The following is a 72089-nucleotide window of genomic DNA, read 5'->3' as shown; positions in this document are numbered from 1 at the left end:
ATTTTTGAGCATATTAATTTAAAAGTTTGTTTTTTAAAAGATTTTTATTTGTTCTAATTAGTTATACATGACAGAAGAATGCATTCTGACACATCACACATAAATAGTCATACACATCACACATAAGTAATTTCTCACTCTTCTGGTTGTACATGATGTAGAATCACATGGATCATGTAGTCATGCATGTACATAGGGTAATAATGTCAGATTCATTCTACTATCCCTTCTACCTCCATACCCCTCCCCTCCCTTCACTTCTCTCTACCTAATCCAAAATAACTCTGTTCTTCCCTAGTCCCTCTCCACATATCAGAGAAAATATTCAGCCTTTGGTTTTTTGGGTTTGGTTTATTTAGCTTAGCATGGTATTCTCCAGTTCCATCCATTTATTGGAAAAGGCCATTATTTCATTCTTCTCTAAAGCTGAGGAATATTCCATTGTGTATACATGCCACATTTTCTTTATCCATTCATCTGTTGAAGGGCACCTAGGTTGGTTCCATAATTTAGCTTTTGTGAGTTGAGCTGCTATAAACATTGATGTGGCTGTGTCAATATAGTATGCTAACTTTAAGTCCTTTGGGTTTAAACCAAGGAGTAGGATAGCTGGGTGAGACGGTGATTCCATTCCAAGTTTTCTGAAGAATCTCTATACTGCTCTCCATAGAGTTGCACCAATTTGCAGTTCACCAGCAATGTATGAGTGTGCCTATTTCCCTACATCCTCACTAATATTTATTGTTCTTTATACTCATGATAATTGCCATTCTGATTAGAGTGAGATGAAATCTTAAGAGTAGTTTTGATTTGCATTTCGCTAACTACTAGAGATGTTGAATATTTTTTTCATATATTTGTTGATTGATTGTATTTCTTCTTTTGTGAAGTGTCTGTTCAGTTCCTTAGCCCATTTGTCGATTGCGTTATTGGGGGTTTTTGGTGTTAAGTTTTTTGAGTTCTTTTTTTTTTTTTTTTATTGTAAACAAATGGGATACATGTTGTTTCTCTGTACATGGAGTAAAGGCATACCATGTTGTTTGATTCATTCTGTTATTTTTCCCTTCCCCCCACTCCTCCTACCCCTCTTTTCCCTCTATACAGTCCCTCCTTCCTCCATTCTTGCCCCCCACCCACCTCCATTATGTGTCATCATTCGCTTATCACCGAGATCATTCTTCCTTTGGCTTTTTGAGATTGGCTTATCACACTTAGCATGATCTTCTCCAAATTCATCCATTTGCCTGCAAATGCCATAATTTTATTATTCTTTATGGCTGAGTAAAATTCCATTGTATATATATACCACAGTTTCTTTAACCATTCAACAATTGAAGGACATCTATGTTGGTTCCAAAATCTGGCTATTGTGAATTGAGCATCTATGAACATTGATGTGGCTGTATCTCTGTAGTATGCTGATTTTAAGTCCTTTGGGTATAGGCCAAGGAGTGGGATAGCTGGGTCAAATGGTGGTTCCATTCCAAGCTTTCTGAGGAATCTCCATACGGCTTTCCAGAGTGGCTGCACTAATTTGCAACCTCACCAGCAATGTATGAGTGTACCTTTTTCCCCACATCCTCGTCAACACCTATTGTTGCTTGTATTCTTGATAATCGCCATTCTAATTGGGGTGAGATGGAATCTTAGGGTAGTTTTGATTTGCATTTCTCTTATTACTAGAGATGTTGAACATTTTTTCATATATCTGTTGATTGTTTGTAAATCTTCTTCTGTGAAGTGTCTATTCAAATCCTTAGCCCATTTGTTGATTGGATTATTTGTATTTTTCGTGTAGAGTTTTTCGAGTTCTTTATATATTCTGGAAATCAGTGCTCTATCTGAAGTATGAGTGGCAAAGATATTTTCCCACTCTGTAGGCTCTCTCTTCACATTGCTGATAGTTTCCTTTGCTGAGAGAAAGCTTTTTAGTTTGAATCTAACCCAGTTATTGATTCTTTCTTTTATTTCTTGTGCTATGGGAGTCCTGTTAAGGAAGTCTGATCCTAAGCCAACAAGGTGAAGATGTGGACCTACTTTTTCTTCTGTAAGATGCAGGGTCTCTGGTCTGATTCCGAGGTCCTTAATCCATTTTGAGTTTAATTTTGTACAGGGTGAGAGATAGGGGTTTAGTTTCATTCTGTTGCATATGGATTTCCAGTTTTCCCAGCACCATTTATTGAAGAGGCTATCTTTTTTCCATTGCATATTCTTGGCCCCTTTGTCTAGTATTAGAAAATTGTATTTATTTGGGTTTGTGTCCTTGTCCTCTATTCTGTACCATTGATCTACCTGTCTATTTTGGTACCAATACCATGCTGTTTTTGTTACTGTTGCTTTATAGTATAGTTGAAGGTCTGGTATTGTGATACCCCCTGCTTCACTCTTCCTGCTAAGGATTGCTTTAGCTATTCTGGGTTTCTTATTCTTCCAGATGAATTTCATGATTGCTTGCTCTATTTCTGTAAGGCACATCATTGAGTTTTTGATTGGAATTGCATTGAATCTGTATAGCACTTTTGGTAGTATGGCCATTTTGGCAATATTAATTCTGCCTATCCAAAAACATGGGAGATCTTTCCATCTTCTAAGGTTTTCTTTAATTTCTTTCTTTAGTGTACTGAAGTTCTCATTGTAAAGGTCTTTCACCTCTTTTGTTAGATTGATTCCCAATAATTTTTTTTCAAGGCTATTGTGAATGGGGTAGTTTTCCTAACTTCTCTTTCTGAAGATTCATCACGAGCATTGATCTTATATCCTGCTACTTTACTTACGATTCACTTACGAGTTCTAAAAGTTTTCTGGTGGAATTTCCCAGTTCCTCTAAATATATAATTATGTCATCAGCAAATAGGGATAGTTCGAGTTCTTCTTTTCCTATTTGTATCCTTTAATTTCCTTGGTCTGTCTAATTGCTCTGGCTAGAGTTTCAAGGACAATGTTGAATAGAAGTGGTGAAAGAGGGTATCCCTGCCTTGTTCCAGTTTTTAGGGGGAATGCTTTCAGTTTTTCACCATTTAGAATAATATTGGCCATGGGCTGAGCATAGATGGCCTTTACAATGTTAAGGAATGTTCCCACTATCCCTATTTTTTCCAGTGTTTTGAGTATGAAGTGATGTTGTATTTTATCAAAAGCTTTTTCTGCATCTATTGAAATAATCATGTGATTCTTGACTTTAAGTCTATCGATATAGCGAATTACATTTATTGATTTCCGGATGTTGAACCCACCTGCATCCCTGGGATGAAACCCACTTGATCGTGGTGCACTATCATTTTAATATATTTTTGTATGCGATTTGCTAAGATTTTGTTGAGAATTTTTGCATTAATGTTCATTAAGGATATTGGTCTGAAATTTTCTTTTCTCGATGTGTCTCTGTCTGGTTTAGGTATCAGGGTGATATTGGTTTCATAGAATGAGTTTGGGAGGGTTCTCTCCTCTTCTATTTTATGGAATACTTTGAGAAGTATTGGAATGAGCTCTTCTTTAAAGGTTTTGTAGAACTCGGCTGAGAACCCATCTGGTCCAGGACTTTTCTTTGTTGGTAGGCTTTTGATGACCTCTTCTATTTCATTCCTTGAAATTGATTTATTTAAGTTGTGTATGTCCTCCTCGTTCAGTTTAGGTAATTCATATGTCTCTAGAAACTTGTTGATGTCTTCGAGGTTTTCTGTTTTGTTGGAGTATAAATTTTCAAAATAGCTTCTAATTATGTTTTGTATTTCACTCGTGTCCGTTGTGATATTTCCTTGTTCATTCCGAATTTTAGTAATTTGAGTTTTCTCCCTCTTTCTCTTTGTTAGTGTGGCTAAGGGTCTATCAATTTTGTTTATTTTTTCAAAGAACCAACTATTTATTTGTTAATTTTTCTGATTGTTTCTTTTGTTTCAATTTCGTTGATTTGGGCTCTGATTTTAACTATTTTCTGTCTTCTACTACTTTTGGTGTTGGTCTGCTCTTCTTTTTCTAGGGCTTTGAGCTGTAATGTTAAGTCGTTTATTTGTTGATTTCTACTTCTTTTGTTGAATGCGCCCATGAAATAAATCTTCCTCTAAGTACTGCTTTCATAGTGTCCCAGAGATTTTGATATGATGTGTCTTTGTTCTCGTTTACTTCTAAGAATTTTTTTATTTCCCTCCTGATGTCTTCTGATATCCATTCATCATGTAATAGTGTGTTATTTAATCTCCAGGTATTGGAGAAGTTTCTGTTTTTTATTCTGTCATTTATTTCTAATTTCAATCCATTATGATCTGATAGAGTACAAGGTAGTATCTCTATCTTCTTGTATTTGCTAACAGTAGCTTTGTGGCATAAAATATGGTCTATTTTAGAGAAGGATCCATGTGCTGCTGAGAAGAAAATGTATTCACTCTTTGTTGGATGGTATATTCTACATATGTCCATTAAGTCTAAATTATTGTGTTATTGAGATCTATGGTTTCTTTATTCAATTTTTGTTTGGAAGATCTGTCCAGTGGTGAGAGAGGTATGTTAAAATCGCCTAGTATTGTGTTGTGGTCTATTTGATTTCTGGAATTGAGAAGGATTTGTTTAACGTGCATGGATGAGCCAATGTTCGGGGCATAGATATTTATGATTGTTATGTCTTGCTGATTTATGCTTCCCTTAAGCAGTATGAAATGTCCTTCTTTATCCCTTCTGACTAACTTTGGCTTGAAGTCCACATTATCTGAAATGAGCATGGATACTCCAGCTTTTTTGCTGTGTCCATGTGCATGGTATGTTTTTTTTCCCATCCTTTCACCTTTAGTCTGTGGGTATCTCTTTCTATGAGATGAGACTCTTCCAGGCAGCATATTGTTGGATTTTTCTTTTTAATCCAATCTGCTAGTCTATGTCTTTTGATTGATGAGTTCAGACCATTAACATTCAGGATTATGATTGTGATATGATTTGTATTCCCAGTCATTTGACTCACTTTTGTTTTTTGACATGACTTGGTTTCTCCTTTCTTTGGCTATTCCTTTAGGCTAGTTCCTCCCGTTGCTGATTTGCATCATTGTTTTTCATCTCTTCCTCATGGAATATGTTGCTAAGAATGTTGTGTAATGCCAGCTTTCTTTTTGTAAATTCGTTTAGCTTTTGTTTATCATCGAAGGATTTTATTTCATCATCAAATTTGAAAGTATGTTTTGCTGGGTATAAGATTCTTGGTTGGCATCTGTTTTCTTTCAGGGCTTGGTAAATGTTGTTCCAGGCCCTTCTAACTTTTAGGGTCTGGATTGAAAAATCTACTGATATCCATATTGGTTTTCCCCTGAATATAATTTGATTCTTTTCTCTTGCAGCCTTTAAAAGTCTGTCTTCATTTTGTATGTTAGGTATTTTCATTATAATGTGCCTTGGTGTGGATTTGTTATAATTTTGTATATTTGGAGTCCTATAAGCCTCTTGTACTTGGTTTTCCATTTCATTCTTCAGATTTGGGAAATTTTCTGATATTATTTCATTGAATAGATAGTTCATTCCTTTGGTTTGTTTCTCTAGGCCTTCCTCAATCCCAATAATTCTTAAATTTGTCCTTTTCATGATATCCCATAGTTCTTGTAGATTCTGTTCATGATTTCTTACCACCTTCTCTGTTTGGTCAACTTTGTTTTCAAGATTAAATATTTTGTCTTCAATATCTGAGGTTCTGTCTTCCAGGTGTTCTATCCTATTGGTCATGCTTCCTATGGAGTTTTAATTTGGTTTATTGTTTCCTTCATTTCAAGGATTTCTGTTTGGTTTTTTTTAAGTATCTCTAACTCTTTATTGAAATGATCTTTTGCTTCCTGTATTTGCTCTTTTAACTGTTGATTGGTGCGATCATTTAATGCCTGCCTTTGCTCTTTCATTTCCTCGTTTGCTTCCCTGATTGTTTTAATTATGTACATTCTGAACTCCCTTTCTGACATTTCTTCTGACATGCTGTCATTGGGTTTTATTGATATAGCATCTAGGTTTGTTTGGGACATTTTCTTCCCTTGTTTTCTCATATTGGCCAGATATCAGTGGGATTCTGAAATATTGCAGATTTCCTCTATTGGCTTCTAGTGTCCCTGTAGATTTCCAGTATATCAGCTCCCAGCCTTCAGTAGCCTGAAGTCTTGGAAGAACTTGATAATGCAGTGTTTCTGAAAAAAGCTGCCCCTAGCCCACTGTTGGGTCCAGGGCTGGGGGCTAGCTCTACGAGGGGACAACCTCTCACCTGGCGGACCTGCTCCGAGAAGCTGGCTGTGAACCAGGCCTGCCTCAGGATGGAGCCTGGCTGCTCGGGAAAGCCTCTTGCTGTCCTGCCCTGGTCCGAGAAGCCACCTGCGGGCCAGGGCCCACTGCTGGGTCCAGGGCTTGGGATTGGCTCTGTGCGGAAAAGCTCTCACTGGGCGGGCCTGCTCCGAGAAGCTGGCTGTGGACTGGGCCTGCCGCCAGAGTGAGCCAGGCTGCTCAGGAAAGCCTCTCGCTGCCCTGCCCTGCTCCAAGAAGCTGCCCACTGTCCCGGTCTGCCACCCGGGTGGAGCTTTACTCAGTGGGAGAGATTCACCCAGAGGCTCTATGTTAGTCGAGTCTCTCAATGCCTCCCCTTCTTGAATCCTGAGTTCTGGAGTGACAGGAGATGCAGTCACCCTCTAGTCCACCATCTTGGATCCTTTTGAGTTCTATATATATCCTGGAGATCAATGCTCTATCTGAGGTGCATGTGGTAAAGATTTTCTCCCATTCTCTCTTCATGTTATTGTTTTCTTTGCTGAGAAGAAGCTATTTAGTTTGAATCTATCCCATTTATTGATTCTTGATTTTATTTTTTGCACTTTAGGAGTCTCATTGAGGAAGTCAGAGGCTGACATGGTGAAGATTTGGGCCTACTTTTTCTTCTGTTAAGTGCAGGGTCTTTGTTCTAGTGCCTAAGTCTTTGATCTACTTTGAGTTGATTTTTGTGCAGGGTGAGAGAGATGGGTTTTATTTCATTTTTTTAATCGTGGATTTCCATTTTTCCCAGCACCATTTGTTGAATATGCTATCTTTTCTTCAGTGAATGTTTTGGTGCCTTTGCCTAGTATGGGACTGTTTTGTAATCACTTACCAAGTGATGGTTAAACCCATAAGCACAAAGAGGCAAATATGGAGTCTTAGATATTAACAAAATGTCAGAATAGGAGTCTCTAGCACTCATCCCCCTGGAAAACATCAATCTGAAATAAAATTCAAACAATTTGAATGATCTTCACAAGAGCTAAGGAATTCGAGTGAAATAGCACCTGAATGGAATACAGAAATAAGAAAAGAGAGATTCAAGAGAGTAAGAAGGACCGTTTTACTGACTACTGAAGGGTTTTCCCTGACAAAAATCAGTTCACAAAAATTTAAAGATGTACCTACTTCTTCAAATGTTCAAGGTCACAAGAATCATGAATAATCAGGAAACTATTATCCCACTATAGGGGGGAAAAAACTTAAAGAAACGAAGATCTACAATTTGCCTGCCAAGCAATTTAAAATAATCATCTTAAAGCATCTCAGTGAGCTTTAAGAGAACACAAATAGACTAGTAAGCAAAGTCCGGGAAAAAGTACCTGAAAAAATAAGTTCAGCAAAGAGAACTGATCAAAAAAACTGAGCAGAAATTCTGAAGCTGAAGAACACGATGATTAAATTGAAAACTTCCATAGACAGTTTCAATAAAAAACTTGTTCAAGCAGAAGAAAGAATCAGGGAGCATGAAGACATGTCATTTGAAAATACCCAGTCAGAGGAATAATAAGAAAACCTACAAACAGAAAAATAAATGTAAAAAACACTGCAGAACTTATAGGACACTATTAAGCAATGCACATATGCATCTGAGACTCACTGAGGAACGGAAAAAGAAGAAACAAAAAGACTAAAGAAATAATGACCAAAATATTCCAAAATATGGAGAAAGAAAACTAATTTAAAAAGTTCCCTATGGGGAAGGGTGGAGAGTGACAACTAGGCAGATGAATGACAGGAAGGAGAGTGACAATCTACTATGAGTCTTGGTCCTTTCCACATACAAGTTTGTAGCATTTAAGGTAAATGATATATTGCCTATTTTAAAAATTAGAAATTTAGATAAATAAATGATTGGCAAAACAGAAAGAAAAGAATAAGATAATAAAGTCTAACCTTTTCAAGAACACAGAAGAAACTAAAGCCAACAGAAGTAAAATGACAACCCAAAGACCATGATCAATAGTGGCGGAGCCTACATGAGAACCACAAAGAGTAGGACAACTCAGCTGGAATAAGACGTGTAACCAAGTCAACCATGGTGGCAAGATTGTTAGACACGGTGAAGTCCATGAATCTGATATTCTTTAACTGTCATTATTTCTCTTTTCTGAAGTTTTTGATGTTAGAGTGAATTTTGTCTTCATAGTGTTTGATATCTAATTAAAATTGCTAAGACATATGTCACCTATATTTTTAATAAGAAACAAAATTGCTAAGTACATTAAATACATAAGACAAAACTCACATAGAGGAATAACAACACAAAGCAAGAAGCTATGTGCTCAAGAGTTAAGGTATCAAAGTCAATTTAGCAGCTGTAAGCCCACTGGATAAGGTTCCTAACAACCGACCATGCTGTTGAGATAAAACTGGAAAGAGATCATATAGATAGGTTTGCATTTGGTGGTGATGTCCATGGACAGCCCACACTTAGTATTCTCTTCTCCTCCCTCTTTTTCCCATTTTTACTCATTTCCTGATATTACTTATAGCAGTCTTTTTCTTCTGCTGAATCATCCTGGGAGGTCAAAAGTGATGTCTTCTTCATCTTCATGCACCCCACTAAACCCTGCACTCAGCACAGTACCTTAACATAATAGACCCTCAGATTCTTAGAACACTAGAAATAGAAGGAGCTTTAGGAAATATCTAGTTCAAACTTTAGTAAAAATTTTAATTTTCTTAAAGTCACAAATACATTTTCCAACAAAATGGTATTTAAAGTCCCTCAATAATATAAAACATATAAAAGAAAAGATGCTTTGGTTGAAGATGAAGCAAAGGAAACAGATAAAGATCAACTCAAAATAATCTCTCTTCCCTAGTCCTCTTGCAAGCCCCTGCAAGGGAATGGTCTGGAAACTGGTGACACTGTGCAACCACTTCATTTTCTACATGGAGACATTCCTAAAGGGTTTTTACACTGCAGCAACATATTCAAGGCAGGACTAGTGAACTCCAATGGTCCAGGTTACCATATTTCCCTTGCTTATGGGAATATCTTCACATTCTCCCAAAGTGCTTGTTAAAATGCAGATTGATTAAAAAACCTAGATTTAGAAAATCTGAATCTCTACATAGACAATTTTAGATAATTCTGATGCTCACTAAAGCTTGAGAATCCCGAGATGCTGTGTCTATAGGTTGAGACTAAATGGGAATAATCCTGGTGGTCAATGTAGTATGTAAACAATGGACCCCAAAGATATCAATCCCTAATGTCCAGAACCCATGCTACCTTACATGGAAAAAGACGTTGGAGATATGATCTGACTAAGGATTTTGAGATAGAAAGATTGTCTGGGATTATCTAACTGGGCCCTAAATGTAATCACATATATCTTTATAAGAAGGAGACAGAAAGATATTCAATAACAGACAGAAGAGAAGACAATGTGAACAGAGACAAGAATATGTGGCCAAAAGCTACCAGAAGCTATCAGAAGTTAATAAGACAAGGAACAAATTTTTCCCTAGACCCTCTGGAGGGATCATGGCCCTGTGATGCTTTAATTTCATCCCAGGAGAAGATAAATGTGCATTATTTTACGTTAATAAAATTATAATAATTTGTTATAGCAGCCAATGGAAACTAATACAGTCACAAATCTGGAATACAGGTTATCAAATGGATTTTTCTACAAAATCGCAATGGTTTCTAAGGACTATAATCACCCTTTAAAGCTTCTGAAACTTAAGTTCAGAGTCTTACTACTCAATTTCAGTGGTAACATCAGCTATAAGAATTGCAAAATTTCTAGCTCTGCTCCAGACCTACTTAATTTAAATCTTCAACAAGACATTCAGATGTTTCATCAGCAAATCAAAGTGTAAGAAGCACTAATCCAGACTAAAGTGACCCAACCTTCCCATCAAACAAAAAGGTCTGCTGAAAATCCTTTAAATCTTACCTTGTCTTTGTTCTAGCTACAATCGATGTGTTACTAACTACTCTTTCTAGTATCCCCTTATTACAGGAAGAGATGTCACTATATCCACAATGGATCTGATATAGATTCCAAGTTTAAGAGGTGAAGACAACTCACTTAATTCCAAGTAAATTGAAATGTTCATTCCCTAAAACATTTTTTTTTTAATTTGCTTTCTCGTGGCTATGCTTTCTGCCATATAATGCCAGGAGGAGGAAAACATATATTTGTCATTTGTTAGCAGCATTATTGTGTGTATGTGTGTGTGTGTGTGTGTGTGTGTGTGTGTGTGTGGTGCTAGGGATCGAGCAGCAACACTCTTTAGTTTCATGATTGCTAATGTTATTGGAGACATTTCAAGGAGATATGTAAATTCTGTTCCGTCTAACTAGTGTTTGTGAGTACAAAAAACTTGGTGTTCAACAAGCAAGATGGAACACAGTTAAGAGGTAGGATACTACCTTTAATAAGCTATAATCTAGCAAAGACTGCAAAGACAGCAACCTGTAATCAGAAGAGATTACAGAAATGCACTTAAAGGACACCTAACTCAAAGAATGTTGAGGAATTATGGGTATCATAAAATAAAATGGAAGGATGGTATTTTAGAAAGGATGAGAGCAATATGCTGCAAAACAGTCCCAAAAATCTTAGTGTCTTAAAACAACAAAGTTTCATTTGGTTTCTTTCTTACTCATGACCCTAGACGCCATGTTGGTAGGGCCCCTCTTGTTTTCATACCTAAACACCACCAAGACTCAAGAGATAACACTACCGTAACACTTTTGTCTATGTCCTATTGATCAGAACTTTCCCCTGAGTCCTGTCAAATTGCAAGAGTGTCAGGAAAATATAATCTTTCCAGGTGTCCCAAAGGAGAGTAAAACCATGGGTGAACACCCAAAATGAAGGGGGTCACAAAAAAGGATGTACTCTTTTCTAAATTGTGTCCCAAACTCCAGCTGACAAATGTTTCCCCTTTTTAATAAAAGCAAAATTCCTTATATTACACTAATAATAAAAATCCACTTTTTGCTTCTTGGACTTTTCTGTTTCTCAGCTAAGCTCAGCCTTTGCCTTTTTCATATTCACCTCAAGTTCTGCCTTTTTCTAAGCACTTAAAATACCACAGGACATCATGACAGGCCATATGGTGTTTCCTGGAACTTTTTACCTCAGTTCTGCGTTTTCTCAGGCCTTACTTCTGTCTTGATCAGCACACAGATCTGCTCTTAGCTGCTGACAGAACATGTTCTCTCAAAAGGCAAGAAGGAAGCTACCTTTCTGAAAGGGGAAAAAAATTGTCTTTATTTTACAAGAGAAATAAGTTCTTCATTAGAATGTAGCATTTTTAGAACTGAACCAAATATAAAATGCTTTTATTCTCAGTTATCTAAGTTGACTGATGTTCTGTTGTTTATTGAATTTCCATAGCATCTTTCCAAGAAAAGCCTTTAAAATCTTTATCTTCCACACCATTTATCTTTAATGGAGAACTTTTCAAGTCCAAAACATTGTTCTTTGGTGTCCAACAAGGATTTAATAAAAACCAGGCAAATCTAATCTCCCTGAGCCTCAGGATTTTCCATCCATAAAATAGGCATGATCAGTAACAGTCGCAGAGCCAAACATTGAGATGCTGGAGCTGGTACGGAGTGGGCAAGATCTCCTTCCAGCTGCTGGTCATGTTGCTGCCTCAGCATGGCACCAGGTGTTTTCTGGGTGGTCTAGTGGAGAAGAGAATCCCGCCCCACAGCCTGTGTCAGGGGATGTTTTCCATGCTGCTTCATGACATTAACTTGAATAACTAGTGACTTCTGGAAAATCTGAGCAACTCACCTGGTTAGACTCTACTGCTAAATAACAATCATTTTGTTCAAATCATTCTACTAGGTGTATATAATATCTGCACTCTAGTAGAAAATAATCATTAAATAGGCAAAGTTTAAAATCTGATATCCAGTCAGGGTTTATCTACCCCCTACTTGTCATTTAATCTCTCATTTCTAACCTGTCATTTTCCTTTGCTTGAAAAGGGAGATAATTGGGCTTATTTCATCAGGATATTATATGAAAATATGACATATTTCCTGTAAATTTGTCAGCAAAGTACATGGTTCATGTTAATTCTCAACAAACATTAACTTCATCATCATCCTTGTCAACCCTGAAGAGTGGAGAGCACTACCTAAAAATCTCCAAGCAAGACTTGGGGCTGTCAATTATTCGATTTCCAGCTGTCAGGCTCAAACATTTATAAATCATTCCAAGAAACACTGAGACTTCCTCCTGCCAACTCAGTCTCAAATGAGCAATTTCTTCTTCAGGCAGGCTTTTCAGGCCGTGCCCCTCTGTTTTTGCCTATCCATTCATCTGTTTTCTTAAGAGGAAGAATGTCTTTTATATCACAAACCCTTTTTATTTGAAGTTGGTTATTGAACAACTCTAAACCTCCTTTTCTACCCATTCCAGAATTCTGTAAAGATAAAAATTGAAGCCAGGTTCTAGGTTCAAGGTAATTCTTAGGCTGTAATAAAAATTAAATAATGTATCACAAAAATGTATGTGAATTTCTATTAAAATGTGGGCCATTATTATATTTACTCTATATGAGCAATATGATTCTATTCATGTTTCCTTACATTCCTTAAATATTATAAAACTTTGTTACTCAGACTGAAAAAATAACTGTTCAGTAGTTCGACTTGCCTAAAGTGAGGCCAGTTGTGAATTTTAGTCTGTTCCCCTATCCCCAAGAATTTCCTTTAGAACAAGTCAGAAAAGAATGAGCAATCAGTTATAAAATAAATGACAACTAAAGAACAGAGGTACATAATTTACTTTCAACAATATCTTCTCAGTAGCACTAAATTTGTTTTTAAAATGCTTAATTTCACATTAGATATGTGCAAATATGGTTCTTGTGGTTCAGCAGACAACAATCAGATGATAAGTAGTTTATTCAGCTAACATCAAGTCTAAAGATTCACAATTTGGTGCAAAAAATAAATCTGTTTTTACTTGAAATACATATCTAGTTTTCACAGAATATAGTTATTTCTATGTAAAACCAAAAATTACTGGGCATTCTTTAAGATTCTCCATCTGAAATGGGTTAGAACTTTAATATATAGCACAAAGTAAAAAAGGAGAGATGCAGAGATGAACTGAGCTTGCTTTCTTTTTTCCTTTTCCCTATTTTGAGCACTTGTCATATCAAAAGTGGAAAATTTCTTAACCAGACTCATGCCTTAATGTGCAAAATGCTGAAAACAGAGCACACACCCCATACATGTTAATTGCTTCCGTCACACAACCCCTCCCAACTTCCACATTCATTTACAAAAAAATATTATTTCAGTTCATTCTTCTTGCCTCCAAAGTAGCTAACATGCCAAAACCAGTAGGGTATTGTATGTGTATGTATGCATTCAATTTAGAATAAGGAATTAAATATATTTAAATAAGCATAGAAATTCTTAAAAATAGAAAAACTTATCATCTATTTAGAGGAATAATGTTTGATCCTTTGACTAAAGTTCAAATTAAAAACATTGATTAAAAGTTACAGAGAGAAAAAATAGTAATATAAGAATTTGATATTGCTGGGTATGGTGGTGAGTGCCTGTAATTCCAGGTACTCAGGAACCTGAGGTATAAGAATCTCAAGTTTGAGTCCAGCCTGGGCAATTTGGGGAGATATTGTCTCTAAATAAATAAATAAGCAGAACTTGATACTTATAATAAAAATAATCTAAAAGATAAAACAGATACCAGTAGTTTCCACAAATATTATGCACCTATCTATGGTATATAGTAAAAAGATCAGGAAAGGAAAATAATTAATATTTAATTAGATGAACTGGTGAGCACAAACAGATGATTCATACAAGATAAACATAATTTACAAATAAAATATAGAAGGAAAGCTTAACATAGCTAATCATAAAAAAAAAAAGATTCACAGATTAAACACAAAGCAGATAAAGACTGATGTAGAAAACAGGTTTGGAATCAGACTTTATCTCAAATCCCAGGAGCTTGACCACCTTATGAATAATAAAATCTTTGCAATCTTTACATCTCTGAATTTCTGTTCCCCTCTCATATGATAATACTTACCTCACATGGTTGTTTGAAGGATTAATTAAAATAACCTTGGTTAAGTGCCTAATACAATACCTAACAAAAAGCATTGTAAATAATCAATGCATGGTTGTTTCTATAATGATTATTGCTACCATTGTTGTTATTATATAATATTTAAGAATTTCACTAACTTAAAATCTCCTTCAGTGTCTCCAAGGTGATGGTAAAATTAGTGTTTCTATTCAATGCTCTCTTTGTAAATTGTTTCATTTGTAACAATGTTCATATACATGCAAAATATATATCAGGCAACAGAGTAATATCCAAAGTACATGAAAACTTAAAACAACTCAATATCTGAATAAATAACTCTACTTAAAAATGGGCAAAGACTCTGAATAGACATTTCTCAAAAGCAGATGTACAAATGGTCAAGTATGTGAAAAAACATTCCACATCACTAATCGTCAGAGAAATGCAAATTAAAATCACTATGATCTATGACCTCATACCTGTTAGAATGTCAATTATCGAAAAGAAAAAATATAATGAAAATGTAGAGAAAAGGGAATACTTATCCACTGTTAGTAGAAATACAAACTGATACTGCCATTGTGGAAAACATATGGAGGTACCTCAAAAAATTAAAAATAGAAGTACCATATGAGCCAGCAATCCCATTACTGAGTATATGGCCAAAGTCAATGAAATCAATTTATGGAAGAGACATCTGCACTTTCACATTCATTAAAGTATTATGCCTTTCCAAGATAGGAATGAATGTACATAATGGAAAACTCTTCTGTCTCAAAAAAAAAAAAAAAAAAAAAAAAAAAAACAGGAAATCTTGCCATTTGGGACAACATGAATGGCCTGTAGGATATTATGTTTTTGGGGGTTTTTTTTGGTTTTTTGTTTTTTGTTTTTTATTGTAAGCAAGTGGAATACATCTTGTTTCTCTGTTTGTACATGAAGTAGAGGCATACCATTTGTATAATCATACATTTACCTAGGGTAATAGTTTTGACTCATTCTGTTATTTTTTTCCTTCCCCCCCCACTTCTCCCACCCCTCTTTTCCTTCTATACAGTCCCTCCTTCCTCCATTCTTGCCCCCAGCCTACCCCCCATTGTATGTCATCATCCACTTATCAGAGAGATCATTCGTCCTTTGGCTTTTTGAGATTGACTTGTCTCACTTAGCATGATATTCTCAATTTCATCCATTTGCCTGCAAATGCCATAATTTTATTTTCTTTAAGGCTGAGTAATATTCCATTGTGTATATATATATATATATACCGCAATTTCTTTATCCATTCATGAATTGAAGGACATCTAGGTTGGTTCCACAATCTGGCTATTGTGAATTGAGCAGCTATGAACATTGATGTGGCTGTATCTCTGTAGTATGTTGATTTTAAGTACTTTGGGTATAGGCCAAGGAGTGGGATAGCTGGGTCAAATGGTGGTTCCATTCCAAGTTTTCTAAGGAATCTCCATGCTGCTTTCCAGAGTGGCTGCACTAATTTGCAGCCCCACCAGCAATGTATGAGTGTACCTTTTTCCCCACATCCTCTCCAACACCTACTGTTGCTCGTATTCTTGATAATCGCCATTCTAATTGGGGTGAGATGAAATCTTAGGGTAATTTTGATTTGCATTTCTCTTATTACTAGAGATGTTGAACATTTTTTCATATGTTTGTTGATTGCTTGTACATCTTCTTCTGTGAAGTGTCTGTGTTCATTTCGTTAGCCCATTTGTTGATTGGGTTATTTGTATTCTTGGTGTAGAGTTTTTTGAGTTCTTTATAGATTCTGGAAATTAGTGTTATATCTGAAGTATGAGTGGCAAAGATTTTCTCCCACTCTGTAGGCTCTCTCTTCACATTACTGATAGTTTCCTTTCCTGAGAGAAAGCTTTATAGTTTGAATCTATCCCAGTGGTTGATTCTAGCTTTTCTTTCTTGTGCTATGGGAGTCCTGTTAAGGAAGTCTGATCCTAAGCCGACATGTTGAAGATTTGGACCTACTTTTTCTTCTATAAGATGAAGGGTGTCTGGTCTGATTCCAAGGTCCTTGATCCATTGTGAGTTGAGTTTTTGTGCAGGGTGAGAGATAGTGGTTTAGTTTCATTCTGTTGCATATGGATTTCCAGTTTTCCTAGCACCATTTGTTGAAGAGGCTATCTTTTCTCCATTACAAGTTTTTGGAACCTCTGTCTAGTATGAGAAAATTGTATTTATTTGGGTTTGTGTCCGTGTCCTCTATTCTGTACCATTGATCTACCTGTCTATTTTGGTACCAATACCATGCCATTTTTGTTACTATTGCTTTGTAGTATAGTTGAAGGTCTGGTATTGCGATACCCGCCTGCTTCATTCTAAGGATTGCTTTAGCTATTCTGGGATTCTTATTCTTCCAGATGAATTTCATGATTGCTTGCTCTATTTCTGTAAGGTACGTCATTGGGATTTTAATTGGGATTGCATTGAATCTGTATAGCACTTTTGGTAGTATGGCCATTTTGACAATATTAATTCTGCCTATCCAAGCACATGGGAGATCTTTCCATCTTCTAAGGTTTTCTTTAATTTCTTTCTTTAGTGTTCTGTAGTTCTCATTGTAGAGGTCTTTCACCTCTTTTGTGAGATTGATTCCCAGGTTTTTTTTTGTTTTGTTTTGTTTTTTTGTTTTTTGGTTTTTTTTTTTTTTTGAGGCTATTGTGACTGGGATAGTTGGGATAGTTTTCCTAACTTCTCTTTCTGAAGATTCATCACTTATGTATAAAAATGCATTGGATTTATGAGCATTGATCTTGTAACCTGCTACTTTACTGAATTCACTTATGAGTTCTAAAAGTTTTCTGGTGGAATTTCCCAGTTCCTCTAAATATATAATCATGTCATCAGCAAACAGGAATAGTTTAAGTTCTTCTTTTCCTATTTGTATCTCTTTAATTTCCTTGGTCTGTCTAATTGCTCTGGCTAGAGTTTCAAGGACAATGTTCAATAGAAATGGTGAAAGAGGGCATCCCTGCCTTGTTCCAGTTTTTAGGGGGAATGCTTTCAGTTTTTCACCATTTAGAATAATATTGGCCATGGGTTTTGCATAGATGGCCTTTACAATGTTAAGGAATGTTCCCACTATACCTATTTTTAGGATATTATGTTAAGTGAAATAAACCAAGCACAGAAGGAGAAATTCTGCATGATCTCACTTATATGTATAATATTTAAAAAGTTAAACTTACAGAAATAGAGAGCAGAATGATTACCTGGTATCAGAAGCTGGTAGGGTTGGGATGTTGGTCAAGGGATACAAAATTTTAGACAAGAATAAGTTCAAGAGATCTATTTACAACATGATAACTGTAGTTAAGATCAATTATTGAAAATTGCTGACAGTAGATTTTAGGTATTCTTCCCATTAAAAAAAATATTTGATAATACATTATTTATGGTTAACTAGCTTGATTCAACCACTCCACAAAGTATATAGATTTCAAAACAACATGCTGTACACAATAAACCTATATAATTTTGTCAATTTAAATAAATAGAGAAAGTGTTCATATATATATATTGTGAAAGTATCCCAGAGTAATAAAAAGTTGAGTTATTCATCACAGAATTATTTATAAATTTAGAGCAACAACATAAATATTTACAATCCAAAATGTTTATTAAACTCCAGTGAAAGAATATGTAGCCACTAATGACATGGCTAAAATAATACCAAATAAGATAAAAAGTAGATGCACATGTGTTGTGATTGTGACTATGTGAGATGACTATAGTTTTTTTTGTTTTGTTTTGTTTTGTTTTGTTTTGCAGTACTGGGGATTGAACCCAGGGCTTTGTGCTTACGAGACAAGCACTCTACCAACTGAGCTATATCCCCAGCCCTATTTTTCTTTTAATAGGAGAAAGGATTAAAAACCTGAACCCACTTGATAGCAGAGTATGTTAGGTCATAGTTCCCCAAAATAGACTCTGGAACACAATAAGGATTTACCTATTAATAATTTTTTGAGGATGTAATCTCAGCAGCCATTAGTGCAAGAGTAGAGAGAGCAGCCAAGTGTGGGGAAGAAGCCAAGCCAGAGTGACTTACTCAGTCTCTAGCAGAGCAGTTGCAGCCTGATCTTGCAAGGGGAATTATGAAGTGCAAATTACACTTAATAGTTTTTCCTACTTAGGGCAAAAGTGCTGAGATGTCATATTCTGGCACCAGTAAGCCAGTAGTCAATAGCTGTCGAGAGGGATGTCAGGTTAGGGGAAAAACCCCCAAGCACTCCTGGTTCCTATTGCCTATGGCAAAGTGGGTCTACAGGCCCAAGACAGTTCTCTCAAGAGTGACAGGTACCATGTGAGAAAGGAAATCACACAGAGACTGGGGGAGGGGTGCTCAGAAGCACCAAAAGTAATTAAAAGAAATCTGGGCAGAACCCATCTGGAATTGGCACCGTGAACTCTTTCCTTTTCAATTTCTTTTCAATCATATGTTTGAATCACACTTTAATGTTATAAGAAGATAACAATTATAGCAGCACCACACTGGTGCTATAATGGCACGAATAGCACTAGGATACATTCAAGGGAGTAGGATATGGTGACCAAATGCTAAAGGGTGAAATCTAAATTACGGAAGTAGTAGTCCAGGTTCACAATATTTTACCTTATTTTGGGGGAGATGCAGTCACCAAAATGAGAGGTCCCTTTGTATATACTACCATCCTACCCATGGCCACTAGAGATGACCTTTGCACACACCTCTCTGCAGCATTGCCATGGGACTGGACACACTGCTTTGGGTGACTCCAACCACCAACCACATTCTCTTCTCCACTGCTCCCTGGGGACTCAGGGGAAGTAAAGATTCAAAAGATTGTGAGACTGTTGGACTTCACTTGGACTCTGTAATAAGGTTCAAGGTTCAGTATTTTAATAGCTTAGAGGGAGTTGGAATTTGAAGCCCTAAGTGATATTTAAGCCAGTTCCACAGAATAAAATTCAGAAGGCAGCCTGAGAATCCAACCGCAATTTAGAATGTTGTTTCTATAGGAAATCTATGAATTTATGGCAATTCATTTAAGAAATATAAAGAGAATATAATGAAATATAAAGAAATATAATGAGAAATCATATATACAATACACATATGTGTATAATGAATCAATAATATATGTATACATATATATGTATAATGAACCATTTTTAAAGCAATTTGACCTCATATTTAAATAGCTTCAAAAATATTTGAATATGGTTTAACCCTATATAAACCAAAAGACAAAAAATAATTTTGTGTCAATGGACATTCAATACAACATTCTTTATAAGAGTAAAAGCAAAGGGAGAAAAAAATCAGGAAAAAGCCTGAGGGGAATAATACAAAATAAGCAATTTATTCAATTAAATGTTATGCAATATTAATGATATTTAAAGAGTTTTTAATAGCACTGGAAATAATTATGCAACAATACATGGGAAAGTATCATTTATTAGGTATATTTTTACTAATAATAAGCATAAATTAAAATCCATCTGTACTTCCTTCCTTAAACATTTCTCTGGTGGTGCTTTGGTCTCTGAATACTCCCTGAATTTCAAATTCAAGCATTTAATCATTGTATCCTACTCCCTGGGACACATACCAGTGGTATTCCAGTTCATGCAACAATTCAAATATAGGTATACAATAGATGACAACTATATACTAGTATGGTCCTGAGAGCTAGAAACACTAAAATGACTAATATTTTGTGCCTAATCATCGTGGAAGGTACAATCTGAAAATCAAGTCACACACAGAACAGAGCAAAGGTAAATACAGTGGAGCCATGGCATAATAGAAGCATTAACACCATGCTCTAGAAGCTCAGTTCCTTTGTACATTTAGTTATATTTACATAGAGCATTGCTTAGGTCGCTATTCAGAAAATTGTTCATTATTTAATTGATTGATATTCATGTAAACTAAACTAATGTATCCATTTAACTGAGCAAATGATTCAGCTAGAATCCCTTCAGATTATCTGGTCATGTTAGTCAACTTAACAGACAGCAACTCACTTTACTCCCACTAACATACCTGGAAAGCTATGCTGGCAGGGAAAACATCAGTGCATCTTGAGAGACAAGAATGATTTTAGACTTCCATTCTTTGCTCCCTTCAAATCAAAAGTTCTCAAATTTTCATATGTATAAAAGTCTTCTGAAAGATTTATCAAAAATGCAAATCTAGCTGGGCATGGTGGCGCACGCCTGTAATCCCAGCAGCTAGGGAGGTTGAGGCAGGTGGATTGAAAGTTCAAAACCAACTTCAACAAAAGCAAGGCGCTTGAGACCCTGTCTATAAATAAAATACAAAATAGGGCTGGGGATGTGGCTCAGTGGTAGAGTGCCCCTAGGTTCAATCCCCTAGTACCAAAAAAAAAAAAAAAAAAAAAAAAAAAAAAAATGAAAATCCAGTAGCTCTGGAATGAGTCCAGGAATAAATACCTGAGATTATTCAGATGCAATAATACAGAGACTACACTTTAACAATGTTGATTAAAAAATACTGTAAATGTAATTTTCATCTGTCAACATTACAAACTCTGTCTACTCCTTTACTTGTTAAGATGAAAAACTCTTGTGAAATGGATTTTTATCATCTGAGGTCTAGCCCTAAGCTAAACTAAAATGTATCTCTTGAAGTGGCATACTTCGAATTTCCTTTCAGAAAAAAAAAAAAAAAAGTAGGGGCCCTCACAAAAATAGAGGGGAGAACAATGGAGAAGAGAAAGGCATTTGAGGGGAAGGGAGGAGGGAAGGAAAAGAGCAGATACTGGGGAATTAAGTTAATCAAATTCTTCGACATGCATGTATCACAATGAATCCCACTTTTATGTATCATTATAATGTACCAATTAAAACTAAATAAATAAAAGGGAGGCCAGTAAAGTAGAAAAAGGGGATCAGGGGAGGGAGAAGGAGAGAGAAAGAAGAAAGATTTGGGAATGAAGTGGAGAAAATTATCTATGTGCATGTATGAATATTGTTATGTACGATTACAATGTGCCAATGAAAAATTAATTCTTTGCTGACCTTCATGTTGGAGATAGACACACCTAAACTTTTACTGACTGATGAATCAGAATCCTGAAAGCTGAAAGCAATGAAAAAAATGAAATTTTTTATTAACTTTTGGGAGTTAATGCTGTCTTTCTTCTAATGCCTATTATCCATAGTTAATATTTGCACATGAAAGTTTCAGCACTCTCAAAAATCTGCCACAGTAAAGAGAAGGAAGAATGCTTAAGACAAAGAGACTTTTCAAATGGAAAATTGGCAGTATCTAATAGGATTACCTGTGTCATTGAACTTTAGATTTCTGTTTGTGATACAGGGTACACAAATACATGTAATTGTTCCAGTAATAACAATACAAAGGAAGCATAATGTACTGCAAAAAAATTAAGACCTTTTTCTAGCTTCAGTTCCACCACTAGTAATCTCTGCAATCTTAATTTCTTTGAACTTCACTTTCCAAATTTGTAAAAATCAGGGTGTGAATCCTAGATAGTCTCTAGTGTCCTTTTCAGTTCTATAAAAGTCAAAAGCAGGGAAATAACAAGAATAAAATAAAAGTTCAAACTCACAGGAAAATATCTGTTGATGTTGAAAGATGTCCGTAATTTGTAGAGAATACTATATCGCCATTGCCTAGCACAGTCTTTGGCTTCTAATAAGTGCTCAATTAATATTTGATAGATAAATGAATAAATAAACCAATGAAATTATGTAAGGTAAGGAATATGGTTGGATAGTTTAATTTATTTATGCTTCTGTAAAAATTCAGCATGTTAAATCTTGATCAGCAGATCAGTGAACACTCACTTTGACCCCTTGTGAAGAGAGATTATAAAAGAATTGATAAATATAATATTTCTTGTCTTGCCACACAAGAAATGACATAAAGTAGGTACCAAGTCCACATGTGAATATCAACTGGTAACTTGATTACCAACCTCAGGACAAAGGAAAGCAGAGAGCAAGATCCAATAAAGGCTTGCTAGGAAGTGTGCTGAGACCTAGAATCAGGTAAGGTTGAAAGGCTGCCAGATGAGGGATTTGTGAAAAAGAGGTAAACGCGAAAAATGAGAAAGTCCGTTAGTGATAGAGCAAGCAGAGTCATTTTCCTAGAACAAAGACCTCAAAAAGAATGAAGTTAGTGATGCATGGCCAAACATTATTGATGGGGGAATTTTAACGTTTGGCATGTTATCTTTTTCACAGGAATAGGAAGAGTGGAAAAGATGTTTTAAATTCGTTCTATCTGAGATCTACTAGCCACATGTGGCTCCTGAGCATCCAAAATGATTGTTCCAATCTGCTATGTGTTCCAAGTGTCAAATACTCACTGTATTTCACTAAAAAGGGAGTGGGGTGTAAAATATCTCACCCATATGTTTTATTGACTACATGTTAAATAAAATAATACTGTTTGGGATGTGGTAGGTTAAACAAAAACCATTGTGTAAATTAATTTTACCTGTTTCCTTAGGCACTTTGAAGGTGGTTACTAAAAATTTTAAATTACATATGTGACTCGCATTATGCTTCTATGCTTCCAGCTTGGTACTGGAATGGAAATTCTGAGAAAATTCCAAGTAACACTGGAAAGTTATATGATTTAATTGCTTTTTTCCTGTTTTTGTTTTGAGCTAGTAATACCATCAGGGTGAGGTGAACCTGTTGGCTGAGTGGTATTGCCGCTGAGTGGACCTTATTGCTTAGAGGCCCTGAAGAGTCCCTGCTCCTACTGATTCCATTAGCTGCTTGGTCCAACCACTTGCTACAACTATCTCCTGTCCCCCAAGAATTTGGTCAGTAGTAGTTCTATATCACTTGGCTGGGACAATGAGAGTAATACTACTGGACTTTATAAGCCATGTGGTGCTCAATATAAAATGTTTCTTGTCTCTCAACAAGCTGCCCTGCTTTGTCCACCTAATAGGGATTCCCACTGGCACTCTGTTTGTTATACCTAGTTCTTCTGCTTTAAAAACCAATTGTATCTGGAAATCCACCACTACTCCTTGTTTCCCCTTCACTACCATATTCAGACAATAAAGCATTCTTTTTACAATTATCATTTTTTCTTCTCTTTACAAAAATAATGTCCATGGAGGATTCATATCATCAGGTCTGTTCTTTTGCTTACAGCCTATTGATAAACATTAATAGACTGACTTGAATAATTGTGACTGTTTGGCAAAAACTGTTTGGAATCTCAATTCAATAGACTACCTTGACTAACATTTATATAAAAGGTTTCCATATTGTATTGTAGTCTGAACACCATTAACTACAGAGTTGTAGCCTCATAGTCTAAATTCCTTATAATCTCTAGCATCCTAAAGGTCTTTCTTTTGAATGAAATTTCCTTTCTTCTCAAAGCATGCTGTTTCTCCCAGTCATACTTCAATTATGAGACTCCTGTCAATCTAAGCAATTATTGATAGTGAAGCTAAGAATTCATTGTACGTGATGATTCTGTATTCTGAATTTGAATAGGACAAGCTTAGAAACAAAAGTGTTCTTGTTGATGTTGTATTCGCTTTCTCGTTTGTTGTTGTTGTTGTCTTGTAATTCCATGGAAAGAGTTTTAAAATTTAAACAAAAATAAACTTACATAGTAAGGTTACCTGCCCCCTTCTTTTAAAATGGATACTTCATACCAAAAAATAGAAGAAATTTTACAGCACTAGGAAATTTTCTTTCAGCTTTCCCAATATAAATGTTTCTATGATAAAATTTTAAATAAAGAATAAAAAAGTATTATGAACAGGTCTTCCAGCAAAGTCTTAACAGTGGTTTGGAGTACAAGATTTATAAATACGGTCTGGAAACCTATTGGTGATTTTACTGAGTCCCTTTAAGTATGCAACTAGTTAAATTCAACCCGAACTATTACGTATAAAATTTATCAAATTCTTAAAATTCCCTCCTGAAAATAAAACTCTAAAAACATCTTTTAACATAAGTTGTGTGATATTCTGTACTTCCATTGACATCACTTTGAATTTCTCTCACAATTATTATGAACATCATATGTTTGACCTCATAGGGTCCAATGGATGTCCTTCTCACACTGGAGTTAAAAAAAAAAAACAAAAAAAACTAAACTTTCTCACACACCTATTGTCCAACTATTTTTTGTGCAATTATTGTCATCTATTTACTTAGCCAAGTGCAGTTAATCTCTCCTCTACATTTCAACCATCAGAAGTTTGAGAGTGTTCTATTGAATACAAGGTCCCTCCCATCTCTACCTATATAAGCATAAGTCACCATCTTCCTTTGTGATCAGTCGTGCCCCAGTGTTTGGGACGTGCCTCACAAGGATGGATCATTTAGCAGCCCTAGCACTTCATCTTAAAAGGCCTGGAAGTAGTTGTACTGCCTTACACCTGGTGTCATGGACTGAACATCAGCGTCCCTCCACAAATATCCTCAACCCCAATGTGATGTATCAGTGATCCTTAGCAGCAGTTAACTTGTTGGCATCCTTCAGAAATAGTGTTTGACATCTGCATTCTTTTAAGGAAATTAAAAAGTTATCAGTATCATCAAAGTTTCTTAACTAGTACAGTTCTTCCTAATGAAAACTTTGAATGTGCCAAATACTTTTTCAACTTCTTCTTTGAATCATACTGAAGAAGTTTTAGTAATTCAGAATCCCCACTATGACCCTCTCTATTGTGATGTGTTGATGCTCTGTGTGACTGTTTATCCCCACACTAAATAAACCCATATTGTCATTTTTAGGTTTTTTTTTGTTGACTTTGATCAATTTATCTTTTCCTTAGCCTGTGGTCATTTGCATCTCTCATTTTTAGTATACTTGCCTACAGTGATATCTTTCCAATTTACCACTGTTAATCAACTATAGGTTGTAAGAGCAGTAATGCTCATTTATCTGATTTGTAAGTAAGAGAAAATGGGCTCAGAAAGCATCCCAGGAACACCCATCATTTAGAATGTAGGATTTAATGGAAAAACTTTGCAAAAACGATTTGGGTTACTTAGAATCTCTGCTTCCTTTCTGGGTTTCATCAATGTTCATGACAGTTATGAGACAGAAGGCCTCTGCACTGATGAAAGGAAAGAAAGGGCATTGGTTGATTCAGTGGGAGCAGAACTCCTAATTAAGCAAAAGATCTTTTCACTTCACCCTCTCAGTAAGACAATAAAAGAAGTGTTTCCCCTCGCACTGTTGATGGTGCCCAAGACAACTGGTACCTGACCCACAGAAGATGCCAATTTCCAATCCATAAGCTCAAGATTGTTAACCAAGAATAAAACCAGCCTATCCAAGAATAATTACATTCATTTGAGTCTAACTAGGATTGTATTCCAGGGAAACACAGATTCATGCAAATCTTGAAAATACACTCCAAGGTTTTACAAAATGGAGGCTGTATGTATAACTTTAAACTGCAAGGGTGTTAGAAACTAGTCACTTGTCAGTCGGTAGATGAGTGCTGGTAAGCATTTAGCTGTCTTATAAGAAGAGGATTGGGTGTGTCTTAGTCTCTGGGTAGTCAGGGGAAGGTGCCCATCTTACAGAGGTCAGCAGAGGCCAATAATGTTTCAGGAAACTACAGGTTTGGCCCAGCACAAAGGTCAGCTCACAGCTGGTAGTGGGCGTATCTGCAGCCCAGTTCAAAGGTTCAGATGCAGACAGACAGACCGACGGGACAGAGGGATGAGATGTGACTAACAGTGGCCTCCTGACTCCATTTTAAGTACCCTGAACAAATGTTGCTCTATTTTTTTCTTTTCTTGATGAGGTCTACATTTTTAACCAAAAATCTAGAACATCATTTGGGCAAAGTGGAAATGAAAGCAAAGTCTATTGTTTGACTTGCCCAAATCAAGACAGAGACTATTTACTTAGCAAAGGTTTATATAGTGCTTCCCACATGCCACACCCACTTCCAAGTTGTGTGTGTGTGTGTGTGTGTGTGCGTGTGTGTGTGTGTACATTCATTTAATCCATATATCCACTTAATGCACACACATTTAGTGTATGGGAACAAAACTAAAACGGAAACCTAGACCTTGAGTGTACAAACATTTAAGATATCACAGAACTGTGGCTCCTGAACCAGAATCAACCACAGAGGTCATCTGTTCATTATCCTGTTGGCAAAAATCACATTATGCCAGTAGTATTAGAGCCACAAGGGATATGTGACTTCCTCAGGCCCCTCTGAGAGAAAGTAAGAACCGGAACTCTGGTTTTCTATCTCTTGGTAATATTACCCTCCCTCTGCATCCAACAACACTTCCTGGATTCATAGTTTTTCAGAGTTGAAGAAACCTTGGAATTATCTTATGCAAGTGATTTTCTCTGGGGGTATCCACATTTATATAAATGACATTTCCATGAATAGCAGGTACTCACTGCTTGCTTACTCCACCTCTCTTTCTCTCTTTACCACATAGGAATTTACCTGAAGGTTAAGATGCAGCAGCCAAAAATTGTTCAAATTGCTCAGCTGAACCACACTCCTTTACCTGCATTACTGTTCTCTCTAGGAAGGAAGAAATGAGGCTCTCCTTTATAGCCTGCAAGAAGACCAGCCTGGTTCTCATTCTTCCTTCACAGTAACAGAAGCTATCAGTAACTTAGGAGAGACTCTCCATAAACCAAAGCCAAAAGGTTGAGGAAGATAATGCTTGCAAGAAGCTACTTCCCTGGAATGCTCAGCATTCTGCTGGGGATATGGTAAGAGTAACTTTTCTGATCCAAGGCCCACTGGAAAAAGGCCCCTTGAAGTCCTCAAGAATATAGGAGTCCCTTATCTCCGCCAGCCTGAAGGCATGGCAGCGAATGAAGATGGATGATCCTGTTATTGTGTCAAGTTCAGATAAACATTTGTTGATTAGCAATGGCCCCACATGTCGTTTGATTTTTTGTTGTTGTTCTGTTCATTGTTACTAATAGCAGCACAACTGCACAGGTACATAGCAGAACAAATTCCTTTTATTAGTTGTTAAATAAGCGTTATAGCTACATTTGTGTTTTTAGTCCAATTAGTGATTTAAAATATTAACAGGCATAAATTGCATTGTAAATTCATATAGAAGGGAATTTTGTTAACTGTGTATCATTTTGATTAAAAACTATATTGTCTCATGAATTGACACAAATCTTATGGCCTTGCTGACAAAGGGATGTACACAAAAATATCTTTTCCAAAACTTGGTGAACTCCAGAAATGAGGAATAAAATACCTTTCATGGAAAAGTAAAATGTGCAGGAAAATTCCCTGTGACCATCAGGATTTATTCAGGAAATCAAAAACATACTAAGTATTTTAACCAGATATAATGGTTAATTTTGGGTGTCACCTTGACTAAATTAAGGATACCCAGATAGCATTATTTTTTAGTCTATCTGTGAAACTGTATCTGGAAAAAAAATGGCATTTGAGTCATGCACTGAGTAAGGAAGATTTATCCTCATCCAATTGGCTGAGGCCCAAACAGAACAGAAAAAGCAAAACAAATTCTCTCATCCTCTCTTCTGGGTCTGGCACACCCTTCTCCTGCCCTCAGACGTCAGAATTCCAGGTTTTCCACTCTTTGAACTTTGGACACCAAGAGCATCCTGGATTCTTGGGCCTAGCCTCAGATTGTTAACCATCAGCATCCCTGATTCTGGGGCCTTCAGGCTTGGACTGAGCTGTGCTGCTTTCCCTGATTATCATGGGACATCTCAGCCTCTATAATTATGTGAGCCAATTCCCCTAAGAAATTCTCTCTCACAAATATATACCAGTAAATATGTACACATTTACATACATGTATATATATATATATATGTGTGTATATATATATATATACACACATATGTATCTTTACTGAGCAATCAATAAATCCTTTCACTGTAGATAGGTTTTATTTCATTTTATCTCTATGTAGATAGGTTGACCAATAGATAGATAAATCCCATTGGTTCTATCTCACCAGAGAGCCCTGAGGAACAGATTCAATATAAGGAATTAGGTATTTATAAAACAGTTAGAAAAAATGGAGGAACAGAAATCAAGGAGAACTGCCTTATGTCTCAGGTGTGTGGCAGCAAGGAGAAAGAAAGCTGCTGCCATCCAAAGGCAGGACCATGCAAGTAGCCACTGCCAACTTAGCTTCTTGGAAGTCTACTCACTCACCACCACTGCCAGGGGACCAAAAATTAACAAATAAATAAAAGATTTCTGCCCATCTTCACTTTTCTAGTCCCACATGAGAGCATTTTACTGGCACAGCCCTGCCAGTTTGGAATCCTGCTAAGCAAGGGGGTCCAAGAAACATAGTTTCCAAGTTTTTAACTGTGGCAATACAGGGAAAAGCTAATAAGAAGAGAAAGAGTGCAAGAGACAGCAGAGAATTCTGAAGCCAAAACTACTCCAGTAAGAAAACAAAGTTCCAAGGCCCATCCGCATCACAAGAAAGTCCAGGAAAATGCTTGTTATGGTTTGGATGAAAGGTGTCCCCCAAAAGCTCATATGTGAGACAATGCAACATGGTTTAGGGAAGAAATTATTGGGTTTATAAGAGTCTTGACCCAATCAGTGGATTAAGCAGCTCATGGGATTAACTGAGTTGTAACTGAAGGCAGATAGAGTATGGCTGGAGGAGGTGAGTAATTGGGGGTGAGTCTTTAGGGTATATATTTTGTATCTGGTGAATGGAGTCTCTCTCTCTCTCTCTCTCTCTCTCTCTCTCTCTCTCTCTCTCTCTCTCTCTGCTTCCTGGTCATCAGGTTAGCCACTTCCCTCTACCACACTCTTCTGCCATGATGTTCAGCCTCACCTCCAGCCCCTATGGACTGAGAAACTGTGAGCCCCCAAATAAACTTTCCCTCCTCTAATTAAGCTTGTCAGGTCCTTTAATCACAGCAGCAAAAAAGCTGACTAAAAACAGCTCCTTTTATCACTAATACAACTCTAAGATAGCAAATTGCTTTTCAACCACATATAAACCCCAGACCTTCTGTGATCTAGAAGATGAAGTGATTCCTATTGACAAGTGACAATACTGAAAGCCAATATTAACAACAATATATAGTCACTACCACTAAGGCCCACTGAGGAAACTCTGTGTAAAATGTTAGTGGAACATCTCCTTCAGCAATAAAAATTCCCCTTAACGGAACACCAAAAGGAAAAGAGGATTCCCTCCTTAGAAGGACAGAGTCATTCTCCTCAAAGTTCTTTAAGTGATATTTAGTTTTGCTTTCTGCACAGATGATCAAATAATTTAGATCAAGAAAAATAACAAATGACTTCATAATTTTTTCGAAGACAGTACTTCAAAGAATCACCCTATTTCTTCTCTGCTTGAAGAATATTTATTTGTCCTCTCTACTTTTACACTCTGAACACTTTAGTTTTTCAGTTTCAGTTAAAAGTGACCTTTTGATTAGGGGTTTTCCATGCATGATTCTTTTTCCAGAATAGAATCCAAAGTTTTTCCATTTATACAGTTATAAAAGGGTTCTCTTCTCCAAAGGAATTTTTAAAAATCATTCTAAATCCCTTCTCTTCAATTATTTCTTATGCTTACTATCTTCATAGGAAAGAAAAAGGCATAAAATAAAGATCTGTCTGTTGCAAAATTTTCATCTTTTAATATCTTATTAATTTTATCCTTCATATGACACTTTCAAGAACCTATGAAAGAATAAATAAATGCACCCCTTGGATCTCAGAGTACATCTTCTCCCTAATAGATTAACAAATCAGTCTGCATGCCACAGTAGTGACTACAAAAGTGTTTTACCAGGGAATATGTTACATCTCATGAAATTTCACATGCAATCTCCACGTAGGCTTTAAGTAGAGAGGAAAACTGTTGCAGGATTGAGGCAGGAAAAGAGGTTCAGAACCTGCCCCTCCTAGAAGTTCTGGGGAGCATAACTTAAAATAATTTATACCAGATGACTCACACTCTTCCCTATAGTCTTCAGCATCCTGACTTACTTTTATAAATGGGTGACTTGCCCTTTAAGCTGCCTGCAGCCACTGTAGTTAATGGTGGAGGATCTTTCCAGAAAATCATTTCAGGAACAAAGGAAAGCTCAGGCTTCCCTGGGAGCACTGACAGTTAAACTGAGTGGGCAATTCTCAGGAACACCTGGTCACACACTACCTGAGGATTCCAGGCCAGGTCTGGTCAGGTCCTTTCCTGCTGCTTTGCACCTCTCAGGCCAAGAGATGACTGCCTGGCTCCTCAGTGCTGACTGGCTCCACCCACCATGGGCAGGAAACTGGCTGTAGGCACCAGTTACTCTTTCTGAATCCTGCGTGTAAATGCCCTCAGGACCCCTGGCTTAGTGTGACTAAAATGATAGACTTGGTCCTTCAAGCGTTGTTTACAAGGTACTACTTAGTGTAGTATAGTTCTAAATATGTGCTCGCTTCTTAAAGGGGTGCTCTAGGGCTGCACTCCCTGCGTTTTGATCTCATTCTGCCACTAACAGCTGGGTGATCTTGGGCAGGTTATAAACCTCTCTAAGCCTATTTCTTCACCTTGCCTACTCAAGATGATACCAATACTACACACCTCACATGTGTAATGAGGAACGTAAGTAAAACGATGGGTAAAAGGTTTAGTGTTAAATAAGTAGTAGGCTGTTGGTGTTTTTATCATATAAAAGTATTTCTAATTTGTAATTTACATCTTTAAAAGTTACTGGATTAGTGTGTGTGTGTGTGTGTGTGTGTGTATACAAGCACATAACCAGATATGAGAAATACCATATAAACCATTTCTCTAAGAGAAGACTAAAGTTCAAAGAAATTAAATAATCTACCTAGCATATATAATATTGGAGTATACTTTTGTTAAAATACAGTCAGTCAGTTCTGACAAATATATAATTTTCTGGACTTAATGAAGAGAGATGATTTTAGGGAGTACATATGATTTACATTACATTGAAGAAAAACAAATAGGAAATTCACAGTAAATCAACCTGAGATGGATTGAGTCATTGTAATTATGGTTTGCCAAGTGCATTATAGTTTCCCTGAGGTACTAAAGACTTTGAAGTCTATCATGTTTATCCACTCTACTTTGAAGTGATGTTTCCAATAGGCATTGGGGTAACTATCTAAGGGAGCAAGCCAGGTCAGTATTGAATAAAACAGCATAATGTATAACCGAAAAGAACCAAAAGAATCAACAAGTTTCAAAATAAAATTTAAATCTTCTAGAAAAACAAAAATCTACCTATTAGTGTCATATCTATTCCTGAAGTTATAGGCACTTAAGAGTTATCTTGAGAAATCATTTATCAATAACCTTAAAACTTCATGGATTGAACATAACCCCCAATTCACTGAATCCTTGGTCAGGAAGTCTCCAGGGAAACACTTCCATTCAGAATTGGTCTTAGGAATTTTATATTCACTATAACTCATGGACTTTGAACCAAGTTCCAACTAAATATGAAGACAGAAAAGACAAAAGTTCCAAGCTTCCTGCTGGTCCCCAAAACAGCATCATGTTCTCTAGGTCCCACAGTTCAACTAAGTTGTGATGGGATCTTCTTGGGCATGATGAATAAAGTCTGTTAATTTTCTGTTGGTTTTTCCAAATCCAAAGCCTACACTTCACAGGGTTCTGAGCCACTGACACTGACCTGCACAGCTGCACTCACAGAATCACTTGCCCTGTGGCTTCCAGATGGACTCAACCAATGTGGTGCATGGGTACTTGGTAGAAAGAGGCCCTCAGGCCTCTCAGACCTGGAGGAAGTGACTATCTCCCCTTGTCCTTCACTAGGTCTAGAGTACTACATAATCTCTTGTGACATTCTTCCTCTCTGATCATAATTTTGTAATACCCCCTTTATTAAATCTTCCTCAAATTATGCTATTTGGGAGTACCATCTGTCCTTGACTGATTGTTGGTGTGCATTTTCGTTTTTGTAAAAACAACTTGGACATGTGGACCTGTTCACTGTACAGACTGATCTAGGTGAAGAATGAATTCATTTCCATATTGCTTAAGCCTATTTGAAAATGGGTTTTCTAATATTAGGTTTGTGAGACTAGGCTTTCTAGTGCAAAAAGCATTCTAAATTATGTATCAGAGTACCATTATCTCCATTTCACAGTGGAGAAAGTGATGCTTAACGATCTTAAGTCAGTGCGGTGTGCCTAATAAATCACACTTGCACTCTAGGACTCCAATCCCCTGCTCTATCCCCACACCCCTTTGTTCTCCAAATTAAGTACTAAAGCTCCTCAATTTCATAGCATGTGAATGAAATATTTAATGGCCTCTTTTCTGGTAAAAACAAATCACTTGGAAGAGTGGAAGAGTTTTGTCATTTTTGTAGCTGCTTCTCTATTAAAAACAGATGATAAGAGTTAACAATAAATCTGAGTCAAAGATTGATGCTATTAAATACAGCAGCTGTGCCTTTAGAATCTAAAAATACACCAGACAACAAACTATGAAGTGCTCTTGACGTCAGTGGAAGACACAGTCATCGGTGGAGGTCATTTTATAACCTTCCTGCAACTTCCTCAGATAAACCTGTGCCATAATCCTTTATGTCAGGACCATAAAAATACCCTCATGCACTTCACAGGCAGGCACCCGTTAACCACACATACACTAAACCCTGTGAACTGTAGGGCATGAGACCACTCATGGACAACTTATATAACCTCATGTCCAAGACATAAATTATGCAGAGAGACCTAGAGACAAGTTATCATTTGTCTTTTTAAATCTGCATTAGCCATTTTCAAGGAATTTAAGTTTGAACCTAGGCTACCAAAAAATACCTTCAAAGCTCAGAATTTCTGCTATTTGGTAAAAATTTAATGAATGCATTCAATCATTTGAATCTCTAGTTAGCTGAACTAGATTTATCTTGGGCTCTAAACAGTTTTTCTGAAGTTGTTTTTCACAGCTTATTATCCCTAACTTTCTTTTCATCTGGAGTTTACTAACAGCAACTACAAAAGATGGAGTTGATTCCTTCTCTCTTCTTCTGGTCAGTACTTTCTTTTGAGGCTTTTTACTCTCTTTAGTGGTGATTTAAAATAAGTAGACTCCAGTGCAAAATGTGATTGATTTAATGGAGAAGAAAAACAGGACCCGATTTTTGCACTTAACTAATCTATTAAAATCTTGAGGTTAGAATTTAATCTAGAAAATCCATGTCAACATAACCTCTGGCACACCTGCTGAGCTCATGGATCTGAGATGTGATTACATCTTCCCCCACTGATGTTCTGTCCAAAGGCCAAATACAGAAAAACATTTTACTTGTGTATGAACAGAATTATGGCTCCATAACTCACCAGCTTTGGAGCAGAGGCATAATTCCTGGTATCCAGCCAGTAAAAACAAGGCTTAAGAAATACTATTATTTCCACCATGGAGCACTGAGTATGAAAGAAACAGAAATGTTACCCTGGCATCACTGCTTTGCAATGTATCTGGTTCATGTACTGTGTGAAATGAGGTTTTTTTAAAAATGTTCTTAATATATCAAAATAAATTGTGCAAATTGGTGATGCCTTGAGGGCTTTACCTGATGATGACTGGTATTATAGGGGAAACTACCCACATAATAAAGTGGATTTATAAGGCTTAGAAAATGCCTAATCCAATATTTAGGGAGCAATCAGATGAATGATGCAGGCCAGGTGAATTTAGTAATACAAATGATAGCCAAGATAATACAAGGAAATGATTCTCAGGGCTAAGTAGGCAAGATGTAGTGGATCACCTGCAATTTCAATTGCATTACACAATCATGGCCTTCAAATTCCGGGGCAGTTGACCTGTATGCCAGAAGTCAAGTAACTTCCATTTAAGTATATTCTCTTCAAAAGAACTGTCCCAGGCTCACAGGCCTCAGTTTGTTTGTGTGTATGTGCACTTAAAAATAAAATAGAAATAGAAAATTATACTGCTAATCGGAGGGAATATGTCACACAGCTTCTTGTTTCTTTGCCTGTTTCTCTATAAGACAATTTGGCTCTCTCATATCGATTAATAATGTCTGTTGTATGTTATTGTGCAGGCTTTCTCCAGTCTATCTTTTGTCTTTTGACTTTGTTTATTGTATAATTTACTCAAACAAACCTAAAAACAAAAAAGCACAATATTAATGCAGTCAAATTTGTCCATTTTTATTTATGGCTAAGACCGTATTAGCTATGTGCTAGTGAATGTCTTCCCTCCCACACGGTTAATAAAAAACTCCTAAATTATCTTTGAATGTGTTCATTGTCTTTTTTCATTTATAACATTAATGTATCTGGGATTTTTGGGGCATAAATTGACATAAACAAATCCTTAAGAACACAAAAAAGATGGTCATTTCACTAATGTCAATGAAAGGAAAATTACAGCAATATGATACACCATTTTATTTAAATGTCAGACAGGCAGATTATTCAAAAAGTGACTTAAGAGGCCAAAATGAAGAACCAGACAGTAGAGGGTTGTGGGGGGACTGAAAACCAAATTAATGGAATCTGATCACCCTTGAGAGCAACAGGCTCTTGATTTGCACCTGAATAATTTATGGAAGAGTTCACTGTGGTCAGGAGGTGGGAGCACAAGCATTAAAGAAATTCTACAGGAAAGAAACAGAAAAAATCAAGACACCCGCAGGAGGCAAGATGCCATCAGCTCAAGCTAATCCTGTATTCACATGAAACAGTCCACTTCAGGTGTGGCCAAAACCAGAGGGGAGGAAGGGGACATTTGTGAGGCTCCTAATAGGACATCAACAGGTAAATGTTTAAAAAAATTATGGAATATCAGTTATCTAGAGAATGATGCAGTTATTTAAAAATGAGTAAGATACACATGGCTTGACATAAAAAGATGCCAACAACGTATTATTAAACTATGGAACACCTTTTATTTCATTTTTTTAAATTAAAAATGTGTGTGTATATGTGTGTTTATAGATTTGTATGAATGTAGAGGAAGATCTGGAAGGCCATATACAACTGTTAACATTGTTAACTCAGAGATGGGGAGTAAAAGAGAAAAAATAAATAAATATTTAAAATTATTAAATATTTAAAATTATTAAATATTATTAAATATTTCATTGTACAACTCTGCATTATCTAAATTAGTGTCACCAAATACATTCCTTTTGTTTTTTGAAAAGTAATTAGCTGTGGGTCATTAAAGTCAACTAATTTATCCCTGGCTTGAGCTTCATTCCCACTAGAGAGTATCCTCTGGAAAGAAGTTTGTTATGCAACTAGATCGTCAGGATTCTCAAGTGTTATTTCTAAACCAGAAAAAAAGGTGTCTCTTTTATTTATTATATTTCCACTCTCTAGATTGTCAGTGTTCAAGACAGCCATCAATTTATAAAGTGTTTAAAGTGTGGCTAGTCCAAATTGAGAAGGGTTTTGTATGTAAAGTACATACACACAGATTTTGAAAAAATAATATATCTCATTACTAATTTTATATTGATTATCTGTTGAAATAACATTTTAGTTATATCAACTTAAAATATATTAATATGTACTTCCTCTTTTTAATGTGATTTCTAAAGTTCTACATTACATAAGTAGTTTGCATTATATTTCTACTGGAACTTTTTTTCTTCATATTAATTGATTTAATCTTTGCTTATCAAAATTATACCTGCAGTTTCTTCAACTATCTACCACCTATTACCTTGGTTTCCCTACCCCAGGAAGTAATTGACACATAATAAACACTCAATAAAAATGTGCTATTGCTGAGTTGAATAGATTTTTAGAAGCTAGGAGGAGGAAAGCACCTCTGTCATCAGAGGTCAATGTCACAGAAAGGACTTGGTGATTGAGAGATCATTAATATTCTTGGAAGCAATATATCTTCTTGATTAGGAGAGAAGTCAGACAGCATGAGGTAATGGGTGAAGTAAATGGATGGTGAATTGAGTAGTGGCTCTAAACCTTAGAGTCTTCTGTTGACAGCAATACAGAGATGGTCTTTTAAAGGGTCTAGAGAAATTTCTTTTTTAAATATCATTGTCATAAAGAGAGATACAATTCCTTTGCCTTGCTCCATCATTACAACCACTTATCTCTCCTGTTTCCCATTTGAGTGGGCTTTTAATCACCCAAAGAACATCTAGGATGAAGCCAACAATTTCCATCTTGCTTGAAGAGAGGAGATACCAAATAATTTCACATGTATCCCTTTGAGACCATTGGTCATAGTGGTATGGGTAAGGCACTGCCTAATCCAGGCAGCACCATGCACTTAGGAAGCCCTGATTTAAGCCAGTGGATGTCAGCAACGGGTAGAGAGGTCAAGGAAGAGGTAAGATTCAGGAATGTTGCAGTGGACATTCCAATTGGCAATTCAAAAACCAAAGGCCGAATGAAGAATGATAAAATTATGGCATTTGCAGGCAAATGGATGAAATTGGAGGATATCATGCTAAGTGAGATAAGCCAATCTCAAAAAACTAAAGGACGAATGATCTCGCTGATAAGCGGATGAGGACATATAAAGGGGTGTAGGAGGGGTTAGCGTTAGGGCTAGGGTTAGGTTTAGGGTTAGGGATAAGGAGGGTGGTAAGAATGGAGGAAGGAAGGACTGTATAGAGGGAAAAGAGGGGTGGGAGGGGTGGAGGGAAGGGAAAAAATAACAGAATGAATCAAACAACATTGCCCTATGTAAATTTATGATTTTTAATTAAAAAATGGAAAAAAAAACTGAATAAATAAATAAATAAATAAAGTAACTTTTGTAACTTTAAAAAAAAAAAAAAAAAAAAACAAAAGCCGAATGTTTTCTCTGATAAGCGAAAGATGATACATTCAGTTTAATAGGGGGAAATCCTCATGATATTTGTCTTGGTATTGATCCCTTGTATATGAAACCAAAAGCATAGACAACAAAAGCAAAAGTAAACAAATGGGATTACACCAAACTAAAAACTCTTCTGTACAGAAAAGAATATAATCAGAGTGGAAAAGCAACATACAGAAAGGGGAAAAAAATATTGCAAATCACATGTATGATAAAGGGTTAATATCCAAAATACATGAATTCATATAATTGAATGACAAAAAACAAACTGAGCTCAGGATTTGAATGGACATCTCTACAAAGAGGATAAACAAATGACCAACAGGCGTAGGAAAAAGCGCTCAACATCAGGGAGATGCAAATCAATACCACAATGAGATATTATTCACACCTGTTAGAATGACAACGATTAGACAAACAAAAACAACAAAGCTGGTGAGGATATGGAGAAATTAGAATCCTTGCATATTGTTGATGGAATGTAAAATGGTACAGTTTCCATGGAAAACAATATAGAGGTTCTCAAGGTAACTATAGAGAATAATAATATAGTTGTGTATCAGAAAAAAGCTATCCTTTAGTGTGGGAAGCCAACCTTATTTAGCAGAATCAGACTAGGTTGAGCCATGGGACCCAGACGCCTGGCTTCTAGGAATTGCCAGGAAGCATGTGATGCTGTGTGGGAGTGGTTTCCTGTCTCCTTCTGGAATATTCCCACTAAGAGAATGACTCCCCTAACTCTACCCTATCCTGTCCATCACAGAAGAAGCTCCTCTCAGTCCTTGCCCCCTTTACCTGTATATTATAAATAAAAGAGAGTTGGGCAAGTTGTAAGAGACCAGAGCTGGTATGGTCAGATCTATTATGTGCCCTCTCAATTAAAAGAATATTGGCCCTTGTGTGTTTATTGAGTAGATAAGTTTTTGGGTAATTGAGTGATATATAGCCCACATCCTCCTCCAGCAGTTAACACTTTTCTCATGGCAGAGAGGACCCCCACACTTTAGGAAAGGCTATTGAATGCTTTCACTACAAAGGAATGAGAAAAGTATGCAGACAGATGTGCTTACATTAATTTGAATATCTTACAACATATAAACTTATTGAAACACCAAATGGTACCCCATAAATATGTACAAGTTTTATTCCCAATTTTTTAAAATAAAAATAAATATTTTTTAAAAATTACAAATTGAACTACCCTATGATTTAGCAATCCCATTTATGGGTACTTAAACAAAGGAAATAACATTGCTAACCCAGAGAGATATCTGCACTGCCATGGTCATTGCAGCATTATTCACAATAGCCAGGTTGTGGAAGCAACCTAAATGACCATCAACAGATAAATAGTTAAATTAACTGTTTATATACATACAACAGCCTCAAATTGAAGAATATTCTCTTATTTGGTACAATATGGGTGAAACTTAAGGACATTAAGTTCAGCAAAATAAGTCAACCACAGAACAAATATCACATGATTGCACTTATATGAGGAATCTAAGGTAGTCAAATTCACAGGAGCAAAAAGAGAATAAAGGCTGCCAGGAGCTGGGAAGAGGAAGAAAGAGAGTTGCTGTTCACTGGGTGTTAAGTTTCAGCTGTACAAGATGGAAAAGTCCCAGAAAAACTGTCATTCAACATTGTGCTTTAGTTAAAAAAAAACTGTACCACACACTTAAAATCTGTTAAGTGGTAGCTATCATATAATATTTTTTTCTACAAGACAAAAGAAAAATGCATTGGCTAATTCATAATTTAATTATAACCTTTTCTTAATGAAACTCATTGTTCAATGCCACTGGCATACAAATATTCAAATTAACCAAGTTGCTTAATTTCTTGTAACAGACTGAATAACAACTTAGATTAAAAGATCAACTCTAAAATATGCATAGTAAATTCACTAAAAGCTAAAAAAAATGTTGAAGTTCAACTAATTCTTCTGGTGGATGGAGAAGATCATGAATTAAATGTGAAATTATTTAATATTTCCTTGTGATACCAAAGTTCTGTTATATCAGGAATAAGAATTTTAGTGCAGTTTTCATAGCAGGTAGCTTAAGAATTCCTTTCATGGGAAGAGTTGCTTTTGTGGGGAAGATGAGGTGTAGAGCTAAGCCTCTTGGGCCTTGGCATTGGAAGGTGACAAAACTTTTTAGAGAGAGAAGTTGCTCTATAAAACAGAAAAAAAAAAAAATTGGCAACTTCAGGGGAAAATTCAAAGGCATAGTTAGAAAATAAAAGGAGAGGAAAGAATGTAAACAAAATGATGGATCTTCATATGGTGTGACCTTTCTAGGCCTCTCATGATCATTAGGAAAGTCTCCAAAAATTATATAACACTTATTCACTACATTCTTGTGGAGTCTGGGGAATTGCACTACATTTTAAAACCAAGATAGGTTTGTAGAATTATCATTTCTGAAATAAGCCAAAGAGATTATCTACTGAACAAAATGTCAAATTAATGGAAACAGGATTATCTCTGTAATGTAGGGTATCCTACTTTTACTTTGCCTAAATTAACCAGAAAATTTAAGACATGTAACCATCTGTGTCTAAATTATTTAGATTTACTGCTATAACTCAATTGTACTACATTGTTCATTTCTTTAGGGTTTTATATTTCCATATATTTTAAAGCTGACCTATGTATTTCCATATATTTTTAAACTATTTTAGACCCTTTTATGTTCAAATGTTTTTGGTATTCAGAAATGACAAATTCATTTTCTACTCCTGGCTTCCAAAACTTCACTTAGCAACCATCTTCAGTTGCCACCTGCCTCCTGGAGCAGGGGGTTCAAAGTCCAAACCCTGCTGGACTGGCAGGTGCAAAGGAGGCCGATGTCAGGCACTTCCAGCTTACTTTCCCTCAACTCCCATCTTCCTGACCAAGATTTTTTCAATCAGCTGATACAACTTAACTAAAGCTTAGAAAATAAAATTTCCATATTAAATTAATTTAAGCTGAGAGATTTTCTGGAAATTACTGAATTCAAAGGAGATTATTGAGCATGGTCAATGCTAAGCATAAAGGAATGAAACATAAATAATGAAATATCCATCATGAGTAGAAGACCAACATAAGAAATTAATCTTAAGTAGATATCCATGCCTTCACCTAATCATGTGCTTTATTTAGTCTAACAATGACCCTTTGGGCATCCCTGTGTCTCAGGGATAATATTCAATTTTGAAAGTATGGAATGAACAAAAATGAGTGATTCCCATTGTCTCTCATTTTGAGAGATACAGGAATATATCAACCAAGAGAGTCCAGCTTTCTTGGGTTTCAACAGTGGAAAGCAACTTCCTCTCACACACCACTGATAAATTAGTTCGTTTCATAATTATCCTGAGAAATGGGCAAAACAAATCACCACAGTATCAAAGGACTCTCAGAGTTATTCCTGGAGAGCACAGCCTATATCTTTTATTTCCCCCAAAGTGATTTATCGCCTGCAATTCTCAATGTTTACTAAACAGATGATCTCAAACATCATTTAGCAAAACTTTTCAATCAATGCAGGAATGAATCCTTGCTACAACATATAAAAATGTCCACTCAACTAAAAGTGCCATGAAAATGATGTTTTGCTCACCTGAAAAATTAAATAGCAAAGAAGATCTCAAAAGCAAAACAAAATCAAGCCAATTTTGAACAAATAAAAAATGTTAAAATATGCTGATTAGTCAGAACAACAGACCAAAGGTAATGAAACTAACCTGAAAAGACAATTTTATAATATATGTTAAAGTTCATAATTTAGTATAAAATAAATGTTTGAACATTATAGCATTTTCAAAGAAGAGATGATTAGACTGAAGAATAGACTTGGAAAATGTGCCAGACCTCGTCATCTCTTTATAGGACTATCTTACATAAGCCAGTTACTACTGGACCTGTGTGGCTCCAGAAAACAGAATAGAACCATTGAGTTCAAGTTATAAGGGATTATTTTAAAAAAACTTTCTGATCATTAAATTTGACCAATGGAAGATACTGCTCATTTTTATTATTATAGTCCACATGTCGATTACACATGATAGAACATAAAACATTTTTCTTATTTAATTTTTAGATTATGTGCACATCATTCTAAAATATGATTGCAATGTTTGAAGTCCACTCAGGTATCATAAATTATAATTTCAATTGAATTTTTTCATTTCATCCTTCTGCACTAATGACATGCACTCTTAAACTTAATTTTCTACATCCAGAAAAATTATAGTCGTTCCTTTTAAGTTAGGACTTTTAGTCGCCTATACAATTAACCATAAAAGCTCCCCTCAGTATACCTACTGATTGCAAATCCCCAGTGATGGATCTAAATCAATAACTCCAAGGCAACCCATTCCATCTCTAAATCACTCTGACAATGAGAAAGTATCTACTGTGGTAGGCAAAGTAATGACCCCTCCAAGGTTCCACAGCCTAATCTCCAAAGCCTGTAAACATGTTACCTTCTATAGCAAAAAGAGTTTTACAGATCTGATTACATTAAAGATCTTAAAATGGGGAGATTAGCCTAGATTGTTCAGGTGAGAACAATGTAACCACGGGGTGCTTATAAGGAGACAGGGGCATTGAGTCCAAGAAATGAGATGCTAAACTGCCAGGTTTAAAGATGGAGGAAGGGGGCACAAGTCAAGGAATGCCTACAGCCTGGAGACGCTGGGATGGGCAAGGAAACATTCTCCCAAGAGTCTCCACAAGGAATGCAGCTTGTCGACATCTTGATTTTAGACAAGCAAGATGCATTTCAGAATTCTGACCTCCAGAACTGTAAAATGAGAAATCTGTTGTTTTCAGCCACTAAGTGTGTGGTGATTGGTTACAGTAACAAAAGGAAACTAATACATCTTCTATTGAACCAAAATGACTCTCCCTAAAGTTTCCAGTCATTCGTCTCTGGTCTTCACTGAATAAATTATTTTAAGACCTAAGTCTTGGCCTAACTAAGACATTCCTACTCCAGCTTTTGCATCCGTATTTTCTTCATCCTTTTCCCATATGACTAGTCTGACTTAATTCACTTTACTATTCACAGTCTTCTGAAAAGTCCCTTTTTGATCTGTGGCTTAGAACAGAATCCTGTTATTCAAATATCATATGACAGCACAATGGTATAAACATTTGGTGACAATCAATCCTGCTGACACATAGCACATGAAGTCCATCCTCTCATTTCCCTTTAATTTTTATTGAACAATGAAGCAAAATTTTCCACACCTAACTATGGGTTATAGTGTTTAATAACTTGGGTTAGGCATAGAACAAGTCATTCTTATTTCAGTAGAAAAGTTCCATGAAGTCTTCTAAGACACGGTCATAGAACCAAATTCAACTAATAAAATGAATTTACAAATTACTCATCTACACTTGTTCACATAAACCTCTTCTGGAGAAATTAAGCACCATTCTGGTTTCTAATTATATGTGTGACCAACTTTTGTTCTTTTTTTTCCTTCACCATGAATGAGTATAACAGCTGCTTTTCATTCTGTGTTCTGAAACTTCATGATGATATGTTTTTGCATGTGTGTGTTTTCTGTTGTTATACTAGGTTCTCGGCCAAACATTATTTTCTTACATCTTTCTTCTTTCCTTTTTCTCTTTTACTTTTGTGATATTTTAGTTCCCTTGGGCTCTTTTGTCCCTTGCTTTCCCTTTTCTTGTATGAGTTTGTTTCATTGTTGTTACTGTTTTCTGAGAAATTTACTGGATTAGTATGCTATGCTCACCTTAATGAAATGCTACAGAAGGGGTCCCGACTTAAGCAACAGAAACTTATTTTCTTGGGCTGAAATTTCCAGATCAGAACGCCAGCAGAACTGATCTCCTCTGAGGCCTCTTGTTGCCTCTTCACAGGGTCATTCCTCTGCATGCCTCTCCTAATCTCTTCTTACATAGATATCAGTCAGACTGGATTAGGGCCCATTCTAAGAAACATTTTAACTTTGGTACTTCTTTAAAGTCCTGTCTCCAAATACAATTTCATTCTGAGATACTGGTAATTCGAATTTTAACATTTAAATTTAGGAAAAACACAACTCGGGCTGTGGTATTTAGCCAACTTTCATATCAAACTTCTGGTTTAATTTTTTGTCATCATTTTTACATTTGGCATTATTTTTTAATCATCTTAGTATTCATATGTATAATATCTGTTCTTGTGCATGGATTCATTATCTTTATCTCTCTGACAATCTTAGTTTGGTCTTTCTCCACCACCCTCCACCCCACTCCACATATGGTCTTTGATTCTTCTGAGTGCATTCCATTTTAAAGATTTTCCTCACATATCTAAGCATCTCTGGTTGTCCATTCATGTCAAGAAATACTTATTTAAGACACTGAAGAGCTCTTTAAAAACAGCTAAGATTTGACTGACAGTGAACTTCACCATAAATGAATCTTGATCAGGCTATCCACCAGATTATTTTGTTGGGTCAAGAGAAAGAAGTACCTTAAAGAGATGAGTGAGTGACCATACAGCAGGAGGACAAATTCATAATTGACTTACTTGTGACTGTCCCCTGTGGTATGGGAGCCCTCAAGTCTCAATGAATTCAATGAGTATTGAAAAAGGTTCAACAGCAATGGGATTACTTGTTCACAACATCCAAAGAGACAAAAAGCTTTAAGCTAGCATAAATCTCATAGGTCAGCAGAAAGCAGGAGGGGGAGGACTTGTCTAGGCAAGAACACAGAGTGGTCTTCCCGATGCCTCAGTCACTGGGCAGGCAGCATCGCAGAGCAGACTTCTTGCAGTATCCCATCTAAGCTGTCATTGTTATTGCTGTCACTCTGGTAATATATCACTGCTGCCCTCCAACAATAGGAGTAGGGGAGACAGAGAGATGAGCTCATTTTGTATTACAATTAAGTGTTTCTATAATCAAAGGGGAAAAAGGTTTTAACAGACTATTCCACATCAAGTCTACTCCATATATACCACACTCAAGTTTTTAATGATGTTTAATGTTTGTTTTAAAAAGCATCTTGACTACTTGACTAATTAGTGTGCTTTGTAAATTTTGATCCATTCTCTGAATCTTGTGAGAACTGTTGGCAGAGACTGCTTTCCCCCATCCCTTGAGGGCAGGGGGAAGTAAAGACCTAGCCCAGATCAACAAGTCCCAGAGCAGGGGACAGCCCAATTCCCTTACAACCTCTTTTTTTTTTTCTACCACACACAATGAAAAAAAAAGTGGGGAGAGAAGGGGGTGCTGCTGTCAGTATCATCTGACAGAGCAGAGCTGCGAACATCCACAAAGGAGAAAAACTAGTAAAGAAATTGCAATCTCCATGCCTTTTCTCATGAAGCCTTTCTGCTTTGGAAAGAACAGACATTCTGTTTAAAGTCCTTCCTCAGGTTTCCCCCACTGCTTCACATCTGAACCTCCTCAACCTGAAATTCCATCATTACTGAAAATACAAATACCTTGAGAGTTAAAATCGTGCTTACTTTAAATCACACAAAAATATGTAGAAGATCCCTTCCTAATCCACAGAAAAGGGAAACTTTGTCTTGTTGGCATTTTATTTATTTTTATAAAAATGTCAAGAGGCAGAGGAGACCCTGGAGAGGAGGAAGCTGTGCTTGTTTTCACACTTCAGCCCCTTCATCATTTTGCTTTGGGCACAGCCCAGCAAAAGGAGGTGTGTGCGTATGCAGGTTTTGGGGGAGTTTAACAAACAACTGCTCAGAGTTCCTCAGAATCAGGAAACTAAAAGGCCAAAGATAGCAAATATTTTTACAGACCACACTGTCTGCTTCAATCTTTCTAACATATGTGATTAAGTAACTTTTATTGAGAAGCAGTAAGGAGTTGGTTTAAAAGGGGGAAAAGGGCTGCACCTAGGTTGGTGCCATCACTGGTTGGTCACAGTCGTGGAGAGAGCTAGCAGGTGAGTCAGGCCGCTTGCATCGCGGAGGTAGTAGGCAACCCGCTTGCCTTGCGGAGCGTGGTGGCGGGTAGTCAATCTGCCCAACCACCAGGCCAAAGGCAGACACCACTGCTGAACAACCCCGCCCGACCACCACACCAAGGTTTGTCACCATCACAGAGTTAGCCAGAGGCTTCTTTATAGGCTGGTGCAGGCATTTTGAATTACTCCTGAGGGCGTGGCCATCATAATTGGAAGGGCAACTCCCTTCCTGAGACACCTACAGGAGGCTAGAAGACCTTTGACAAGGCCCAGGAGGCAAGAAGAGGAGGTATTGAGAGACTTGGGGCCAACTCAGAGCCACCAGGGAATATACCCAACCTGAAGACAACGCCCCTAAAAGGGCAGCTTAATAGTGGAGCACTGCATTATCAAGTTCCTCCAAGACTTCAGGCTACTGAAGGCTAAGAGGTGAGTTATTGGAAATCTACAGAGACAATATTAGTCAATAGAGGAAATCTGCAATATCCCAGAGTTTCACTACTAGAGGGGTAGATACCTGAGCAATATGAGAAAACAAGGGAAGAAAATGTCCCAAACAAACCAAGATGGTATAGCAATAAAATCCAAAGACAGTATGACAGAAGAACTGTCAGAAAGGGAGTTCAGAATGTACAAAATCAAAACGATCAGGGAAGCAAACAAAGAGATGAAAGTGCAAATGCAGGCATTAAAGGATGAGATGAAAGGGCAAATGCAGGCATTGAATGATCGCACCAATCGACAGTTAAAAGAGCAAATAGAGGAAGCAAAAGATCATTTCAATAAAGAGTTAGAGATACTTTAAAAAAACAAACAGAAATCCTTGAAATGAAGGAAATAATAAACCAAATTAAAACTCCATAGAAAGCATAACCAATAGGATAGAACACCTGGAAGACAGAACCTCAGATATTGAAGACAAAATATTTAACCTTGAAAACAAAGTTGAACAAACAGAGAAGAGGGTAAGAAATCATGAACAGAATCTACAAGAATTATGGGATATAATGAAAAGGCCAAATTTAAGACTTATTGGGATTGAGGAAGGCTTAGAGAAACAAACCAAAGTAATGAACAATCTTTTCAATGAAATAATATCAGAAATTTCCCAAATCTGAAGAATGAAATGGAAAACCAAGTACAAGAGGCTTATAGGACTCCAAATACACAAAATTACAATAGACCCACACCAAGGCACATTATTATGAAAATACCTAACATACAAAATAAAGACAGAATTTTAAAGGCTGTGAGAGAAAGAACCAAATTACATTCAGGGGGAACCAATAAGAATATCAGCAGATTTTTCAATCCAGACCCTAAAAACTAGAAGGGCCTGGAACAACATTTACCAAGCTCTGAAAGAAAATGGATGCCAACCAAGAATCTCATACCCAGCAAAACTTACCTTAAGATTTGACGATGAAATAAAATCCTTCCATGATAAACAAAAGCTAAAAGAATTTACAAAAAGAAAGCCAGCATTACAGAACATTCTCAGCAAACTATTCCATGAGGAAGAGATGAAAAACAATGATGTAAATCAGCAAAGGGAGGAACTAGCCTAAAGGAACAACCAAATAAAGGAGAAATCAAGTGGTGTCAAAATAAAAAAATGAGCCAAATGACCGGGAATACAAATCATATCTCAATAATAACCCTGAATGTTAATGGCCTGAACTCATCAATCAAAAGACATAGACTGGCAGATTGGATTAAAAAGAAAGATCCCACAATTTTCTGCCAGCAAGAGACTCATCTCATAGAAAGAAATACCCAGGACTAAAGATGAAAGGATGGGGAAAAACATACCATGCACATGGACACAACAAAAAAGCTGGAGTATCCATCCTCATATGAGATAATGTGAACTTCAAGCCAAAGTTAGTCAGAAGGGATAAAGAAGGACATTACATACTGCTTAAGGGAAGCATAAATCAGCAAGACATAACAATCATAAATATCTATGCCCCAAACATTGGCTCATCCATATATGTCAAGCAAATCCTTCTCAATTCCAGAAATCAAATAGACCGCAACACAACAATACTAGGTGATTTTAACACACCTCTCTCCCACTGGACAGATCCTCCAAACAAAAATTGAACAAAGAAACCATAGATCTCAATAACACAATCAATAACTTAGACTTAATGGATCCTTCTCTAAAATAGACCATATTTTATGCCACAAAGCTACTGTTAGCGAACACAAGAAGATAGAGATAATACCTTGTATTCTATCAGATCATAATGGATTGAAATTAGAAATAAATGAAAGAGTAAAAAACAGAAACTACTCCAATACCTGGAGATTAAATAATATGCTATTATATGAGGAATGGATAACAGAAGATATCAGGAAGCAAATTTAAAAATTCTTAGAGGTAAATGAGAACAAAGAAACAGCATATCAAAATCTCTGGGACACTATGAAAGCAGTTCTCAGAGGGAAATTTTTTCATGGAGCACATTCAATAAAAGAAGAAAAAACCAACAAATAAACAACCTAACACTACAGCTCAAAGCCCTAGAAAAAGATGAACAGACCAACACCAAAAGAAGACAGGAAATAGTTAAAATCAGAGCCAAAATCAACGAAACTGAAACAAAAGAAACAATCGAAAAAATTGACAAAAAAAATAGTTGGTTCTTTGAAAAAATAAACAAAATTGAGAAAACCTTAGCCACACTAACAAAGAGAAGAAGAGAGAAAACCCAAGTTACTAAAATTCAGAATGAACAAGGAAATATCACAACAATCACAATTGAAATACAAAACATAATTAGAAGCTATTTTGAAAATCTTTACTCCAACAAAATAGAAAATCTCGAAGACATCAACAGGTTTCTAGAGACATATGAATTACCTAAACTGAACCAGGAGGACATATGCAATTTAAATAGATCAATTTCAAGTAATGAAATAGAAGAAGTCACATCAAAAGCCTACCAACAAAGAAAAGTCCAGGACCAGATTTTCAGTTCTCAAAATTCTCAGCCAAGTTTTACAAAACCTTTGAAGAAGAGTTCATTGCAATACTTCTCAAAGTATTTCATGAAATAGAAGAGGAGGGAACCCTCCCAAACTCATTCTATGAAGCCAATATCACCCTGATATCTAAACCAGACAGAGACACATCGAGGAAAGAAAATTTCAGACCAATATCCTTAATGAACATCGACGCAAAAATTCTCAACAAAATTTTGGCAAATCACATACACAAATATATTAAAAAGATAGTGCACCACAATCAAGTGGGTTTTATCCCAGGCATGCAAGGTTGGTTCAACATCAGGAAATCAATAAATGTCATCACCATATCAATAGACCTAAAGTCAAGAATCACATGATTATTTCAATAGATGCAGAAAAAGCATTTGATAAAATACAGCATCCCATGATGCTCAAAACACGGGAAAAAAATAGGGATAGTGGGAACATTCCTTAACATTGTAAAGGCTATCTTTGCTAAGCCCATGGCCAATATCATTCTAAATGGTGAAAAACTGAAAACATTCCCCCTAAAAACTGGAAGAAGGCAGGGATGCCCTCTTTCACCACTTCTATTCAACATTGTCCTTGAAACTCTAGCCAGAGCAATTATACAGACCAAGGAAATTAAACGGATATGAATAGGAAAAAAAAAACCAAACTATCCCTATTTCCTGATGACATGCTTATATATTTAGAGGAACTGTGAAATTCCACCAGAAAACTCTTAGAACTCATAAGTGAATTCAGTAAAGTAGCAGGATATAAGATTAATGCTCATAAATCCAATGCATTTTTATACATAAGTGATGATAAATCCTCAGAAAGAGAAGTTAGGAAAACTACCCCATTCACAATAACATCGAAAAAAATAAAATATTGGGAATCAATCTCACAAAAGAGGTGAAAGACCTCTACAATGAGAACTACAGAACACTAAAGAAAGAAATTAAAGAAAACCTTAGAAGATGGAAAGATCTCCCATGTTCTTGGATAGGCAGAATTAATGTTGTCAAAAGGGCCATACCACCAAAAGTGCTATACAGATTCAATGCAATTCCAATTAAAATCCCAATGATGTGCCTTACAGAAATAGAGCAAGCAATCATGAAATTCATCTGGAAGAATAAGAATCCCAGAATAGCTAAAGCAATCCTTAGCAGGAAGAGCGAAGCAGGGAGTATCACAATACCAGACCTTCAACTATACTATAAAACAATAGTAACAAAAATGGCATGGTATTGGCACCAAAGTACACAGGGTAGATCAATGGTACAGAATAGAGGACACAGACACAAACCCAAATAAATACAATTTTCTCATACTAGACAAAGGTGCCAAAAATATGCAATGGAGAAAAGATAGCCTCTTCAACAAATGGTGCTAGGAAAACTGGAAATCCATATGCAACAGAATGAAACTAAACCTCTATATCTCACCCTGCACAAAACTCAACTCAAAATGGATCAAGAACCTTGGAATCAGACCAGAGACCCTGCATCTTATAGAAGAAAAAGTAGGTCCAAATCTTCAACATGTCGGCTTAGGATCAGACTTCCTTAACAGGACTCCCATAGCACAAGAAATAAAAGCAAGAATAAAAGCAAGAACTGGGATAGATTCAAACTAAGTAGCTTTCTGTCAGCAATGGAAACTATCAGCAATGCGAAGAAAGAGCCTACAGAGTGGGAGAATATCTTTGCCACTCATACTTCAGATAGAGCACTAATTTCCAGAATCTATAAAGAACTCAAAAAACTCTACACCAAGAATACAAATAACCCAATCAACAAATGGGCTAAGGAAATGAACAGACACTTCACAGAAGAAGATGTACAAGTAATCAACAAACATATGAAAAAATGTTCAACATCTTTAGTAATAAGAGAAATGCAAATCAAAACTACCCTAAGATTCCATCTCACCCCAATTAGAATGGCGATTATCAAGAATACAAGCAACAATAGGTGTTGGCGAGGATGTGGTGAAAAAGGTACACTCATACATTGCTGGTGGGGCTGCAAATTAGTGCAGCCACTCTGGAAAGCAGCGTGAAAATTCCTTAGAAACTTGGAATGGAACCACCATTTGACCCAGCTATCCCACCTCTTGGCCTATGCTCAAAGGACTTAAAACCAGCATACTACAGAGATACAGCCACATCAATGTTCATAGCGGCTCAATTCACAATAGCCAGACTATGTAACCAACCTAGATGCCCTTCAATTGATGAATGGATAAAGAAACTGTGGTATATATATACAATGGAATATTACTCAGCCATAGATAATAATAATATTATGGCATTTGCAGGCAAATGGATGCAGTTGGAGAATATCATGCTAAGTGAGATAAGCCAATCTCAAAAAACTAAAGGATGAATGAGATCATTCATCTTATCAGATCTCTGATAAGCGGATGATGACACATAATGGGGGATGGGAGGGGGGCAAGAATGGAGAAAGGAGGGACTCTATAGAGGGATAAGAGGGGTGGAAGGGGTGGGGGGGAAGGAAAAAATAGCAGAATGAATCAAATACTATTACCCTAGGTAGATGTATGATTATACAAATGGTATGCCTCTACTTCATGTACAGAGAAACAAGATGTATCCCATTTGTTTGCAATAAAAATAAATTTAAAAAAATAAATAAAAGGGGTAAAAGGGTAATTATTTCATTGTTTTGAAAACAAACAGTTCACCTGCCTCCAGATTCTGAAAACACTAAAGATTATGAAATTTCAAAGAACTCAGACATTTGGGTTTTCTCTGCTTAAGAGAGATTTTGCATAGAGTTTATTTACTTCATTACAAAGCAAGTTTAGAAGGACAGCCTCCCTAGAATAAGGCCCTCATCAACAACAGAGCTTGTGAGAGCTTGCTTTGGCTCCTGAATTTTCCATCAGAAATCATTCCTTGGAATTAGAAATCGAAATCATTGTCACCATGCCTGTACATTCTGAGGGGTCCTGTGGTCCTATCTCTGGCTCTTATAAGCTGAGTAACTTTTGCCCAACTTAAATAAAATCTTGGAGTTTCAGTCTCTCCGCATTAGTAAAGAAGGATAATAACACTTGTCTCCTTAGACTGTCGTAGGGCCTGCATGAGATGATGTATGAAAAACGCAATGCCAGGCATTCAATAAACCATACCTATGATTATTATTTCTTATTAGACCACCCATTATCTCCAGTCTTCCAGGAACATGACAATATGATATTTGACATGGGGAAGGAAAGGCTTTGCGTGAGGATTTTGAAGGACAATCCTGATGACATTGTCCTCTTCGCAGGGCTAAGCAACCAGAGGCCAGTAGGAAGGAGTGCTGACCCCTTTACTGCACTGTCCAAAGATACCCGTGCTGTTGTTCTTTTGCTTAAATTTTCAAATTAATGTTTCAAAAACGTGCCAAATATTCCTAAAGTATTTTTAATAGGCTAGAAGCTAAATCAAGACTTTGAAGACAGTGAGGGAAAAAGCAAACCAACTTTTTGATTCCTAACATCCCTTAGGTTGTCCCTGACCATGGTCTTATGAAGAATGCTCATTAAAAATAAATTTGAACTCTGAGGACAATATCTACATTTAGTCCCTGAGGGATCCCGTGTTCTTCCTTCCATCTGTTGCTGAGACTGGGCAATAGTGCTATCCGTGAAGACTGCCCTGAGAGTCGGACTCACCAGTGTGTCCATGAGGATGACTGTGTCTGTTTCCATCCTCCAGGGGTGAAGCAGAAAGGTACAGCAACTCACTCCCAAGCTTTCCACCTAGAAAAGAGCACAGGGAGGAGGAATATCATTGAAGACTCAGGAATTTAGGGTACTGGTGGTTTTAAAGTGGAGTAGGGAGACTGGAATTTCAACTTTTACTGTAGAGCAAATCAAATTTGGGGGCACAATTTCCCAGAAAATTCAAAAGCATCCTACACCACTTTCAGTGCCCCTTTCTTCTGTCTAGTCACTGATTGCATCTGCTCGTCCTCCATCAAGCTGCTAGCCTCTGCCCCTTTCTTCCCATGACCACTTCCCAAATCATATCCCCATGACCCTCACTGTGCATTCAAATCTCCACTCTCCTGTGTTCAAACTTGGCACATCATTTAATAATGCCCTTTCTCTTCCTTTGAGGACCCCTTCTCCTCATCAGAGGAAAATTGTTTTGAAAATCTTAGTACATGTGACGCTACAGTAGGATTCTCAATGATAGTCTGAAACACGGCTGAGGTGATCCTTAGAGGATCGAGAGGAGGGACGTTGACTGGAATGAGAAATTGAAAATAACTCTTGAAAAATAATTCATCCTTAGAGAATAGAGGCCTTCACATAAAAATCCTGGCCTGACGATAAACTTTCAGGGCTAGAAGGGAGGGCAGAATTTTTTATGATACCAATCAGTCAAATTTTCCTCTGGCCTGGGCCCCATGGCCTCATGGTTAATTTCTCAAGAAGAAAAGAATTGAAAATAGAAACAAAAAGAATGAAGATTAATATGATGACAGCAGAGAAATTCTCACAACAAAGAAGAAAACTAAGTGGTTCCAGGTGCCCTGGGGAAGCAGTATTGTTAAAGCTGACCCAGTGAATGGCATCGGCACTGTACAGTGTCCACCTCAATGACAGGAGGTACAGTGGGCAATGGTGGAAGGGATTTCCCATCATCTTCCCAAAGACACCAGAAGGTTACTGACACCCTTGCACCAGGATAGGCAGGCTGGGGGCAAATGGTTGCAAGCAGCCAAAGCACAGAACAAGGCAAACTCCATCTGTGAGCTGAGAACACTGGGCTCATTCACATGTGTGAGATTATCCTAAGGACCCTACAGATTTGGAAGGTTTTCTTTGAAGGGAATATATAAGGCCCTACCTAAGATGGTGTGACATTTTACACTGCTGTTAGACCCCTTTTACCTTTCAGCTGGAATGGCCTGGGGATATTTGGAATTTAAGTACAAAACAGCTCACCGGGGAAGAGAAATTAATATTTGTTAAATGCCTACTATAGATTAGGCACTGTGCTGAGTACATTCACTTATGGCTCCTTCAATCTTTCCAACAACTCTACAAATCAGGTACTTTTATTCTTCTTTTAACTTCTTTTAACCTTGGTAAAAATAACCAAGGTTCTGACCAGTTAAATTACCTGCTCAGGATCTCACAGTCAGCCAGGATTACACACCGTTCATCTGAATGCAGGCCACTTGGTTTTATCATTATACTTGCTCTTGCACAGGAAATACATTCTCCACTGATGACTGCTACCAAATGGACAACATCAAGATGACCAATTCAGCACCATTCCCCATGAAGCATCATGTCCTGAACACACTCTGAGCACCTCCACTCATCCCTAAATACAAACAAAGTTTAGAGACCCATTATGTTGTTTTTATGAAAACATTTTATATACAGAAGAAAAGAGAGAGCAAAAGAGAACAGCTGGCAGGTCCCAGTGACAGCTGGGAGTCTTCTTCTACACCATCAGTGACATCCTAGAAGAGATGCATTGCAGTGAATGAGAACAACATGAACTTGGCCTTGTGCCTGTGTAAGCTTCTTGTCAGCGTTCTGCATCTGGGATTCTTGTGTCCATTGGAAACGCAATCTGTTCTGTTGCATTATGCATGTGTTGAACTTAAGGAAATGAATCCTATTTGTGACAGCACTATTTGAGTACTCCTCAAATCCACCTTTAAACTCTAGGTTGTAGTGATATAGTAGCATGCCTCAAGTGAGCAAAACTGTGTTTTGGGTAAAGTGTTCACAGGAAAAAAAAAAAACAATGTGTGTGTTCATGGCAGAAGTAAAGATAGGGGAAACAGGTTGAAGAAAGAGACACTGGTCCCTTTGGTGTCTCACAGACATCTCAAAATTATATTAGTCAAAGCTAAACTCACCATCTTGTCTCCTTGGTCTTGCTCCTCTTCCTGCATGTCCTGCTCGTAAACAACTCCAGTATCCAAATATTTGTCCTGAAGTCAAGCATCTTGAGTGGCTTCTATTTACCTTTCCATTTACATCAAGTCAATCACTGAATCCTTTTATTATTTCTACCTTTTAATTATTTCTCAAGCCCTGCCTTTAACCCCCACCCCATTTATACTAACTGAATTAAAGTTATCTCTTTCCTGATTTGCAGAAAAATTTTTACACTTGGCCTCTTTCCATGCTGGTTGCCCCCACTAAACCATTCTCCAAACTACATCAAGCCGGGGGTCTCTTTATTTTCACTTTAATTATGGGAAAACGTAACATAAAAGTTCCAAGTTGACCATTTTAAAGTGCATATTTCAGTGGCATTAAGTACATTCACATTGTTGTGCTACTATCAAAATCATCTGTCCACAGACACTTTTCATCTATGAAACTGAAATCCTGTACCTATTGAACATTAACTCCCAATCTCCAACCTCCCTTCTGAAGCCTATGCAAATGAGTATTCTATTTGCTATCCCCATGAATTCAGCTACTCTGGGTATCTCACATAAATAGATATTACTGTCCTTTCATGACTGGCGCATTTCACTTGGCATTAGTGTCCTCAGGGTTCACATCTACCAGAATTTCCACCCTTTTATTTATTTTTTATTTATTTTAATTAAAAATAATAAATTTACATAGGGCAATGTTGTTTTTGTTTCATTCTGTTATTTTTCCCCTTCCCCACAACCATCCCCACCCTCTTTTCCCTCTATACAGTACTTCCTTCCTCCATTCTTACCACCCTCCTTATCCCTTACCCTAAACCTAACCCTAACCCTAACGCTAACCCCTCCCACACCCCCTTATATGTTCTCATCTGCTTATCAGCGAGATCATTCATCCTTTAGTTTTTTGAGATTGGCTTATCTCACTTAGCATGATATCCTACAATTTCATCCATTTGCCTGCAAATGCCATAATTTTATCATTCTTCATGGCGGAGTAATATTCCATTGTATATATATGCCACAGTTTCTTTATCCATTCATCAACTGAAGGGCATCTACGTTGGTTCCACAATCTGGCTACAGTGAATTGAGCAGCTATGAACATTGATGTGGCTGTATCTCTGTAGTATGCTGATTTTAAGTCCTTTGGGTATAGGCCAAGAAGTGGGATAGCTGAGTCAAATGATGGTTCCATTCCAAGCTTTCTGAGGAATCTCCATACTGCTTTCCAGAGTGGCTGCACTAATTTGCAACCCCACCAGCAATGTATGAGTGTACCTTTCTCCCCACATCCTCGCCAACACCTATTGTTGCTTGTGTTCTTGATAATCGCCATTCTAATTGGGGTGAGATGAAATCTTAGGGTAGTTTTGATTTGTATTTCTCTTATTACTAGAGATGTTGAACATTTTTTCATATATGTGTTGAATGCTTGTACATCTTCTTCTGTGAAGTGTCTGTTCATTTCCTTAGCCCATTTGTTGATTGGGTTATTTGTATTCTTGGTGTAGAGTTTTTTGAGTTCTTCATATATTCTGGAAATTAGCGCTCTATCTGAAGTAGGAGTGGCAAAGATATTCTCCCACTCCGTAGGCTCTCTCATCACATTGCTGATAGTTTCCTTTGCTGAGAGAAAGCTTTATAGTTTGAATCTATCCCAGTGGTTGATTCTAGCTTTTCTTTCTTGTGCTATGGGAGTCCTGTTAAGGAAGTCTGATTCTAAGCCAACAAGTTGAAGGTTTGGACCTACTTTTTCTTCTATAATCTGCAGGGTCTCGGGTCTGATTCCGAGGTCCTTGATCCATTTTGAGTTGAGTTTTGTGTAGGGTGAGAGATAGGGATTTAGTTTCCTTCTGTTGCACATGGATTTCCAGTTTTCCCAGCACCATTTGTTGAAGAGGCTATCTTTTCTCCATTGTATATTTTTGGCACCTTTGTCTAGTATTAGAAAATTGTATTTAATTGGGTTTGTGTCCATGTCCTCTATTCTGTACCATTGATCTACCTGTCTATTTTGGTACCAATACCATGCCGTTTTTGTTACTATTGCTTTGTAATGGAGTTGAAGATCTGGTATTGCGATACCCCCTGCTTCGCTCTTTCTACTGAGGATTGCCTTAGCTATTCTGGATTTCTTATTCTTCCAGATGAATTTCATAATTGCTTGCTCTATTTCTGTAAGGTACACTATTGAGATTTTAATTGGAATTGCATTGAATCTGTATAGCACTTTTGGTAGTATGGCCATTTTGACAGTATTAATTCTGCCTATCCAAGCACATGGGAGATCTTTCCATCTTCTAAGCTTTTCTTTAATTTCTTTCTTTAGTGTTCTGTAGTTCTCATTGTACAGGACTTTCACCTCTTTTGTGAGATTGATTCCCAGTATTTTATTTTTTTTCGATGCTATTGTGAATAGGGTAGTTTTCCTAATTTCTCTTTCTGAAGATTCATTTTATGTATAAAAATGCATTGCATTTATGAGCATTGATCTTGTAATCTGCTACTTTACTGAATTCACTTATGAGTTCTAAGAATTTTCCTGTGGAATTTCCAGGTTCCTCTAAATATATAATCATGTCATCAGCGAACAGGGATAGTTCAAGTTCCTCTTTTCCAATTCCTATCCCTTTAATTTCTTTGGTTTGTCTAATTGCTCTGGCTAGAGTCTCAAGAACGATATTGAATAGAAGTGGTGAAAGAGGGCATCCCTGCCTTGTTCCAGTTTTAGGGGGAATGCTTTCAGTTTTTCATCATTTAGAATGATATTGGCCATGGGCTTAGCATAGATGGCCTTTACAATGTTAAGGAATGTTCTCACTACCCCAATTTTCTCTAGTGTTTTGAGCATGAAGGGATGCTGTATTTTATCAAATGCTTTTTCTGCATCTATTGAAATAATCATGTGATTCTTAACTTTTAGTCTGTTGATATGGTGAATGACATTTATTGATTTCCGGATGTTGAACCAACCTTGCATCCCTGGGATGAAACCCACTTGATCGTGCTGCACTATCTTTTTATATATTTTTGTATGCAATTTGCTAAAATTTTGTTGAGAATTTTTGCATCGATGTTCATTAAGGATATTGGTCTGAAATTTTCTTTCCTTGTAGTGTCTCTGTCTGGTTTAGGTATCAGGGTGATATTGGCTTCATAGAATGAGTTTGGGAGGGTTCTCTCCTCTTCTATTTTATGGAATACTTTGAGAAGTATTGGAATGAGCTCTTCTTTAAAGGTTTTGTAGAACTGGGCTGAGAACCCATCTGGTTCAGGACTTTTCTTTGTTGGTAGGCTTTTGATGACCTCTCTATTTCATTGCTTGAAATTGATTTATTTAAGTTGTGTATGTTCTCCTGGTTCAGTTTAGGTAATTCATATGTCTCTACAAACTTGTTGATGTCTTTGAGGTTTTCTGTTTTGTTGGAGTATAGATTTTCAAAATAGCTTCTAATTATGTTTTGTATTTCACTCGTATCTGTTGTGATATTTCCTTGTTCATTCCGAATTTTAGTAATTTGAGTTTTCTCCCTCTTTCTCTTTGTTAGTGTGGCTAAGGGTCTATCAATTTTGTTTATTTTTTCAAAGAACCAACTATTTATTTGTTAATTTTTCCGATTGTTTCTTTTGTTTCAATTTCGTTGATTTCGACTCTGATTTTAACTATTTCCTGTCTTCTACTACTTTTGGTGTTGGTCTGCTCTTCTTTTTCTAGGGCTTTGAGCTGTAATGCTAAGTCGTTTATTTGTTGATTTCTACTTCTTTTGTTGAATGTGCCCCATGAAATAAATCTTCCTCTAAGTACTGCTTTCATAGTGTCCCAGAGATATTGATATGATGTATCTTTGTTCTCATTTACTTCTAAGAATTTTTTTATTTCCCTCCTGATGTCTTCTGATATCCATTCATCATGTAATAGTGTGTTATTTAATCTCCAGGTATTGGAGAAGTTTCTGTTTTTTATTCTGTCATTTATTTCTAATTTCAATCCATTATGATCTGATAGAGTACAAGGTAGTATCTCTATCTTCTTGTATTTGCTAACAGTAGCTTTGTGGCATAAGACATGGTCTATTTTAGAGAAGGATCCATGTGCTGCTGAGAAGAAGGTGTATTCGTTCTTTGTTGGATGGTATATTCTATATAAGTCAGTTAAGTCTAAAATGTTGATTGTGTTATTGAGATCTATGGTTTCTTAGTCAATTTTTGTTTGGATGATCTATCCAGCGGTGAGAGAGGTGTGTTAAAATTGCCTAGTATTATTGTGTTGTGGTCTATTTGATTTCTGGAATTGAGAAGGATTTGTTTGACATACATGGATGAGCCAATGTTCGGGGCATAGATGTTTATGATTGTTATGTCTTGCTGATTTATGCTTCCCTTAAGCAGTGCGTAATGTCCTTCTTTATCCCTTCTGACTAGTTTTGGCTTGAAGTCCACATTATCTGAAATGAGGATGGATACTCCAGCTTTTTTGCTGTGTCCGTGTGCATGGTATGTTTTTTCCCATCCTTTCGCCTTTTGTCTATGGGTATCTCTTTCTATGAGATGAGTCTCTTGCAGGCAGCAATTGTGGGATCTTTCTTTTTAATCCATTCTGCCAGTCTATGTCTTTTGATTGATGAGTTCAGGCCATTAACATTCATGGTTATTATTGAGATGTGATTTGTATTCCCCATCATTTGACTCATTTTTGTTTTTTGACATGATTTGGTTTCCCCTTTATTTGGCTATTCCTTTAGGCTAGTTCCTCCTGTTGCTGACTTGCATCATTGTTTTTCATCTCTTCCTCATGGAATATTTTGCTGAGAATGTTCTGCAATGCCGGCTTTCTTTTTGTAAATTCCTTTAGCTTTTGTTTATCATGGAAGGATTTTATTTCATCCTCAAACCTGAAAGTAAGTTTTGCTGGGTATAAGATTCTTGGTTGGCATCCATTTTCTTTCAGAGGTTGGTAAATGTTGTTCCAGGCCCTTCTAGCTTTTAGGGTCTGGATTGAAAAATCTGCTGATATTCTTATTGGTTTCCCCCTGAATGTAATTTGATTCTTTTCTCTTGCAGCCTTTAAAATTCTGTCTTTATTTTGTATGTTAGGTATTTTCATTATAATGTGCCTTGGTGTGGTTCTGTTGTAATTTTGTATATTTGGAGTCCTATAAGCCTCTTGTATTTGGTTTTCCATTTCATTCTTCAGATTTGGGAAATTTTCTGATATTATTTCATTGAATAGATTGTTCATTCCTTTGGTTTGTTTCTCTAAGCCTTCCTCAATCCCAATAATTCTTAAATTTGGCCTCTTCATGATATCCCATAATTCTTGTAGATTCTGTTCATGATTTCTTACCATCTTTTCTGTTTGGTCAACTTTGTTTTCAAGATTAAATATTTTTTCTTCAATATCTGTATTCCAGGTGTTCTATCCTATTGGTTATGCTTTCTATGGAGTTTTTAACTTGGTTTATTGTTTCCTTGATTTCAAGGATTTCTGTTTGGTTTTTTTTCAATATCTCTATCTCTTTATTGAAAAGATCGCTTGCTTCCCGTATTTGCTCCTTTAACTGTTGATTGGTGCGATAATTTAATGCCTGCATTTGCTCTTTCATCTCCTCGTTTGCTTCCCTGATTGTTTTAATTATGTACATTCTGAACTTCCTTTCTGACATTTCTTCTGCTGTGCTGTCATTGGGTTTTATTGATTTAGTATCTAGGTTTGTTTGGGATATTTTCTTCCCTTGTTTTCTCATATTGGTCAGATGTCAGTGGGACTTTGTGATATTTCAGAATCCTTCTATTGGCTTATATTGTCCCTGTAGATTTCCAGTGTATCACCTTCCTGCCTTCAGTAGCCTGAAATCTTGGAGCAACTTGATAATGCAGTGCTTCCAAGGAAAGCTGCCCCTAGTCCTCTACTGGTTCCAGGACTTGGAGCTGGCTCTGTGTGGGAAGGCTCTCACTAGGGGGTCTGCTCCAAGAAGCTAGCCTGGAAAGGCGCTTCCCGCCGAAGGGGGCCGGGCTGCGGGCTGCTTGGGAAATCCCTGGCTGCCCTGTCCTGGTCCCTGAAGCAACCTGTAGGCAGGAACTCGCCGCCCTGGTTCAGGGAACTGAAGCTTGGTTCTGTGCAGAAAGGCTCTCACTGGGGGGCCTGCTCCGAGATGCTGGAGAATTTGGCCCTGTGGGAGGAGCCCACCGCCGGAGTGTGCAGGGCCGCCTGGGGAGGACTCTAGCTGCTCTGCTTTACTCTAATAAGCCACCCGAACCCGGGCCTGCCGCCCGGGCAGTGCCTTCACCACTTCACTGGGTGGGGGAGACTCACCCTGAGGCTCTATTTTAGTCTGAGTCTCTCAATGCCTCCCCTTCTTGAATCCTGGGTTCTGGAGTGACTGGAGATGCAGTCACCCTCTAGTCCGCCATCTTGGATTGCCCCCAATTTCCACCCTTTTAAAAGGCCAAATAATATTTCACTGCATGTACATAAAGAATTTGTACATTAAGCCAATGAGGTATATTTGGGTTACTCTCATTGTGTTGATGTGTATTTCCCTAATAATTAGTGATATAAAGCATCTTTTCTTGTTCATGTTGGCAAACTGAATATCTTCTTTGGGGAAAATGTCTATTTAAATCCTCTATCCATTTTCAATGGGAGTGTTTGAAGTTTTCTGTTATTGAAGGATAGTCTCATATTTATCTTCTACAATATTTCAGTCTGTTCTCTGTTGTTAACACAATACAACAGACTAGATAATTTATAATGGAAAGAGATTTATTTCTCACAGTTCTGGAGCCTGGGAAGCCCAAGATCAAGGTGGCAGCCTCTGGCCAGGGCCTTTATGCTGCATCATTATGTGGTGGAGGCTAAAACATGGCAAGAGCACAGGACATGTGGTGGAAGCAAGAGAAAGCTGAGGAAGCTGAACCCACTTTTATATCAACCCATTTTCACAATGGGTAACCCACTCCTGCAGTAACAGGCTTTATCCATGGCAAGGGCAGAGCACACGACTAAGTACGTCTTTACCGCCCCACCTCCCAGAACCATTCATTAGCAATTAAATTTCAACATCAGTTTTGGAGGAGACATTCAAACCATAGCACACTCTAATTTTTCCAAATACAGTTCTATCAGATTATTTTATAATTTAAAGCCACTTAAAGTGTATAAAAGTCAGATATTGTTCCATCTTTTTAGGACATTTAAAAACAAAATTTAGACAGATATGTGGAATAAGTTCTAGTGTTCTATAGCACAGCAGGGTGACTATAGTTTACAATGACTTATAATATATCGTATCTAGAACTAGAAGAGTTCGAAGGTTCCCAACATGAAGGAAGAATAAATAGTTTAGGAGATGAAAATGTTAACTACTTTTGATTATTATACATTGTATGCATGCGTTGAATTATCAAACCATACCCCCAAAATATGTAAATTTTTTAAAAATAAAATAATTTTGAATAAAAAGACTTGCTACCAAGGATCCAAGGACACAAGGGAAGGGAAGAAGGTCTTTAATGAAGACTTCAATCTTTTCCCATTTATTGTGATTCCTGTTTTATGTATGCTTACTTCTAACAAATTACTTTGCATTTTCTCCTTTCTATACCAGCTCTTTGTTTCTATTCTTTCTCCTTCCCAAAATTGTTATACTAATCTAGTTCACTTTGTTATATTTTCGTCAAATAACAAAAAGGATAGTTACATATTCTATTCTTATTGTTTCAATAATTATTCTAAATTTTTACTACATATTCTTAAATATATTTTTCCAATAAATTTTAAATTGTCATTATTTCTGTCTTTTTCAAGAATAAGATAAGAAAATTAACATATCTATGACTCCTTTAGGATTTACTCAGCACACATTGACTAGGTAATAGCAGTGGAATTTTGGCCCCAAACTATTACCAAACTCATTTTTTCTCTATTGTTGTTTTCAAAAATCAATAAATATCTTAATTCACCAATGTACTTTACTGATTTCTTTGCTTACCATTTGAAGACATTACTTCTGGCTACAGTGTATATTTTAGTTCTTTCAAAAAGTGTTTGTCTTAGCCTTGTTTTTGTTGCTATAACAAAACACTACAGACTGGCTCATTTATAAACAGTAGAGATTTGCTTAGCTCACAATTCTGGAAGCCGTGAGATCTAAGAGTATTGTGCTAGCATCTAGCCAGGGCCTTCTTGCTATGTATAACCTTGCAGAGAGCATCACATGGTGAGACAGATCAAGTGTGCTAACTTTCTATCCCTTGCTCTTCTTATAAAACCACTAATGCTATTACAGGGTTTGTACTCACAAGACCTCATCTGATCCTCTCAAAGGCTTTACCTCCAAATACCATTAGCATATGAATTTAGGGATCAAGTTTTCAAAATATGAAACTGGGGTAACACATAAAAACCATAGCAGTCTTTGCATGACAAATCTCAGCATCTTTGTAGTGTTAAAATATTTTTAAATTATTTTTTAAATGTTGACAGATCTTTATTTTATTCATTTATATGCGGTGCTGAGAATCAAACTCACTGCCTCACACACGCTAGGCAAGCACTCTACCCGTGAGCCACCACCCCAGCCTGTGTTAACATACATTTAACCCTAATTCCTGATACATAATTTGGAAAAGTATTTCTGTACTAAAAAAATTTTTACTCAGAACTTTTAAGAGATTATCCCTTTGTTTTATGACATTAAATACTACTAATGAGAGATATGACATTTTAATGTTCATTCTTTGTGTCTATATCTCTGGCAGAATTTATGATGTTCCCTTTGTATCTCATGTCCCCAAATTTTAAACATAATGTCTAGACATCAGTTGGTATTTTTTGTTTTTGTTTTTTTCAGGTTTTAAAACTTTTTGTTTGCATATTTTAAAAGCTGTGCATTCCAATAATTAAAATCATTTGAACAAAAAAAAATGGCACTCTGATTAAACTGCATTTTACAGCCTGTAGGACACATTGGAACAGCTTGGATCTTACTCTAGATTTCTTGTTTTGGTTTTTGGCTTCTGGTTTACTTTTTTTTTATTTAGTGAAGAATTTTTTCAATCCAAGGATTCATACTTCTAGTAAGCTCACATTTGTATATTGTACACTCAAAATTCTCATGTATTTTATTAAATGCACATTGGATCTTCTGAATCCATTCTCTCTATCTCATTTTTTTTTTTGTGATATTTCTCTTTTCTATATTTGTCACACTACATTCTGAAAGATTTCTTAAGGTTGAACCTTGGAAGTTAGTTATTTGTTCTTTGGTTTATTTAATAGTTCCTTCTTTGTTCTTGAGTAACAACATAAATATTTACTATGAAGTCCTTTGTTCTTGCATTAGTTCTAACTCATTTTCAGCTATCCCATCTATTGGTTCATTGCCTACATTTCATGATGTTGCTCTTCCTCAAATACTTTCTAATTCTCTCCATGCTTCTATGTGCATTCTTAGTTCTAACAGACTCCTGATAGACCTTCAGTGGTCTCATCCCCAGCCTTGCATCAGGTAGAGCTTCAGACCAGGTCTGGCCCAGATTCATTTTCGTACCTTGTTCCCTTGTGGAAGAGGAACTCTTTCTGATTCTTATTTCTCTTTCATTCTTGCTTTCGAGCTTTAAAGTACATTTAATAATAGTTTAATAACCAATATCATTTTGCTATGAGAGAGAGGAAAAGAGAGGTCTCTACCTGTGTCCAATTCACCATCTTCAAGTATAAGGAGTGACTAGTGCAATCATAAATAGGACCACAGTCCTGAGCATAACTCCCTACACAGCTCCCATGGGCCCTTTACAAAAGTCAAAAGACTTACTATGACTTCAAATATTGTGTGGTCTAACTTCTGACAATTTCTTCAGACTCATCTCTCACTGTTCTCTAACTTACACTCTCAGATGCAGACATGAACTTCACCACCAGGCAACTTCAAATGCTGTATCCTCTTCATGGAACACTTGTCTTCCCACATTTTGCGTCCATCTTTTAGGTCTCTGCAAACCTCAGTCGATTTCTTCAGGAAATCCTCCATTGCTAACAAAAATCAGTTTAGGTGTTCCTCCTGAGAGGGGAGCTAAAGTTCCCTGTCCCTCCTCTGCTAATGCCCTTACCACACTACTGTACTTGATAGCAAGACAGCGTGCTTGTTACATCTCTAGACTGTTACTCCCCATGAGGGCTGGGGTCATGCATGCCTCACAACACACAGCACACAGTAAGAACTCAGTGTATTTTAGCAAAGATAGTGTGCATGCAGCCAAGAAAGGGAGGGAGGGATGGGGTTAGAAAAGACACTTGGAAGAACTAAAGGGATAAAAAAGAACCATAGTCTCAAGCAGGTCTCAGACTCTGGCCTTTATTAGTGAAAAAGTGTCTTTTTTTTTTTTTTTTTTTTAAGATGCTGAGATCCATCTGCCATCATTTTGTACTAGCTACTTTTTCTCTTGCCTACTTTGTTTTCTTCTCACTTGCTTCTCAACTTTATCAGTTTGCTCAGGCTGCTATAACAAAGTTCCACAAATTGAGTTTATTAAACAACAGAAATTTATTGTTTTCCAGTTCTGGAAGCTAGAAGAATAAGATGATGGCAGGGCTGGTTCCTTCTGAGGACTCTAAGTAGTAATTTTTTCCACATCTTGCCTAGCTTCTGATGGTCTATTATTCCTTGACTTGCAGATGGTGTTCTCCCTTGTCCTCACACTGTTATTCCCCTGTGTCTGTCTCTGCATCTGGCATTTTTTTTTCATTAAGACACCAGCCATATTGGATTAGAAGCCCACCTTATCCCAGTATGACCTCATCTTAACTAACTGTATCTGCAATGAACCTTTTTTCTAAGTCAGAACTCATTCTAGCATACTGGGGGTTAGACTTAACATGTGAATTTGGGGGAGGGACACAAATGAACCCATAACCCCGACCAAGATTTTGTAGCCAGTATTTACTATGGCATGGCCTTGACACTCATCTCTATCATTTTCTTCAATACCTCATATGCTAAAAGGTGTCTAAAGAGTGAAAGTTCAAATTCTTTTGTTATTAAAATTTCCTTCAACAGAAATAATGCAATGGCACATGAAATAGGCAGGTAAATACACTTACTTCCTGCAAAAGTTGTTGTGTACAAGGATAACAACAGAAACATAAAGACCTTAGTGATATAGTCTATTTCTAATCCAATGGCAAATCTTGATAGACTGAGTTTTATTCATCTGAATGCAAAAGAACGAACTACCATTAAGGATAGTTTCCTTCACAAATAACAGTTATCTAAGTATTAATGTCAGTAACTATTTATTCTCTAGAAATAGGTTCTGTCAAATAAGTAGGAAAAAGATTACTTTCAACTCTTCCATTTCAGAACTGTACTGTACTGTAATAACAGTACCCTGAATTTTGAAGTCAGTAACATTATCTATTGCAGACCTTGGCACTGTGCTCTCAGTTATGGTCATTCTACAGCATTGCCAACCAAAATGGACATTTTATTTGACTCAGTAATTTTCAGTAATAATAAAGACACAAATTTTCCCAGGGCAGGTGTATTTTTGTATAACTGGTAAAGGAGTAGAAAACATGCTGGTAGCACAAAACTGAAACAATGTTCACAATTCACAGGTAAAACTGGGAGATATACAGGTTGAGTTTAAGAATATTCTTAGAGTTTATATCAGGATCCAGGTGAATTCAAAGTATTATATCATCTCTCTCTTTGTTTTCCTCTTGTTCTATCCTAGAGTTAAACCACCCAAGGGGCAACATGTGACTCATTAAGCCCACTTCAGATTCCCCCTATCAGGCTTCTACCATAAGAACCAGCTCCTGGCAAGTTCTCCAACCTCCCTTTCAAACGGATCTCAGGACATTTCTTAAAACTATTCACATTCAGTTGTAAAAAGTACTAATAAATATATTTTAAAAGAGACCCATGTCTAGATCAAAGAAGTGAAAAAATCCTTTTTGGAATTTTAAATCAAAGAGGTACTTTGAAAGACTTGATTTCCTTAGAACCCTGACAGTCATTCACTTTTCCCAGATGTAAGGTTAAAACCTACCTGTATTCAAGAGGATGTGCGCCACTTGCTTCAGTTAGATGACCTGTAAGACGATTATTTGGGTTCAGAAGAGAAGAGCACTGAGCTCATCTCTGCTAACAGAAAGAAGATAGGTCTTTGTTAATATAATGATATAGACCTATTTGATAGGTCTTTGTTAATATAATGACTCTAAAATGGGATCCATGAGACAGAAAATAAAATATAAAAGAGGAGATGAGCAATTCAATTACTATTACTCCTATTACAAACAGGAAAGAGGAGAGAAGAGATCAGACAACTATAGTCACCAGAACAGAAATCAGTTGCAACTGGGATGAGGATACCCAATAAGACTTACCCAAAACACATGACTTTAAAAAGGTTGATGAGACAACCAGACTCTTTGCCTGATAGGATACTCCACTACCTAGGAATTCATCTTGCATTGATTGAACACACACACACACACACACACACACACACACGCACTCCACATCACATTTTAGTTTACCTCCAGGTCAAACAGCCAATTTATAGGACAACAAGGTTGAAGGAATATATTAAATGATCCCATGGGAATCAATTCAGCAAAATTTATACCAGGAAACTCTACAGATTGAATGACTCAATTTCTTCCTCAAAAAATGCCAAGGAAAAATTAAGAGATGAAGGAATGATCTATGTTAACAGAACTTAAAAGAAAATCAATCAAGGACTCAATGAAAATATCTATATGTAAGACAATTTGAAATTTGAACACTGCCTAAATATACAATGGTATTTAGAAATTATTATTAATATTCGTGAGACAATGACATTGTGGATCTTCTTATTTTCAAAGTTTTACCTGTTAGAGACAGGAGAAGAACCTAAGAGAGTTATGAAATGACATGGTATCTGGAAGTTGCCCTTTAAATATTAAAAAGAGTGGAGAAGAATGAGAGTATGCATAAATATTAGTCATGAACTAATAATTGTCTAGTCTAATTAGCTAATATGTAATGCAAATTATGCTTTCTGACTAGTTTTGTATATACTCAAAAATTTTCCAGTAAAAAGAGGTTCAAATACTGAAAAAGTTTACAATAGTGTTTTGGAGCAGGAAAAAAAATGATTAGAAATTGATGGATTTTATTACAAAGCCAACTGCCAGTTGGAAATTTTAGCGTTGGTGTCTTTGTTGATACAGCAAAGAATATCTGATTCAGTTTACCTGTTCACTTGTAATTCTGAAAGAATCACTCTGTAACCCAGTCTAGAATCTACCTTGCAGTCTGAAACTTAAACTCAGTTACCTCAGTCCATACAAGATGACAGGTCTTTTATTTAGTTGGGAAGTAAACTTTTTACCCTAAGAAGGTATGGAAAGAATTAAGGCATTTATGATATACTGCCCCTAGATATCTTTGCTCTGGATTTTGGAATGCATTTTTATAACTACCAGGATAATGTGGGAGCATCTGCTATTCTGTTAGAAATAATTTGACAACAATTCTTGTGATTTCCATTTGAAATATGCAACAGATATTTGATTTTTTTAATCCAAAAAGGATGAAATCCTTTGTTTGTTCTGTATGGCATTTGAAAATTGAGAATCTGATTTTCTAGAGTTATAAAGAGGTAACATGAGAGACTTCTGAAAAAAACAGAAGGCAAGTTTGTGGGTGGAGAGGCCCCTGCCCTGGCAGGAGGCTGTTGCAGTAAAACCTGGCACTGAGAGGTGAAAGTCCTTGCAGGTTTTTCTCACTGCTGGGTTAGGCATTGCCCTTGTTCCTGGCAAGAAGTCATGGCCCCACGATTATTTGTGGAAAGAACAAAAGTATGCTCAGTCTGTGATGTTGTCTGAATGGGGTGACAGGAATAAGGAAGAGAAAAGGGAACAGATCCAAGCCATTTTTTGTGGGAATAGAACCAACATGACTTGGAGATGGATTAAATGTCAGGGCATGGAAAATGAGGAAAGAGTCCAGGATGAGGCTTGGTGACCCGGGCTGGGTGGTGTGAGTGTGGTCTGCAAGTCATTGTTCATCTCTGTTTTTTCCAGTCAGTAGCTAGCGACTCCCTTCACTTGTTCAGTCTCTCTGGCTCCATACAGGGGTTCCAAGTGTGCCCTGAACACTTCACTCTGGAAAAGGGGATGTCTGAAGAATTGGGAACAAAAGCCAACCTAGAAGGAGGAGGATTTTGTCTCCTGAGTTCACTTCACCAGTGACTTCAACACATTTCTGAGGGTGGGGGTGCAGTCCAATCAGTTTGGGTCTGGGGTAGTCCCTATTAGACTTAGATTTGATGTGATAGGCTGGGCACAGTGGCACATGCCTGCAATCCCAGCGATTAGGGAGGCTAAAACAGGAGGATCACAAGTTCAAAGCCAGCCTCAGCAACTTGGTGAGGCCCTAAGCAACTTGGTAAGACTCTGTTTTAAAAATAAAAATTAAAAAAGAGATGGGTGATGTAACTGAGTGGCAAAGCATCCCTGGTTCAATCCCCAATACCAAACAACAACAACAACAACAAAAGATTTATGTCATAGGCATCAAGAACAAGTCTCTGAATTACTGTCATATCTCTGCTGCAACCAGGCATGAAGGAGTAAGTGGGACAGAAGGGCTGTAGTGAAAAAGGACTCAGAAAGGGGAGGCCTTGATCCTAAGTAAGTGGCATCATGGGAGTCTCTAAGGAGGCAGTGGCAAACACCTCAGAGCCAGATAATCAGAAGGTGTTCTGCAAGCCCAGGACCAACAACAGCATGTGCCTAAAGAGCCCCAAACCCAGAGCCTGGGTTCAGGGTGGACTGATGTCCTAGGTAAAGAGAGGGCAGGCTGGGATAACCCTGCCATGGCAAGAGAAGTATAGGGGACAGAAAACCAGCTGGGCTGACAGTGTCTCCCACATACACACTTTTTCTTAATGCTTTAAAATAATTCACTTTGGCATGCATATTGAATTCATTGTTGTTTGGGTTTTTTGGTTTTTCTTGGTTTTGTTTTTGTATTTTGTTATTGGGGATTGAACCCAGGGGCACTTAAACACTGAGTCACATCTCCAGTCCATTTTTATATCTTTTTATTTAGAGACAGGGTCTCGCTGAGTTGTTTAGGGCCTTGCTAAGTTGCTGAGACTGGCTTTGAATTCATGATCCTCCTGCCTCAGCCTCCTGAGCCTCTGGGATTACAGGCGTGCACCACAGCACCCAGAGCATATTGAACTTCAATGAATTATATTAAATCTAAAAGTATGATTTATTTAGCCAAAAAAAATGGATGAATCTCAAAAAAAATCTCAGAAGAATAATTATAGTCCAATTTCTTCAAGTTCAGAACCAATAAAAACTAAACTATCAAATTTAGAGGCAAATGCTAACAACATAAAGAAAAAGAAGTGATTAAAAAAATCTTGGGAGACTAGGGTCATGGTCCAGTGGTAGAGCACTTGCCTAGCATGTGTGAGGCATTGGATTCTATTCTCAGCACTGCATATAAATTAATAAATTAATTAATAAATAAAAAGTCCATCAACAACTAAAAAAAAATTTTTAAATAAATAAATAAGCCCAGAACAGTGATTACCTGTGAAATGGTGTGTAGGGCACACCAGTCTAATGTTCTCCTTTTCAAGGTGGAGAGTAGTAACATGACTGGGGTTTCTTTCATTATTTTTGAAACATATGTATATATTTTTTACCATTCCATACATTTTTTATACAAATCTTAGAAGTAAAAATACTTAAAAAGATAAATATCAAGATTTGAAAAGATTGGCCAAAATCCAGATACTCTGTGGGACTTAAAGTGTAAACCAAATGGCCCACATTTTTAAATATGAAAAATGTTATGTAAAAAATCAAAATTTTGGTCTTATCTTGAAAAACTGGAAAATCTGGCAACACAAATACCCAACAAAAAAGGAACAGCCTGAGCAGGAGCAGCTACAGCCTTGGGCATTACAGCATTTGCTCAAGGGCTTACATACTCTCCACTTTCCATGTAACCCTCAGAACTGGCCCTGAGTCCATTTCATGTTATTCTAATAGAATACCTGATACTGTGCAGTTTATAAAGAACAGTTTTATTTCTTACAATTCTGGAAGCCGGAAAACCCAAGCTCCAGCAGCCTATCATCAAAGATTCTTGCACCATCATCTCACTGTGGGAAGTAGAACAGCAAAACAGCCGGTTCCCGCGTGGATGTGCACATGCGTGGGTGGGGCGTGCGAGATGGGGAGCTTTCGGGAGGGGATAAGAGGGGAGGAAGGAGAAGGACCAAACTCATCCTTTCATGTGAATCCCAATCCAAGATAACTAACCCAGTGTGTGAAACTCGCATTAATACATTGATCTAATCACCTCCTAAATGCCTTAATGCTCAGCAATCTTGCATTGGGGATTTCTAATACATAAACTTTGGGGAACACAAAGTTCCAAACCACAGCAAATCTGGACCCTGGAAGCATTCAATTTTTAACTTCTAATACCGTCTTTAATGGTCGCATAATATAGTAATTCTACAAGAAACCTAATCATAAAATCTGTGGAAAACTTTACAGCTGTTTTCTTTGGAAATTCCTTACAAGTATAATGTTGGGGTCAAAGGACATTCTCATTTAAAAATTTAGTAGGAGACTGAAGGTGTGGCTCAAGGTACAACACTTGCCTAGCATTCAAGAGGTCCTGGTTCAACCCCCAGCACTGGAGGAAAAAATAATAATAAGTTAAATAAACAATAAATAATGTTTAAAAGCCTAAGAAAGGTGTTACCTTGAGATCATTTGTACCAAGTGCTTACTAAAATATATAAGGCTTCTTAACTGTGGCCAGAAATAAATATTAGCGGTAGGTACTTCCCATTTTAAAAGATGAAAATGAATAACTGTTCTTTAATTTGCATTTTTAACCACAAATATAATCAGCCCTGATCTCATGTCTATTGCCATTTCTATAGCCTAGTAATATGCCTGTTAATATTTCTGAATCTTATTTAATCATTTTCTTAGTGATTTATAATTTTTATGTACTAGTTATTAATAATCTAATTTGTCACCTATATTGAAAGATATTTAAATTAGATATTTTAAATTAAATATTTTATATTTATTTTATATCTAATTTGTCACCTATTTTTCAATATAGGTGACAAATCAGATTTATATTATATTTATGGTGGGGGGTCTCAGGAGGATTTTTAATTATGCAATCTTATCTGCTAATATCTATAAAGGTAGATGTAGGAAAAATAAAAATACTGACTAGGTGAACTTTTCCCAAATAGAACAAATTTACCTTTTATTATGGAAATAACATTTTTTTAAAAAAAATTCAAACAGTACAGAAATATTTAAAGAAGAAAGTAAAATTTGATGAATCCTAACCATCCCTGGTGGTTTATATTTACATTTTTAAAATTATGAGCTCATTGAGCCCCTTGGTGGAAAAAAATGTATGTCCTTATATCTCACTCTTGTTAAATACAGTAATTTGATAATACTTGGCACTACTTTTAACTGCCACAATGTAAGATACTTACATTGCACACAAAGTAAACAGATGCAGCTTTCTGATTTTGCATGCTTCAATCAAGTGGCAAGGCTGTCCTTAGAGCTAGCCAATATGGCTTTGGGGCCATAGATGACTCAGTGTTCAAGTACACAGGCAACCTGGGAATTTCCCTTTTACTCTGGACTTTCAAAGCTACTATCAAGGCACTCACCTTATTTGTTTCTTCCTCAACCTTCTCAGTACATAGTGAACAGATCATATTAGGAAGGAATAAGAGACATATATGCAGAAAGGTATAAAAGATCTTAATAATGTAAGAGACCAAAAGGTCAGCAGCCTTATTCTGCACCTTCAAAGCCTACTCACCATCTCCTTTGGGGAGTTTATTTTTTATGCTTATAATCTAATCACAGTACATTAAAGAACCCAATGAGCTTAAACTCGTTTTTTGTTTCTGTAAATTCATTTATACACTCTATTTCTATTTCTCTAAGTCCATTTTATTCAGTGAGAACACATATTTGATATAGAT

This window comes from Sciurus vulgaris, assembly GCF_902686455.1.
Source record: "Sciurus vulgaris genome assembly, chromosome: 10".
NCBI lineage: Eukaryota > Metazoa > Chordata > Mammalia > Rodentia > Sciuridae > Sciurus > Sciurus vulgaris.
The sequence above is the reverse complement of the archived record's forward strand: the minus strand, read 5'-3'. Positions refer to the sequence as shown.